Genomic DNA, 57,572 nt, shown 5'->3' with positions numbered 1-57,572 from the left:
AGGCACATTATGATTGAATAGGGGATAGTAATCCACGCATATTGAAATAATGTTTGAAACAAATTAGTGTGCAGATTGCCGAATCTCAGGATGCTTTGTACAAATCAACATTTATACTGTAGAAGATAGCAATTGGTATGGATCAATGATGTTTCTCTCACGTTTGGTTGAAATTGGTCTGTTGGTTTTGAGAAACTTCAATGTAAAAATTAACGGACACCAGAAGGACACACAACGGACAGCCAGAAAATCTCTCTTGAGACTTGAACTCAGAGGAGCTAAGAACAAGAGGCCTGTGTGCCACAACGCTCAGCCAAGTTATTTACTTTGACTATCCTTCTCCTCAGAAGAAAATGTTCAGAAATTCTTTTTAAGACGATGAAATATATGGAAATAACGAACAGTATTCAAGCGCAAAAGTCCATTAAACAATACAAATCAGGAGCAGAGCAAACACAGACCTCTGAAACATCATAGGTGGGATCAGGTGCCATGGAGGAGTGAGCATCCCTTGTCGACCGGTTACACCCGCCGTGTACTCCTTGTCATGATCGGAAAATAACGGAAAAATCCGTCGACAATTCAGTGTGTAAATAATGGCCTAACAATTAGTGTGAAAACCGTCAGTCAGCGTTTGATTTAAATTAATGATAGATTGTATTTGCTGACAAGGTTATTGTATCGACCATAGAACGTACGAAATGATAACTTTAAACGTGACTGCTGATATTATTGTTTCATCAACTTGTTTCTCAATAACCTACTTCCTGCTACATTACTGCATAAGAGTTCAACCTATGTTATGCCCAACCCTAGTCTTAAAGGAGTATAGGTAAACCAGACTTGGAGCAAAATTAAATGTAGATGCTTAATATCAGAATGAATAATGTGGCCTTGCTGTTCTAGAAAAGTGTTTGCAAAAAAATCTTATGTGCATATTTTATGTTCATTGATATGTTCCAATTATAGACCAACCCTAACACCGGGTCTACTGTTTAAACATACTAAAAACTGTAAGTTTTGCCACTGTTTCCATATGTATTCCCCTTGCTTGATTCCCTTCTTTGGAATTATCCTATCCCTCTTAATATTCGTATTAGCATATTTACTACAAAAAGACGTTAATGGTAACCAAACAACAAAGCTTAATAATAAACGAAATGACTTCAACTTTTCAATCATCAACTTCCCTTACTTGTGTAGCAATATACCCTTATCACCTGCACGTGCTACATAAGTTTATGTCTCTCAGTTGATTCGATAAGCGAGAGCATGCTCTACGTATGAACAATTTCTAAAACAAGGCGAGCTATTGACAAACATATTGATGAAACAAGAATATCAAAGCCTCGTTTAAAGTTATCATTTGGCAAGTTCTAAGTTGATACAATGACCTTGTCAGCAAAATACAATCTATCATTAAGTCTAATGCTGACTGATATCTTTCATATTATTTGTTAGCCATTCTTTACACACTGAATTGTCTACGGATTTTTCCGTTTTTTTTCCCGATCACGACAAGGAGCACGCGGCGGGTGTAACCGGTCGGCAGGGGATGCTCACTCCTCTATGGCACCTGATCCCATCTCTGATGTTTCCGAAGTCAGTGTTTGCTCTGCTCCTGATTTGTATTGTTTTAATGGACTTATGAGCTTGAATACTGTTCGTTATCTCCTTATTTGATACACTTGAATTTGCATTACCAGGGATGATTTCTTATAAATTAAACTACTAATAACCCTGATGTTGTTGAGAAGATTTTAAAAGACTTTTTCTTATGCTATGTTAAACTTTCATCTCTTAATGTTGCCACTCCCTTGTCGTCATTATGTGTATTTGAATAAATTTGAATTAGCATCGAAGATGCTAGCATATGCATATATTTGTTAAATATTGACCCTCTATTTTGGCCCCACTCTAGCCTCAGGGGCCTCGGTTTGAACAATTGTAAATACCAATCATCATGGAAACATGATTTAAGTTATTATTTTCAAGATTTTTATAAAGTTTGTTGTATTATCTGTCCTTAAATATTGTTTATCAAATCTATATGTTATTCTACAGTGCTTTAGAGTAAATCTAGAAATATATTTTGCATTTATAAAGAATGAAGGCGTGCAAGGCGCGGAAGATCCCCGCTCTGAGAAAAGACATTTTTCAATTCTAAAAGTTCATGAAAAGTTATATTTTTTCAAAAATTATATTGTCAATATAATCTTTTACACATTTGTTTCCAATATTTTGTTTAATAAATTATTGACAAATAATTTATTTTTCACTAATGTTTTTAAAGGTATGTGAAGAAGAAAAAAAAGCTAAAAGCTTCACGCATGATTCGAACTCTCTCCAAAGCTCATGGTTAGGTTTAAGACTGAACGCGTTAACCACTACGCTACGAAGTCTGCTTGTCCTGTTTGATGTCAGTGTGATTTAAATAAACGAATTTGTTGAAGTGTAATTTTTTTTTTCAGAAATGTTCGATTTTCAGATAGAATGGGTTCAGACTTCCTTTTTTTTTTGAAACGTGAAATAAATCTTACATTTACTTTTCTGTCATATAAACGTTAATGGAGAATGGAGACTTGACCCATTCATATTCAAAAATCATTTTATGGCTCTGATAAACCCATTTCCTACTAAATATGCTTTACTGTCAACTTTAAAAACAAATCATCAATCAACAAGTCATTCAATAAAATAACTGAATCAAATGTTCGGAAGAAAACATTACGGAAAGCATTAATTTAGAAAAATATAACTTTTCCGTGAACTTTGAAAATTGAGAAATATATTGTCTCAGAGCGGGGGATTGTCCTCGCCTTGTACGCCCCCTTTCTTTATGTATTGTAATTATTGTTATTACAGATCTATTAGGAAGCTTTCTTTTCATACCCCCTCTCTCCTCCGTTCGTCTGACATCAGAATATTTCTAAATGGCAACATCGGGATTTTTCTATTTTTTAATTAAATCTTTCTTGAGAAAGGTCTTGCCTCTTCCTTGCAAAAAAAATAGTCCCCTTAATCAAAGAATAATTGCAGGAAAGTAATGTGATAATTGACCATAGGTTCTGGAAAATAAGTTAAAGGTGTGAAAAGTTAACAGATGACACGCGACTGACGGACAGACCGATGTTCTGCATTTTTCGATCCAAAAAGCTTAAAAGGCTAAGATGTGCTAAGAAAACTTTAATGCAAGTATTTAAAACCTTAAATTTTGCAGATTTATTCAAGTATTCAATCAAATTATTAACATTCAATGTACACCCAGGATGAATTAGGGAATGTTATCTTTTTTATTGTTAGATTTTCCCAGGACCAAGTATGTTAGCAGCGAACCCGTATCCATCATCACGACTGTGACCATAAACCATAAGACCAAATCGGGATTTGTCTGTGGTCTCTACTCGGTGCACACCTTTGGTGGTACTGACAGCCATTGCGATATACTCTGTGCCTCCGACTCTGACAGAACTCTCAGACACGACGTCCGAGGAACTAATGATGGCATTGTCTACTCGCAAGTTTTTCTTTGAACTTTTCTTCACAATTATTGAAATATAGTTTTTATCAAATCCATCTGGTACAGCGATCTGATACTGATGAACATACTGGTTAACACCAGGTACCATTGTCATATAGGGATCTCCATTCCTTGACCTAAATGCTCCAAGACCAAAACTCAAAACAAGCACCTGTCGCTTAGCTTCGATGACAACCGCTTGTTTACCAGTAACAATTTTATCAAAGTTACCATATGTGCCTATAGTTTTTGTATTTTTGGATGTGTCTACAGAGTAAGAGAAGGTTGTGGACCCAGTGTGAGCAGCCACCACTTTGACATGAGTTCCACTTCTCTCCATGTGTGGAGGAACCACATAGGTTGTATCCAGGCTTTCCACTGGAGGGATTTGCTCCACCAAATGACTACAGTAGCCGAATCGGTTTAGTTTGTTACATCGATTTCCAGAGAAAACTGCAACAATCTTACTTGAAGAAATTCTGGTTCCAGTCAGATCGCCATTATGTGAAAGCTGGAAGGTTTGGTATTTGTTCAAATTTACAACAATTCTGTCCCCGTCCGTATACCACTTCCCAAGATAGCTTATAGATTGTCCTATAGGAAGTTTTAGAACAACTGTTACACGTGTTCTGTCTTGAACTGCTGCAAAGGCTATCTGGCTGTTGTAGTCAGAGTGGCGGCTATCGTAAGGTACTGTTGTTGGCACTATATACCTAGTCCCCAGTCTGTCTGTCGGCAGGATAAGAGTGCTGTCAGATGTATAACCGTCATGATTCAGGGCGAATACCGAAGTAGTTTTAGACGTCTCTACTATAATTCCTTTGTTTTCCACTTGAAAATCGTTTGTTCGAATTTCGAAGTGAATGGTGAGTATCTTCTCAGAATTCGATTTCATAGATTCTCTCCTGTCTATCTTGGTCTTTAACTTGGAAGACAAGCTGGCAGATGTAGTAACTTTGAGGTCTGTCTTATCTATGGATGCAATGTAAATCTGTGCGTGCTTTGGACCAGGACTTGTTTGCGTGGGGTCCATTATATTTTTCATGAAGAGAACAAGAAATCTTTTTCCTCGACTTCCTTGAAGAGAAAAAGAACACAGATTATTGGAGTTATATAAGTTTTTACACATGTCAAAGCATCAAAACGTATCTTTAAAGTCGAACTGCACTATACAGATACAGAAATAAATAGGAAGACAATTTGCTTAAATTCCGCAGGTAATGTACATTAACCGAGATAATCAATCTATATCTGAAAGGAGTAGAAAGTAAGAGGTATTAATTACTATCTTCACTAGAGACTTATAAGAGTATTAATATTTCAATTTTTTAAAGAAAGTTTTTAAATGATTGATGAAAAATCGATAAGATAAACTAGAAAGGAAGAAAAGAAAACATCTTTGTGGGCTTTATGGGTATAAAACAAGCTCTTAAAAACTAGATCTTACCAGTACATGTTTTTCCACCCCCAAAGAAACCGAAGTAACAATCACATTTGTAATCTCCTCCTTTAAAAAGATCTGTACATTTGGCGTATTTACTACAATCATCTGTACCTTCCAGGCAATGTTTAAGGGCTGTAAAATTATGAAAAGTAGTTTAGTTCTATTTTTTGCAAATGTCTTGTAAAAACGTTTAATGACGTTTTTAATGCAGTGATTTTATGACATACATGTAACTCGTGAACTGTTTTGAGCTGTAATATCATCTTAAACGTTAAATACTGGCGTAATGTGAAAATTTTATTGCGGGTTTACGAGGAATAAAACGACATGGCAAAATTGATTTCAGAATTATCGAAAAAAAAAGATTCTTGTCAGCATAGCAAAATAGTGAGTAAAGCAACAGAAGATTTTAAAAAAAAAACGTTCACTGTCTTGATTTACTGATTAATTTATTTACTTTTTATTCATTATTTTATAAACATAAATTTTTCGAGTTAAGAATAAAAATCCTTGCAATGTTTAATTTACGATTACCTTTATTTCAAGGATTCATTATATTGTCAATCAATTTTATCGTTTAACTTTTATTGCATAAAGTAGCCCAACATACACCCAAAACTAGTTGGGCGATTATTCAGAACTTTTTATCTTAGAAATGTTTGAATTCGTGTAATTTTATAAAGTATAGTATATATACAGGTATTTACTTCAGTGAGTTGCCAACAATTCAAAAAAAAAAAAAAAAAAAAAAAAAAAAAAGAAAAACAGAAAAAAAAAAAGAAAAAAGATACGTGAACACTTGAATCCATCCCCTCTATATCCAGACTTACATTTACATATAAAGGATCCAATAGTATTTTCACACATGGCGTGGGGTCTGTGACAATTATGTGTGTTCTCTTTACATTCATCAATATCTGTGTTACAAGGAAATAGTATATTTAGATATTCATCAAACTGAATAAGATGTGTATAACGTTATGTATAGAACCAGAAACATTTTAAAGGTGCTTGGACACAGATTTGAGGTTAACATTTTTCTCAAATTTTCGGTAAAATATCATGACTTATATGTTTTTATAGCATTTCAAACGGAAATAAAATTAAAAAAACTTATTTTATCTGGAAATGATCGAAACTACAAATTTCGGGACGCGTTTGATTGACACATCTATGCACTTTCACAAAGTAAACTTTATCCTTCATACTTAAGAAAAGTAGAAATTTTGTTGTGCATTAATGAAAAATATTAAACTATAATCCAGAAAATAAGGTGTAGAAATGTGAGAAAGCAAAACCAACTCACCAGTATTGTCAGTCCATGCTCAGTGATGTGTACAGACTTTAACAAATTGAACACACCAGTGAAACGTAAACTGATTCTGTAAACAGGGCACGAGCTCTGTTATTGCTAACGTTTACGTTTCACCGGGTGTGTTCAATTTGTTAAAATCTGCACACATCACTGAGCACGGACTGACAATACTGGTGAGTTGGTTTTGCTTTCTAGAGAAGTATAACCTTAAAAAATAAATTCAATTAGAATTTAACAATGCATATTTCTGAGCATAGCTGATATCCCCCACGTTTGTGTGTGTGTTTGCTGTCATGATGAATCTTTACGTAACTTAAACTTTTATGATCAAATAGACTAAAATGAAGTATTAAATTGTTTCAGAAGAAAAGATTTCTGTACAATGTGATGTATAGTATTATATAAGAAATCAATATTGTTCAGGACGACAATAATGTAATTTTGCTTCAATCAAAGCTTTAAATTAGTTCTATCACAAACACAAACAATAGAAGTTTATAAACGTTCTTTTTTCAGTCATTGAAATAGTTTTACAATATTGCAACAAAAATTTCCGGCATCATAGTTGCAGCTCATATTGCTTTAATTAATCCTTCACTGTTATTAATAATGAACATTTCTTTAAATATCAAATACTTCCAGTTTAAAAATTAGAATAATAAAGGTCTGATATTTTTATTTTTGAGTGAAATAAGTCATATGAATTTTATTTTTTATCATCAAAAGAAAAACAATTTGATTGCTGCATGATGTTAGAGAATAAAATGATAGAAACGAGGGATATCTTTATCATTCTTAAGGAGGTTCGATCCTGAGCTTTTGAGCAGATTTTGGTCTGGACCTTTATTTGTAAAATTCTGCATCATTTTTAAGTTCAAACATTAAATCTGGATTCTACAATGCAAATTAAACTATATCCAAGGGAAAAACCGCGATTAAATTCCATCTAAATAGGATTAAGCCAGGAACTATATTTTGTGGCGGAAGGTTTTTTTAGGAGAAATTAATATATTTTCCCTTTTGAAATATATACAGTACTGTTAAGTTTAGATTCATATTTTTCCATGCTGGTTGCACACTGAGCTGTTTTTTGCAGTGAATTGTTTCATGCTGGTTCTGAAATATCTATTAAATTATGTCTTATGAATTCTTTCATTATATTGTGACAAATATAGTAAATATAACCTGAAAGTCCAGAAAAAAAAATTTAGCCATTTTTAGCATAAAATTAGAACCTTTTTAGTAATATCTAAAAATTTATATCATACACCCCCACTTTTGTTTTTCTTTTCTGAATATATAAGATAACTTTGATCAACCTGCCTAAATTCAGCAGAAGTTTAAGACTTTAAAATAATTTTCTTGCTTGTTAAATTTTTAATGCCAGAAAAATCACATTTTTGAGTGCAGAAAGGTAAAATAATTGATTATGCGAAGCAATTTGAAACTTTTTGTTAGTCACAATTTTAAAGTGTCTTTTTCAAAATAGACTAATAGTTTATTCTGTCCCATGATTCATTTGGATAAAAACATCGGAGGGAAAACGTCGAAGATGTGATTTTTGATTAAGACACAAATTTCAGTGCAAAAAAGGTCATATTAAATGTACTGTATATATATATATATATATATATATATATATATATATATATATATATATATATATATATATATATATATATATATATATATATATATATATATATATATATATATATATATATATATATATATATATATATATATATATATATATATATATATATATATATATATATATATATATATATATATATATATATATTTCATTTTTAATGCATTTTGAAATAATTTTTACATAATATTATATTTTCACGATTTACTAATATCTTTTATTATATGATTAAATAATTCCTATCTCTCTGATTGGCTGAGATCCAACAATGAAGGAAAAAAATTACAACGTTTTATTCACCTGCACGTGACCTTCCAGGTGAATATTATACAATTATGGACTCTTTCGGTGGTGAATATAGTTTGTTATTCACCAGAAAAATATCAATATTGACCGAGGCGAAGCTGAGGTCAATATTGATATTTTTCTGGTGAATAACAAATTATTTCTGGGCCACTTTATTTAGCAAACTTTCAAGTATTTTCAATATTTTGTTTTTAATTCCAGCTAGAAACATACAATCGTTCATCATTTATCACCTAATTTCTGGTACATTGACACTTGTTTGTGCTAATTGGTTTGATTTTATTTTTACATATTACCAGAGGATTGTTAACAGATATTTAGATGCTTGAATTTTTCATTCATAGAATTGTAACTCTCTAAGAGGCAAGGGAATGCTCATCGTCTCAAGCCACGGTCCGGAGTCCGCATATAGCTCTCTCCTACATTTTTGCCGTGTTTTTCGACGATGGGGAATGCTTAATTAAGAGAAATATCGATATTTTGTGCACATATTTTACCTGTACAAGCAAATCCGTTGCCTTCAAATCCAGAATTACACTGACATGAATATGATCCAACGGTATTTGTACACATAGAATATCCTTGAGTTTTATCACAATTGTTCGTTTTTGTAGCACATTCATCAACATCTGAAATTAATTCAAACAAAGGTATAAAATTATAAAAAGAATCATTTTCTATTCCTAACTATATGCATTTTTTGAAAAATTAAAAAAAAAAAGAATGACTAATTTGTTAAGTGAATTCATTGACAAAATATTAAGGAGACTTCACCACTAATGTATTGCAAAATAATGTTTTCAGTAGTTTCTTCCTTTTTTTCTGTAAGGTCACCTTATATTGTACATCATTAGGGAGACCAGAGGTCATCTTAAATTGTACATTATTAGGGAGACCAGAGATCACATATAGTTATATATAATATGGAGACAAAAAGTCATTTTATATTGTACATCAATACGGAAACCAGTAGTCACCTTATATTGTACGTCATTAGGGACACCAGAAGTCACAAAAAGTTGTATATAATGCGGAGTACAGAGGTCACCTTATATTTTACGTTATTAGGAGAGACCAGAGGTCAACTTATGCTGTAGATCTGGAGGGGGACCAAAAGGTCACCTAATGTTGTAAGGAGACAATAGGTTAAAAAGTAATGTATATAAAGAATTATTTCCCAAACTCAGAATCCGATTTTAATGACAAGCGAAAACAAAAAAGGTACACAATATCTCCAAATTCACTAAATTTATTTCGGCGGAATGGGGGTGTGTTTGGACTTAATATACATGTATATGATTCTTAGAAGCAATTCTCATGAGATCCGTGTTTTCTAGGTCTATTTTTAATAAGTCTCTTTTTGGTTAGTTTTGTTTCCCCATTTGCTGATCAGCAGGGTTGGTAATTGGAGTTCAGCATCTCCCTTCCATTAATTTTTCACTTATCAATTAAAGAGGGAACACCTGTTCTGTAATATAAATCAGGAGGCCAGAGGTATATTGATAAGGTCACCTATTGTGGTATGATATATATCATTGAGAGACTAGGGGTCACCTAACGTAATTTATTACCAAATTATTATACCATTATCTTAAAGTATCTGTGAAAAGTCCAAGGGGGCATGATCACCCCCCCCCCCCCCCCACCCATACCCCGCTAGATCTGCGCGTGCAGAGACAAAAGGTCACCTACTCTGATATATTAATAAGGAGACGAGAGGTTGCTAGTGTGTTACTTTGATACGGTCGCTTAACGTCGTTGTTCATCATTAGGAGACCACGGGTCATCTAACGTAATTCATCACCATATAACTTGTATCATGTATCTTAAAATATAACAGTCAATGTTGCTTGCTTTACCCCCTATTGTATGAAATATATGGAGATAACGAACAGTATTCAAGCTCAAAAGTCCATTATACAATACAAAATAGGAGCAGAGCAAACACGGACCTCCAAACATCAGAGGTGGGATCAGGTGCCATGGAGGAGTGAGCATATTTCCTAACATTAGATGATTATTCTTTAAAGAAATGCATTTTCCGTTTGTTGTATTATATTTGTAAAGGCTTTCCAGTAGAAGAATTTAGTCTACTTTCACTTTGCAGTTGCAATGCACTATATTTTGTAGCGGAGTAAACAGGTTTGATAGCTGTGAATGAGCAGGTGAACTTAGGTCCTAGATGAGCGTAAATGTACGTTCTATCCTACTGCGTTTCGAAAATAGCCTAATTTTAGTATCGGTATAATATAAAAGTTAAAATATTTCCGCCTCAGGAAATAATTTCCTCCCTCATGGAAGCATACATTTGCTATTCCCCTCATACCCATTCCATAATTGTATACTATAATGCACAGTACAATTTTCATACTACTGTTGTATCCCCGAGAGCACATATAGTAGGGACAGTACTTATTCGTAATGTCAGAATTTATCGAGTTTTTTCAGCAGGGGGAGGTAAAAAGGGTCAGTAATTGTCTAAGTTTATCAACGCCGATTAAGATTGTCAGCAATTTTTATGTTTATCAGCACCGGTGTAACGACGAAAAGTGACCCCCGTAGAATACTGACAGGGGGTCACTTTTTTAACGTAGAAATTTAACCCCCTGGACAATATTCTACGTAGAAAATGCTCCACTTGTTTGTAGAAATTATGGCCTTGGGTTAATTTTTCTCCGAGTGGGTTGTAGAAAAATGACCCCGTGGAATAATGACCCTGTCGTTTTTTTTTTACATCACAACCCGACTCCATTGTATACTGTATATCATACCGAACTAAAGAGTGTGCTAAAATTTCAAGCATCTGCGATGAGTTGTTGCAGAGAAAACCGCAACGAAAAAAAATTGTTTCGGACAGACAGACGCAGACACTCACCACCCACCCATAAACATAGAGACAAGCAGGGTAAAAAGTATACCCCCTTTCCTTAAAAATTCATGTAGTAAATAAGGATAGATGAACCTGCAAGAGGGAAAAAGATATTACATGATATTAAAATGAAAAACAGTAATTACAGTTATGATAGAATCTCCATACTGGACGTTTCATTTGCCGTGCTTTCTCTGTGTTTTTTTTTCTTATCTAAAAATAATAATGCAGTGCCTTTTTTTTGTTTCAATGCATTGGTATATCAAGAAACTGATACACGTAAAAGTTAGGATGGAGGTAGGTTGAAAGCGGGCACAAATTTAAAGCTAGAAGTATGAGGCCGCAAACTTGTCCTTTAAATGGTTTCCGATAACATCACTTCCATACAGGTATATGATTGTCAGAAACATATCATGTCATTTTGAGAACTAAACCTAGGGTCTAGAGTGGGTAGATCCTCCCAAACCCCGGATTAACGCAAATCACACCTCATATCAAAAGGTGTAATTATAAAATATAGTGAAAAAGTAGGGAGTCAGATTTCTATGGGGGTAATTTCTCAACATGTGTGGAGTCGAAGAATTACCGGCCAGGAAGGTTTTTCTATGGTCAAAAAATGACCCTATTTGTCGTAGAATATTGACCCAGGGTCATTTTTCTACGTAGAGATTTGACCCCCCGGTCAATATTCTACGGGGGTCGTTACACCGGCAGTAAAAAGATCAGTAATTGTCTAAGTTTTGCAGTTAAGGCAGTAGTATCAGAGGCCCATTTTACTAAAGAACTTACGACTAAGACCAAAATTTTATTCTGCTGCTAACTTTCTAATTTACAAGAAATTTAAAACGGTTTTAATCTGTTTAAAAGGAATGTCGAAAGATAATTTTACGCTAGCAAATTTGAACAGAATCAATAATTTTGCAAAATCTTACAATGGACTAAAGTTTTTGGTCTTAGTCGTAAGTTCTTTTGTAAAACGGGACCCAGAAATTGTCTATGATTGTCAGTAGAAAAATGGGAACATCAATACATTTCTTGCTTGTAGTCATAGACCTTTTAAGTAGTGATAGAGCTTACCTCTCTAAATATACTTCTATTTAACTTCAAAAATATAAGTAGGTGGAATTTACAAACAGAGATACAAATGTATCCTGTAAATGTTCTATCAGGACTCTCTTTACTTAAAAACTCCATGGAGGGCTAGAAATGAACCCCCATTTTTCTATACTAGGTGTTGTTTTTATTGAGCAAATATCCAAGCCCCCATTGAAATGTGAATGTTAGATAAATAGGCCCACAACTCTTTTTCTTATCTGCATTTCTCTTCTTTTTTTATATTTTGTATCACATAATACAAAGTAGATGTTAAAATACTCGATATTTCAGAAATATCACCAGATTAAACAATTCCTAACCAACACATAGCATAAATAGGTCTTTTATTTTTGATAGTAGTTATTTTGATCATCAGCAAACAACAGAAAGTACACTGTATATAAACTAAATGAGAGGTTATCCATGAAAACTGCATGTATCATTAGAAAGTAGTTAGGGGATGTTGTCGTTAAATAACATAGTAATGATAAATTAAAATGTATGCTATTAATCCAACATTTTAGATAAATGTGTCATGACAAAATTCTCAATAATTTCTTGGAATACTATATATAACAGAAATTACGGTAACAGAAGATTTAAGTACCATACAGTCAAAGATTGTTAAGGAATGTATGGTGTTTTTTTCAAACCAACATGCATTCTTTTGGGATATAAAGCACGATAAGATTCCATGAAGATCTTACGCACTCTACTTTGAATCATTCTGCTCTTTCTGAACAGAAACAAAATTTTAAATAATATGTAAGAGATTGTGTTATGGTTCGAAGGGCAATAAAAGTATCAAGAACGAATCTGTATGTAACATACAAAATGAATGACCATTCAAGTGTTTATATCAAACCAACAAATCGTTCCATCAGAAGAATAGGGTGCTGAAAGAAATTCATTTGATTATAACTCTTGGTAGAATGTAATTAACAAGCTGACAGAGTACCTGAGCAGTTTTTTCCCGTGCCAGTGAATCCAGGTTTGCATGTACAGGTAAACGAACCAATTGTGTTCCTACACACAGCATCGCTATGACAGGTGTCTACTCCCAGAGCACACTCATCAATATCTAAAAGATCATATCCTAAAAGGAATCTAAATTTCCCACATTATTTTTCAATACTTAAAGATTTATACTTATCTAATCAACAGTAGGAACGAAATGTGAAGAGCCACGAATATTTATTTGATGCACAAAAAATATCATTTTGTAAATTGAAATTGTTAAAAAAATAATTAATGAATATTTATTAAGCATAGCGTAAAAATACTTTTACAAAATAAGTACAATCAATCCCCTTTACAACTCTTTAAATTGATTAGCAGTTATCAATAAATATATTGTTTCAAATCAACTTATGGGATATATGAGTATCAAAATATACAATATTAAGTCGTACATCCTAGAGGTAGGTTCATGAGTCTTGGAAGAATGAGGCTCTCCTATCGACACACATAAAAAAGACTTGAAATTGCTATGATATATGCCATAACCCAGCGATAGGATATTTTTGCTTAAAAAGGTCATTTTTCGGATCATAGAATTCTGAATTTAAACTAGGTTGTTGAAATCCCTTTAACATCAACTTATCTGCCAGTAGCCTGCCTCGGTTTAAAATTAATCGTACCATGAGCATGCTCTAGAGTATCAAATATGGGTTGGGAGACATATTCCTTAGCACATTAATAGCGGAATGTATCTACACGAATAAGAATAGTTGGCGATAAAAAAGCTGAAGTTATCTTGTTTGACATAAAGTTTAGTTGTTAGTTGGCCTTATTGTCTATAATCATTAATATATATACAAATATGAAACAGATGTGGCAGACGAGATGGAGCCTTTTATTTCGAGTCACTGAGATATATATGGAGTAGATATATGAATGACATTTACTATTGTTAATTGGTAAGACATCATGAATTTATCTGTAGAGTAGAAGACAAATTAACTATTTTCCTCTTCTAATACAAAGTTTTTGAATGGACTCTGCTTCCTTGGAATATGAAAACTGTTCGAAAAAAAAAAAAAAAAAAAAAAAAAAAAAAAAAAAAAAAAAAAAAAAAAAAAGAAGAAGAAGAACAACAACAAGTGCTAATCAAAATTTCAACAGTTTGTTTGAAGAACTAGCCCCGAGGTTATAAAACATTTCTGATTTTAGATTCGTAGTCAAACGTACTCCATGATCAACATTCATACTCACAACTCCAAAACTGAGGTCAGAAAACTTATCATACTCAGACTCGGTCTCCGAAAGAGTACATACTCAAGAGTCGCCAGATTGGCGCAGTGGTTCAAGCGTTTGCTCTAGATCCGCGGAGTAAATAGTTGATCCTTACGTCGCGGGTTTGAATCCCACTACGAAAGGTTTAAACAAGTCTCTCGGATGAGACCGTATAAACCGAGGTACCGTGTTGCAGTAGATGCTGGAATGAAAAAGATTCCTCAGTATTCAATGGTCCTGCATACCAAGTATAGGTCTAAAATTTTCATACCTCCACCGGCAAGTGGTGGTGTCTCAATATGAGTAAAAATTATCGAAAGGAACGTTAAACTAATAAACAATCTAACTTACTCAAGATTTTCCATGTATACTTCGTAGTATTCTCAAATGGTACTCAAATATATACAAATCAGAGGGGATCGTCTTTCATAGTGTTAATACAAAATGATGAATATAAGATTTAATTTCTGTGTATGTCACTTTTAGACTTGAGAAATACATGTACGTTGACCAACAAAATTGAGTTAATTTGTGCCAAGCGACCATATTTTCATACTTTGATATTGAAGAAAACATTTTTAAAGCTTTTCCACGTTAACTGTTGAGGAAAATTAATCTGTCTGATGGATGTTATAGAATATGAAAGCTGTTATAAGATATTAATTGCTTACAGTGAATTTCAACCCTTTACACCAAAAAGATGATTTTTCTGTCATTTCAAACGTTTACAAACACTCAATTTTCATTATAAAACTCAGTGGTATGATTGTTTGATTTGGATTAATAATGTCCATCCCATAAAGCTTGTGCACTAAAGGCAGACAGTTGTTATAACAAAATGTCAGTAAAAAAATGGAAAATTAAAGTACTACAGGCTTTAGGAGAAATTTTAATGTAGAAGACAAATGGTTCTAAACATCTATGAATACGATCCAACCTTATTCTTTTTAATGTTAATAGATGTTAGTAAATTTTGAAAAAAACAGTTAATTTAAATTTAATTGTATTAAAGTTTTCTGTGGATTTTTTTTTTGAAAATCTAAATTTGATGTACACTAATTATCATTAATCAATACGTCAAATTGTGGGCCATGTCAAGAATATTGTTTTATGTGAAAGATGTTGTATAAATTTTGCTTCTAACAAGTGTCTGAGTTAAGCACTAGAATAGTTGCATACCTCCTTTTTCCCAAAATTAAAATCAATCTAAAAATTACACAATTTAGCACCCTAGATTACCTGCATGATAGCAAAACAAGTCGAATTAATTCTGGTGAGATGACATTCAATTATTTAGTCTTATGTGGAATCAAAACAATGCTTGATATTAGGGACAGCACAAACCATAAGATACATTCGAGTATAAAGAGATATAAGAATACTCGCAAGTAGAAATGTTAATTTATTCGTCAAAAAGACATAGCATATGGGAATTAGAGCTTATCGATGATTTAGTCTCTTTCAAAATGCTTGAGAATTTTAAGGCGATATACAAAGCAAAATGAGTTACTGCAGTACATATGTTGAAGTACCTTTCTTATATTTATATCACAATATCAGAAATATGTCAAATTATGACGCAAATCACTCAAAATAAGCAGACTGAAGACATAAAAATACATGACTTAAAATAAAAAGATGGTAGTTTTTCTACCTTATGTAAAATGTAAATTTAAGAGACAGTGATAAATTCATAGATCCAGTAAAGAAACCGTACCGTGAACAAGACAAAACACGGAACGCCACCCCTGGAAACAAATGCAGTTGGATTAAGTGATTAGGAGGAGAAAACATCACCTTGTCGACCGGCAACATCCACCGTGAACCTATGCATTGATCAGGAAAACAGATTAATCTGTAGTTAAATCTAGTACGAAACAAGTTAAGTATTCCAGAAAACCTTATATGTCATCTCTTTGGTTTCAATAATGTCACAGAATAATACAGTCTATAAATTTGTCGGAATCTGATATTTTTCATAGTAATTGTTAGGTTATTATTTACACACTCAATTTTCTACGGATTTTACCATTTCTCGATCATGACGAGGAGCACACGGCAGGTGTGACCGGTTGACAGGGGATGCTCTTCCATGGCACCTGATCCCACGTGCGATGTTTTGATTGATTATTATCATTATTGTTTATTTTCTTGAAAGATATTGTATTGACAGTTAACACATTTAATTGAAATTGCTAATTATGAAATGGGCAATAAATTAACACAAAGAGAATTCGAAAAAATAATCAGTTACGTTGGTTTCACTACAGGTGTTCATTTTATATCGGAAAGGGTGAGATTTCGACAGACCAGAGGAGAATTCGAACACGGGTCCTAAGCTATAGAGAGGTGTTTTACACATAAAGTGATAAGGTCACCAATGAACAAAGCTGAGAAAAAGAGAAATTTTTCCCTATGTAAGAGTATTTCTAATTAAGATCAAAGATAACTGCATAGATGGAACTGTTTCCTCAATAAACTTCAGATATCATATTACCTGTACATGTGTAACCGTCTCCTTTGAATCCTTTCTTACACCTACATTTGAAGCTTCCAAATGTGTTTAAACACTCTGCATGTATGCGATGACAGGAATGTAAGCCCCGTTTACACTCATTCATGTCTAAATAAGAAATACATACTTTACCTTCACAAAAGCTTTGTTATTGATATGATTGGAATGTTTTAGCAACATACGGTATAGCAATATATCCCCTAAAGTTGGTAGATATTTTAGACGAGAAATAATTTTAGCGAGTTTATCATGTCCAGAAACAAAGCTATAACAAATGGTAAAAAATAAACTGTTAGAAACATTCAATTTTAGCGATATCGAAATCCTAGCTAATAATATCAAAATAAACTCTTTGTTAAAAATTCTGCCTTTACGTATATATCAGGTTGAAAGTTCATGGGAAAGTGACAGATTAATTTACATCACGATTTTCAAATCTTGATGATATTGTTTGCATATTTATGCTTAAAAGTATCTATGAGCATCTAATTCTTTTGGATTACCTAATGTCAAGGATGAATACTTAAAAATTTAACAGATCTGGGTGAAAACGTCAATTCCACTATAATAGTGATATCGTCACTATAATATAGTAATTATTGTCAATTATTGTTCATATTTTAAGCACCATGACTTGTGCTTCAAAACGCAAGCATGTTGTTTTAAGAAATCGAGGATAACTACGGCTGAAAAATATAGAGGCATCTTAGTAGAGTAGTAATATACCACAATTATAGGGAAATTTAAACTCCCCCCAAACCTGTTTAGTATCGTTAATCCTGCATACTATAGAAAACATTAAAAAATGCTTATTTTCTGTTGTTTCCATAGATAGAGCTATTGGGTTTCTGAATTTGTATGCATTCTCATTTATTTTTTAAAGCTACCGTAACAAAATCTTCCTCCTCCATAAAACCCTGCTCTGCAAACACAACCAAGTTGGACATCTCTAGTCATTACGCAATCGGCATACCTTCCACAACCAAGAGGACATCCCTTTATATCTGTGATTGCATATCCATAAACAGTTATAAGAACATATTATCAGCCAATCAATACATTCACAACAATTTTATGCTTTAAAAAAAAAACTGCAGTGTCAGTGGATTTAAATTTCTATACAGTCAAAGCCTAAGATAATATATATTATTTTGGGTATTAAACACAAGAAAAAAATGTCTTCAGCGTTCTACATTTAATTATTGTGTACTTTTCCGGACCAGAGACAAAATTTTCAATCAATATGTTAGAGATTACATTTCAATTAGAAAGGAAACAGTAAAATAAAATTTGAAAATCTAAAATCACAAAACTTTACCAAAATCATAACATCAAAACGTACGACATTTCAACACATTATACAACTATTCTTCATAATAAACTATTGTCCAAGCTTTTTGAAATCATGAAATAAATTGGTACTTGTAAATTAACTTACCTTGTCACAGGTCATTTGAAAAATTATTTTGTTAAAACATACTGATTGTACATACAAGTACTCCAAGGTTTATATCTAAAAGTCAAAACGTGTTTTCTGGAGATTAAGTCTTTCAACAATCCGTCGGAATACTAATTGCGCCCTGTTATAAGATTGATTGATTGATTGATTGATTGTATGTTGTTTTAAGTTCCAAAATTTTTCACTCATATTGAGACGTCACCATATACCGGTGAAGGGCTTCAAATTTAGACCTTTACTCGGCACTCAGGGCCATTAAGCATTGAGGGTTCTTTATCGTGTCAACGTCTGCCGTGACACGGGGCCTCGGATTTTAAGGTCTCATCCGAAGGACCAGCACTTTCACTTCAAAGTGCCGACCGCTTGGCAAAGGAACAGTTACTACCTATTTTCTATCGACTTAGGTCAGTCGCGGCTGTGATTCGAACCACGACCTTCCGATCATGGAGCGAGCACTCTACCGACTGAGCCACCGTGACGGCCCCTGTTAAAAGAAGAACTATTTCTGTATTCATATGAAGCGGAATTTTAAAAAATCTCTTACATGAAAAGAATTCTCTTACTGTTTCCCTAGATTTAACATGTGGTAGGGCGATTGCTTTGTGACAAGGAGGTCCGGTTTCGATTCTTTTTGCCCCACCGCATCAAGTCTAGTATTTAACCATAGATATTGACGGCTCTTCCTTCAAGTTCACGGCAGTCATGGGTCTTTCGATTGATTGATTGATTGTATGTTGTTTTACGTCCCATTCGAGAATTTTTCACTCATATAGAGACGTCACCATATACCGGTGAAGGGCTTCAAATTTTGACCTTTACTCGGCACTCAGGGCCATTGAGCAGTGAGGAATATTTATCGCGTCAACGTCTGCCGTGACATGGGGCCTCGGTTTTTAAGGTCTCATCCGAAGGACCCGCAACTTTCACTTCAAAGTGCCGAGCCCATGGCGAAGGAACAGTTGTTACCCATTTTTTTTTATCTACTTATGTCAGTCGCTGCCGAAATTCGAACTCACGACCTCCCGATCACGATGCGAGCGCTCTGCCGACTGAACTACCGTGGACGGTTGGGTCTTTCGAATGAGACCTATAAAATTAGGTCCCGTGACACGGTAGGAATTGGCACGATACAAAATCTTACTACTCAGTAGCACTGAATGCCGAATGAACATGTTTTAAAAGACATAGGTATTGTTTTTACCTTTACAGTTATATCCATCTCCTTTAAACCCTTTCCTGCAAGCACATGTGTAGTAACCTGGGGCGTTAGTACAGGTAGCCCGAGAGTCACATTTATCCAGTCCTCGTTTGCATTCGTCTATATCTGTTAAAAAAGAAATCAAAAATCGTATACGTCCACTATGGGCAAATACGTCACCATTATATGAAAAATGAAAAAACGAAAAGTAATCATGCTCAAAAGTCCATTTAAACAATACAAAGCAAGAGCAGAGCAAACACGGATCTCTAAATACACCAGAGATTTATTTCAAATTTACTCAGATCATGCAAAATACGTTCAAGTACCCAAAACAATATAAAAAGATGGCTATAATATACCTTTGCAAACTGTTCCTGATCGCTCATAGCCAGCTTTGCATGTGCAGATAAAGGAACCGTTTGTGTTTGAACAATACGCTAAACCATTACAATTATCCGTACCCAGAGCACACTCGTTAATATCTATAAAATGTAGTTTCAATTGTAGAAAATGAAATTGCGTAAACGAAACATCAATATTATTTGATATATTCTTTGACATATAAATATTGATTGTTAAAGATATTGTATAAACAAATGTTAACAACATCTTTGTTGACATCTAAACATGTAATTTACTCACCAACACAACTGTATTTGTTTACATTAAACTCATAACCTTTGGGACAGGTACATCTGAAGGATCCTGGGGTATTCACACACAGAGCTAACCCCACACAGTTGTGTAAGCCTTGAATGCATTCATTAACGTCTGCAAAGTAAAAAAAAAAAATAAGCGATTCTCTTTTTATGATATCAATTGGTTTAGCTTGAATAAAGTTTCATGGCTTTTTTTTGCATTATTTTTTTGCTGCTTGCTGACCTTTTACAGTATTTTTTGAAATCAATATTACAGTGAAACCTGTCTAATCCGGCATGCACTGGGAGATGAATTTTGTGTCGGAATAGACAGGGTGTCAGATTGCACAGTGTAAAAAACATGGAAAATAGTAAAATGGGAACGAAATTTAACGCTGGAATTCACAGTGTGACGGATTGCACAGGTGTCGGATTAGACAGTTTTCAATGTATATATATATATGTATATATATAAAACCTGTCTGCAAATACAATTTTTCATTTATATTAGTTGAATGTTAATTAACATTTCTTATGCAAATTGTTAGGTGAATTGTCTTGGGATTTTTTCGATTGCCCACTCATAATAAAGAGCACAGGGCGGTTGTGACCGGTAGACAGGGGATGCTAACTCCTCAACTGCGCCTGATCTCACCTGTGATGTTTATAGAGGTCCATGTTTGCTCTGCTTTCGATTTGTATTGTTTTAATTGACTTTGAGCTTGAAGACTGTTAACTATCATCTCCATTTTTCATTAGTATAACCCAACTTAAACGCTTTATAAATGAATGAGGTTACGTTCTACGTTTTGATATTTTATATAAAATAACATCCAAATTCTAAAGAATTCCACTTTGAGTTCTTACTCCAAAATACGTCAAGTTTTTCTCAGTTGAGAACGTACTCTAAAAGATGTATAACCTCAAGCATGAGAACTGTATTCAGTGGAGTACATACTCTGTGTATGGAGTAGGAGTTTGAGCATGAGTATGGTAAAAGTGTTATAGCCTCGGGGTCTGTTCTCCAAAGACTACATAAATTTTGTCAATTAGGAACTCCAAAAATTCCTTTTAATATCAGTTGCAAAGTACCTATCTATAGAATCAGAATGATTCATAGCAAATTAATTGTACATGTGATGATGGCTTATCACAAGATATGAAAATTCCCAGTGCATTTTTAAGAAGGAAGAAGGACAAACCGTTGTCTATGATATGAAAAAGCCTATTATTAATTAAGCGTGAGAAATAATACACATACACATAAAGTGTAGAAAAAAGTGATTACATAGAATGCAGTAATAAAAACGAATCGTAAACAGGGTAGAAACATAAATCTCTGGAAACACCAGAGGTGGGTCAGGTGCCTAGGAGGAGTAAGCTTCCTCTATCGATTGTACACATCCGCTGTGAGACCTATGCTTTAATAAGGTAGACACGTATTTCATAGTCAAATTTAGTATAAAAGCAACGACCTTACAAATGGTTCTAAACATCTACGATTTTAAGCCAACCTTATTCATTTTAGTGTTAATAAATGTTAGTAAATTTTGAACAAAAATATTAATTTAAAGTTGATTTTATTAAAGCTTTCTTAAGAGTTTTTTTTTTGAGAATATAACTTTGACGTACACTAACTATTATTAATCAATATGACAAATTGAAGGCCATGTCAAGAGTTTTGTTTTGTGTAGAAGATATTGAATAAATTCTGCTTCTAATAAGTGTTTAAGTTAAGCGCCAGAATACCCCCTTTTCCCAAAAATTAAGATTAATCTAAAAATTACACAGTTTAGGACATTAGATTTCCTGCATGATAGCAAAACAAGTCGAATGGTTTCTGGTGAGATGAGAATCATATAGTTGGTCTTATGTGGAATCAAAACAATGCTTGATATCATGGACAGCACAGGTCATAAGGGCTTTTCCCGTTTTGCACACATTTGAATTTCAGGTATTGAAAAAATGTGTGCAAAACGGGAATTTGTCCAGGTAAGATAATTACTTAATTGCTATAGTCTATATCATAGCTGTGAATTTGGAGAAAAAGATTCTACGGAAAGAATAGGAAGAAAAAATGTTAATTTTGCATTTGATATTTTGACCTAATTCTTGAAAAATCATTTTAAAACATAAAAAAATAACAAAAAACTATAGTTATATTCACATGATACTAACTAGACAGGTTAATTTAAGATTGAATTCATTTACTTACTCATTTTATCTTTATGAAATAAATAAACATGGTGAAAATGCGATATGGATATTTGTCTAAACTTCCAACTTCATCTTCGGTTGGATACGTCAAATTCTCATAATCTATTCCCTTAAATATTTATTATAATGCATTGGTAAAATACAGGTAATTAGTTAAATCCCAGACGAAGATCAGACTATAATTGCTATCAAAACATATTTCACACCTATTGTTCTATACCTAATTATCAAATGTGTGCAAAAGCGGGAACACATCGTCATAAGATGCATTCGAGTATAAAAAGAGATATAACAATATTTATACTCGCAAGTAGAAATGTTAATTAATTCTTCAAAATGATATAGCATATGGGACTTAGAGCTTATCGATGATATATCCTGTCGTCTCCTTCAAAATGAGTGGGAATTGTAACTCGACATACACAGCAAAATCAGTTACTGCTGTATATACGTGGAAGCACCTTTCTTTGATTTCTTCGAGTTATATCACATCATCAGAAATATGTTGAGTTTTTGACGCAAATCACTCAAGATAAGCAGACTGAAGATATAAAAATAGATGACTAAAAATAGGATAGTTTTTCTACCTTATGTAAAATGTAAATTTAAGAAACAGTGATAAATTCCATAGATCCAGTAAAGAAACCGTATCGTGAACAACACAGAACCTGGACCCCTTGAAACAACTGAAGTTGGATTAAGTGATTAGGAGGAGAAAACATCACCATGTCGACCGGCGACATCCACCGTGAGCATATGTATTGACGAGGAAGACGTATTAATCTGTAGTTAAATTAAGTATGAAACAAGATAAGTATTCCAGAAAGCATTATATGTCATTTCTTTGGTTTCAATAATGTCACAGTATAATACAATCTATCAATTTGTCGGATGCTGATTGATATTTTTCATATTAATTGTTAGTTCATTATTTACACACTTACTCTTCTAACCGTTTCCAAATCATGACTACAACACACGGCGGGTGTGACCGATTGACAAGGTATGCTAACTCCTACATGGCACTTTATCCCACTTGTAATGTATTGATTGATTATTAGTTGTGTTAAACGCAGAGTCAAGAGTATTTCAGCCTTATTTCGGAGAGGTCCCTGTTGTTTTTTTTTTTTATTATATTATATTTTATTAATCAACCTGGATATATAACAGTTATACTTTTGTCTTTAAGTTGTTTAACTTTACATAAATTTTATTTAATTTATTGAATTACAGGAGGACAAATACGGTCAAAGTAATTTTCGACTTAATTAAAATAATTTAAAAAATCAAAAAAGTAAAAGACATTCAAATGTTATTTAAAAGTGAACAACCGTTTCTACCGGATTTTGTTTATCTACAGACAACACACTGGTACTTGCTTCGTATAAATGGCGACCCTACTTTCAGAAGTCCCTGATTACGAAACAAATGCCTGTGAGAAAAATGAGCATTCACATTTTACAATTACCAGACCACCAGCCAGCAATGGTAACTTACATCAGGACCCCACTACCTGCTTTCATGTCAAAATTCATATGAAAAACACTGGTCTAACGGTATATAATATGTCAGTCAAAATAAGACTGAAAAATATTTATATTTTCAAACAAGTTATAACGACGAAAGAATTTGCAAACTGCCGATTTAAACGAATGTTGTGAAATTATTTATTTGTCAGTAGCTATCTCAGCTAAAAAAAATTATCTTACATTGAACATTGGATTTGGCATTTTCCTCCAGAAATAGTTGTAATTTTATATATACAAATTGTTTGGTGTTTCAGAGATATACATTATACAAGGTATCGTATTGACAGTTAATCTGCTTTTCCTTGCATGAACAATTCACTTCATGTTTAATTGAAGGAGAAATATGATACATCTCGAATTTTTTGAAAGTACAAACAACGAAATTGCTAATTATAAAATGGACAATACATTAACACAAAAAGAATCCGAAATATAATCAGTTTTATTGGTTGTAAGTCTCACTACAGTTGTAGGAGGATTCGAACACGGGTCCTAAGCTAAAGAGAGGTGTTCTACACACAAAGTGATCCGGTTGCAGATGAACAAAGCTGAGAAAGAGAGAGAGACAGACTGATCGTATGATGTTTTACGTCCCATTCGAGAATTTTTCACTCATATAGAGACGTCACCATATACCAGTGAAGGGCTTCATATTTTGACCTTTACTCGGCACTCAGGGCCATTGAGCAGTAAGGGATCTTTATCGTGTCAACGTCGGCCGTGACATGGGGCCTCGGTTTTTAAGGTCTCATCCGAAGGACCCGCAACTTTCACTTCAAAGTGCCGAGCGCATGGCGAAGGAACACTTGCTACGTATTTTTTATCGACTTAGATAAGTCGCGGCCGAGATTCGAACTCACGACTACCTGATCACGGAGCGAGCGCTCTTCCTACTGACCTACCGTGAACGGTTAGAGAGAGAGAGAGAGAGAGAGAGAGAGAGAGATTTACCTATGTGAAAGTATTTCTAATTAAGGCCAAAGATAGCTGTATAGGTGGAACTGATTCCTCAATACACGTCAGATATCATATTACCTGTACATGTGTAACCGTCTCCATTGAATCCTTTCTTACACCTACACTTGAAGCTTCCAAATGTGTTTAAACACTCTGCATGTGTGCGATGACAGGCATGTAAACCCAATTTACATTCATTCATGTCTAAAAAAAAAAAAAAGAAGAAATATTTATTATTGTGTGCATACTCTACCTTCACAAAAGCTTTGTTATTGATATGATAGGAATGTTTGAGCATTATACCGTATAAATGGAATTTTTAGCGAGACGCAAATTTAGCGATTTATCCCCAAAATTGGTATATTTTTTAGAAGAGAAGTAATTTTAGCGATTTTATTAATAGTATGTCCAGAAACAAAGCTATAGCAAACGGTACAGAATAAACTGTTAGAAATATTCAATTTTAGCGATATTGAAACCCTCATTAAGGATACCAAAATGAAATCCTCTGCTTATAGGGTATATATCAGGTTGAAAGTTCATGGAGTAGTTAAAAGTGTTTGAATATTTATGCTTAAAAAATGTATGTATGAGCATTTAATCCTTTTGGGTTACCTAATGCCAAGGATAAGTACTAAAACATTCAACAGGTTGGGGGAAAACTCAATTCACCTATAATAGTGATATAGTGACTATTACATAGTAGTTATAGTCAATTATTGTTTATGTTTTACCCACCCTGACTTGCGCTTTAAAAACAAGCATGTTGTTTTAAGAAATCGAGGATAACTACGGCTGAAAAATATAGAGGCATCTTAGTAGAGTAGTAATATACCACAATTATAGCGAAATTTAAACTTCCCCCAAACCTGTTAAGTATCATTAATCCTGCATACTATAGAAAACATAAAAAATGCTTATTTTCTGTTATTTTCATAGATAGAGCTACTTGGTTTCTGAATTTGTATGCATTCTCATTTATTTTTTAAAGCTACCGTAACAAAATCTTCCTCGTCCATAAAACCCTGCTCTGCAAACACAACCAAGCTGGACATCTCTAGTCGTTACGCAATCGGCATACCTTCCACAACCAAGAGGACATCCCTTCATATCTATGATTGCATATCCATAAACAGTTATAAGAACATATTATCAGCCAATCAGTACATTCACAACAATTCTATACTTTTAATGACTGCAGTGTCAGTGGATTTAAATTTCCATACCGTCAAAGCCTAAGATAATAATATGAATTATTTTTCTGATGGAGAATGAGTGTTTCTCCCCAAGAAATATGTATTATTTTTTAAGTATCAACCACAAGAAGAAACCGTTTATATCTTCAGCGTTCTACAAATAATTATTGTGTACTTTTCTGGACGAGAAAAAAAATTTCAAAGAATATGTTGGAGATCAAATTTCAATTAAAAGAATTCATGTGGTAGAGCGTTTGCTTTGTGTCCTAGAGGCCCGGGTTCGATTCTCGTTTGCCCCGCCAAATCAAACGTAGGATGTAACCATATATATTGACGACACGGGACCTCGGTTTGAACAGTCTCATCCGAAGGACCGGTCTCCACGCCTTGCAGTGGATTTGAACCCGCTACGTAAGGATCAGCTCCTTACTCTGCGACTCTAGAGCGCTCTATAGCTAACTACTGCACCACGCCGGCAACATGTACTCTTTCATTGTTACAATCATATATGTATGTCCAAATGGTGAGTTTTGTGATGGTCAAGTACAATAAATATAGAATGACATGTATGTCATGCACTCAAGTTCAAAAGTCCATTAACCAATACAAATTTTGGAGCAGAGCAAACACGGACTTCTAAAACATCAGAGGTGGAATCAGGTGCCATGGAGGAGTGAGCATCCCCTGCCGATAGGTCTGCTAATAACGGGGTGCAATCGGTACCCATGGGAATTCCTATAGATTGTTGGAAGACTTGGTCTCCAAAAACCACATAGATGTTGTCAATCAGAAACTCAAGCATTTTTTTAATGTCAACTTCAGAGTACTTGTGTGTACAATCAGAATGTTTTTTTAACAAAATAATTATGCAAATGACCAATAACAAGGTAAGTGAATTTTCGAGTTCCATTTTTATTGAAAAAAGCAGCTGTATCCCCAATTAAAGCTCTCTGTCACACTCGCCCTGTGCTCCTTGTCATAATCGGGAAATAACGGAAAATCCGTCGACAATTCAGTGTGTAAGTAATGGCCTAACAATTAATATGGAAAACGTCAGTCAACATTTGACTCAGTGATAAATTGTATTTGCTGACAAGGTCATTGTATCGACCACAGAACTTACGAAATGATGACTTTTAAACGAGACTGCTGATATTCTTGTTTCATCAACTTGTTTGTCAATAATTTACTTCGTTTTAGAAATTGTACATACGTAGAGCATGCTCTTGCGTATCGAATAAACTGATAGATATAAATCCCGTTTGCAGTTGATGAAGGTATATTGCTGCATAAGTAAGGGAAGTTGACGATTGAAAAGTTAAAGTTATCACGTTTATCATAAAGCTTGGTTGTTAGATTACCATTAACGTCTTTTTCAAGTAAAATATCCAAATATGAAACAGATGTGTCAGACTCTGTAGTATCTTTTATCTCAAGCTCACGGGGATATATCGTATCGACATAAGAATGGAAATAACCATTGTTGATTGACAACTCGTCGTCTATATATCTAAATGTCGAGATGAAGGCCACAGCAAGTGTTTTCTTCTTTTCACGTATACGATTTTGGACAAAGTCTGCTTCATATGAATACAAAAAAAGGTCTGCTAATAACGGGGCGCAATTGGTACCCATGGGAATTCCAATAGATTGTTGGAAGACCTGATCTCCAAAAACCACATAGATATTGTCAATGAGAAACTCAGGCATCTTTTTATAGCAGATACTCAATATCCATGCTCTGTAAAGTTTTCTTGTAATTAAAAAGTTTGGAAGCAATAGTCGATGTATATTTGTAGGAAATACAAGGTGTAGTCTTCAACCTGAAATATGGTGGAATACAAGACTGGACCCCTTCGTAATTAAGAATATTATTTATAATAACCGCGTCAATTCCTTTGTTGGCATATTAAAGTTTTTGGCGGTTTAAAAATCTGATGATTTGCTATATCCATAACCACAGATCCAAGTCTGTATTCTGCTTTCGAGGAATCAAAAAAATGGACTTTCCTTGACCTTTTCAAGTAGACTATTTAAAAGTTTCAAAAGGACAGAGTAAAGTTTGGTACGAATGTGATGAAGACCTAACCGTTGATTTATATAAGGCGGTAATGAATCAAAATGGGACATCGTTTATTAATTTTTATTGTAAGACCGATGCCCATGACTACACTTACGTCTCTGTGTATTGTTAAAAAGTCCTATCACATTTACACTGTTACACTGTGGACTGGAAAGATTCCCAACACTATCAACATTGTAATTGAATAATTAATTCGTTTTCAAGATTTCACCAGGATAGAAGCACTTTTCATATAACTAAAAAACATTTATAAAGTTTATATGTGAAAGCTTACTATGATTCTTTGAGCGTATGCCCTAGCACTAGAACGATTAACAGGACCCTTACATTACCTCCAATATTCCTGCAGGCAAGTATACGATAGTAGAAAATGCACGGAAAATATATGAGTTAAATTATAAAAAAGATATTGCATCCAAGTTAATGGCGTCTTAAATAACTTCATATGATACATGTAGTTTATTTAATTATAAAATACATTTTTCGCTGTGAAAATATTACTTAATCTACCTCTCACTGCATACAAACTACCTCATGTTTTACGAACGTCACATCGACAGGCTCATGGCGACTTGTTTATATCATACTATATATGGGATTTAAATAAAACAGCATAATATAATAAGTTTTAATGTAGTTTAATTCTCTTGTATAGTTTAAAATCGCAAATCACTCCATCTTATGGTATTTCAAAGAATTTACAGATTTTTGTGACGTCATAGTTAATTTTTCCCGTGTAAAGTAGGTCCCGACCCCTTTTTGTAGCTGTAGGTAGCAACAAAATTGTGATGGCTTCCACATTTCTGTGATAATTGTGATGAATTCAAATTTCCCTCCCATCGACTTCCCTTCTATGTAGCATTATACCCTCAGTACCTGGATATACACAAAAGCATGTTCTTTGTACGATCAATTTCTAAAACGCAGCAAGCTTTCCATAAACACATTGAGGAAACAAGGATATCAAACGTCTCGTTTAGAGGTAACACTTCTAAAACGAGGCAGTCTATTGACTACTTAGTTGATGAGTCAAGATTACCAAAAGTCCGTTTAAAGTCATCGATTCGCAAAATTTAATGGTTGATACAATGACCTTGTCAGAAAATACAGTCTATCATTAAGCCAAATGCTGACAGAGACTTTTTTCACACAAATTGTCCGGCCATTATTCACAAATTGAATTATCTATAGATTTTTTTTCCTTTTTCCCGATCATGACAAGGAAAACACCGCAGGTTTCACCCATGGACGGAGTATTATTACTCCTCCATGGCATATGATCCCACCTCTGATGTTCGTAGAGGTCCTTGTTTTCTCTGCTCCCAGTTTCCATTAATTTCATGTTCCTTTGAGCTTGATTACTCTTTGTTTTCTTCAAATTTTATCTAAGAAATTGTCCCCTAAGAGATTTACGTTAGAATCATGTTTTAAAAGACATAGCTACTGTTTTTACCTTTGCAGTTATATCCATCTCCTTTGAACCCTTTCAAGCAAGCACATGAATAGTAACCTGGGGCGTTAGTACAGGTAGCCCGAGAGTCACATTTATCCAGTCCTCGTTTGCATTCGTCTATGTCTGTTAAAAAAGAAATCAAAAATGTATACGAATAGTATGGACAAATACGTCTACATTATATGAAATATGAAGATAGCGAAAAATAATTTAATTTTGGTTGTAAAGCGTCATTTGATTGGATAAAAAATTAGAATATAGCATATAACCTGGGTTGCCTACGTCACAATGACTTACGTCAAAAAACGTATCAATCCACTTGACGTTACATTTAAAATACATACAATTTAAAGGCATTTTTGAAAGAGAAATTGTTTTATTTTTTACACTTAATGATTGGAAATTAAATTATAAGGAATGACTTTAATAGCTACCCAAGTTATACTGGAATAACCTGGGTTGGAACAGTTATATCTTCGCGGTTTATAAAGCGTAAACTGCCCCAACTCAGGTTATACCAGTATAACTTGGGTAGCTTTTAAAGTCATTCCTTGAGTAATCATGATCAAAAGTCCATTTAAACAATACAAACCAGGAGCAGATCGAACATTGACCTCTAGAAAAGGATTTTAGACTCACTCATTTCATACAAAATACGTTCAAGTATCCAAAACAATATAAAAAGAAAGAAAAATGGCTATAATATACCTTTGCAAACTGTTCCTGATCGCTCATAGCCAGCTTTGCATGTGCAGATAAAGGAACCGTTTGTGTTTGAACAATACGCTAAACCATTACAATTATCCGTACCCAGAGCACACTCGTTAATATCTATAAAATGTAGTTTCAAGAGTAGAAAATGAAATTTTGTAAACGAAACATCAGTATTATTTGATATATTCTTAAACATATGAAATGATGAAAAATATGATTGTTAAAGATGTTGTATAAACAAATGTTAATAACATCTTTGTTGACATCTATACAACTAATTCACTCACCAACACAACTGAATTTATTTACAGCCAACGCATAACCTTTGGGACAGGTACATCTGAAGGATCCTGGGGTATTCACACACATAGCTAACCCTACACAGTTGTGTAAGCCTTGAATGCATTCATTGACGTCTGCAAAGTGAAAAGTATGTGATTCTCTATTTAATGATATCAATTGCTTTGGCTTCATTAAAGTTTCATAGCTTTCTGTGCATATTTTTGTCTGCTGACCTTTAACAGTTTCGTTTGAAATCAATATATATATATATATATATATATATATATATATATATATTACAAATTATTGAGAAGTTTTTGTGGTATATTTATCAAAAATGTTTTATTAATAACATACAATATAATTAATACTACTATTTTATTTAACAACAATACTTCCTACTTTCCAAAGATAAAGGCAGATTCCCATTTATTTAATTTACTTCCTGTTGTCTGCTGATGTTCAAAATTATTGCTGTTGAAATGAAATATATGTAGATAACGAACAGTATTCAAGCTCAAAAGTCCATTAAAAATTACAAAATAGGAGCAGAACAAACAAGGACCTCCAAAACATCAGAGGTGGGATCAGGTGCCATGGAGGAGTGAGAATCCCCTGCCGACCGGTCACACCCGCCCTGTGCTCCATGTCATGATCGAGAAATAACGGGAAAATCCGTCGACAATTCAGTGTGTAAATAATGGCCTAACAATTAATATGAAAAACGTCAGTCAGCATTTGACTCAATGATAAATTGTATTTGCTGACAAGGTCATTGTATCGACCATAGAACTTACGAAAAGATGACTTTAAACGAGACTGCTGATATTCTTCTTTCATCAACTTGTTTGTTAATAATTTACCTCCTTTTAGAAATTGTATACGTAGAGCATGCTCTTGCGTATCGAATTAACTGAGAGATATAAATCCCGTTTGCAGTTGATGAAGGTATATTGCTGCATAAGTAAGGGAAGTTGACGATTGAAAAGTTAAAGTCATCACGTTTATCATAAAGCTTGGTTGTTAGAATACCATTAACGTCTTTTTAAGTAAAATATCCAAATATGAAACAGATGTGTCAGACTCTGTAGTATCTTTTATCTCAAGCTCACGGGGATATATCGTATCGACATAAGAATGAAAATAGCCATTGTTAATTGTCAAAACGTCGTCTATATATCCAAATGTCGAGTTGAAGGCCACAGCAAGTGTTTTCTTCTTTTCATGTATACGATTTTGGACAAATTCTGCTTCATATGAATACAAAAAAGGTCTGCTAATAACGGGGAAATAAAAAGCCTATTTAAGCTATGTATAAAGAAGGGATTGTTAAGTCAGGTGATATTTCTGAAACATCGAGTATTTTCCCGTCTTCTTCCTATTGTGTGATATAAAATATAAAAAAAGAGGAATTTAGTTAAGGAAAAGAGTTTGTAGGTCCAGAAAACCAACATTCATAGATCAAAGAAGCCTTTATATTTGTTCAGTAAAAATGAGAGTAAGAGTAGAAAAAAGGGTTTCATTGCAACCCATACCAACTCATTCCCTTTGTCGATTTTTTTTCAAAAGCACACATTTTGAACTTTAGCAATGAATCGAAAGTACACAATGAAAACGGTAAGTTATAGATGAAAATTGCATATAAAATAAGAAAGTGACAGGTATTGTCATTTGACAAGAAACCGATTTCAAACTACATGTACAAAATATTCTATTTTTAGAATACCTTGATAAAACATTTTATGAAAAAAATTATAAATAATTTCTGGGAACTTTATATACATGAAACAGAAAGAAAACTGTAAAGTCTTAGGAAGGGAGTCGGAAGACCCTAAACTTTCTATATAACATTTACCCTGAATAAGATAAGTTATTTTGTTATTCGTTTATTCATCTGAGGATATTGTTAAGAAAGATGAAGTGTTAATAAAAAAAAATAATTCATCAAAATATATATAATTTTTAACAAGGACACTGCGTGGTTCAATGGTTAGAGCGTTAGCTCTAGAGTCGCGGTTGAAGGTCGTTACGTCGTGGTTTCGAATCCCACTGCGGGGCGTGAAGACCGGTCTTTCGGATGAGACCGTATAAACTGAGGCCCCGTGTAGTAAGTGCTGGCACGAAAATGATTCCTCACTGCTCAATTGCCCTGAGTGCCGAGTAAAGGCCAAAATTTGTAGTCAATCACGTGCAAGTGGTGGCGTCTCCATAAGAGTGAGTCATTCTCCAGAGGGACGTAAAACAACAAACTAACTAAACAAAGGAATAGCCAAGAGGATCAGGTTTTCACAAGAGAAAAAAAATACACCGATTCCGGTGTAAATTTCTTCGTTATGCACGAACTCACGTACCCACTCACAAGCTTTGAAACGCATTGATGTATCCCTTCGAACTTTATCAGGAAAGAGTACAAAATGATACGAAAACGACAATAACTATTGGGATTTACTGATCGATTGTATATTGTTTTTCGTCCCATTCAAATGTTTTACTCATATAAAGACGTCACCATATGCCGATGAAGGCACTATATATAAAAAAGGAAAAGGTAACCAACTTCAGCCCAAATTTACACGGGGTCGATCACAAAAACACTCCGTATCCTCAATAAAATAATTAGCAGCTAGTGGAATAAAAATTGGAATCATTTAACAATAATTATTCTTTAATAAAAATATCATCAAGATTATTTATGAATTGCTTTAGTCGTGTTTCACAAACCCGATTTCCTTTCATGCAAGTTGATGTAGTTGAAGTCGTCTACTAAATTCGCTCCACATTGGATCCAAGATTTAACGCGGGATGCGATTGGTCAACAATGTTTTTATAGAACAGCTTTGACTAATCACTTTCCGCCTCCTAAGTTGCGTGGGATTTTCCAAAATTTCGTCTGTTCTTGGCTCTAATCTAACTGTGTGCGAAAAAAGCCACCGTAATCCTTCAAATCGGAGAAATGGTTTTAATTGCAAATATCAAAAGAAAAAGATGGTTTTTGTGAAGGCTGAGTTTATAGTTTGCATTTTCCAGCATTGGAAAAACTTCAAAACTGGTGTTAATGAGAAAAGTTTACCTTTGGAAAAACTTCAAAACTGCTGTTAATGAGAAAAGTTTACCTTGTTGCAGTGGGAGATTTAAAATACATCGACTCGCGCGACTGGATATCGAGTTTGTATACTAGTAACTCAACTTCAACGCTACATAAATGAATCAGGTTATGTTTTCATTAAAGAATAATCATTGTGGTATGTTTCCAGTTGTTATTTTAGTGGCTACATGGTGTTTTCTATAGGAACAGGAGTGTTTGGGATATCGCCCCTGTGTAAATTTAGGCTGACATTGGTTCTTTTTTTTTCCTTTTTTGTATCATATAGTGATTACGTAAAAGTTAACATAGTACGTTACCGGCCTTTGTGGATGAGGTACTCCAAATTTACACCTATACTCGGCGCTCCGGGCCATTGAGCAGTGGGGGTTCTTTAATGTGCCAACACCTAGCTGCAATAATGTAGCCCTCTCCCCCCCCCCTTTTTTTTTTGGAGGGGGGGGGGGGGGGCTACAACTCCTTAGAATCTCCGTAATGGTGCGAGATTCACTCCCTCACAGATTGCGGATCAAATTGTCAGTAAATGCCTATTTTACTAACACTTCTTACCTGCACTCTAAAAATGTAGTTATGCAAGACATAAATCGATCCAAAGGTATACAGAACAATTCATATATCGGTTATTTTTCGTGTATGTCAACATCACAACTTGAATTTATCCACCATGTTTACTGACCTTGATCAATATTATTTTTTTTTGTGACAGCCAATGAGAATTCGAATTCTAGGGAGCGGATCTTATGTATTATGTATTAGGAATATCCTTATTTTAAGCATAAATATCGTTGTTTACGAAAATGGTTTTATTTATCGATGTTTAGTGATACCATATAATACAATCATTTATCAACAGAGCATTTGCCTAGTTTTTCTTAATTTCAAGCATAAGTTTTAGTACATCACGCGAGAACTGTAATGGCTGCTGAGGAGAAGGACTGATAAAAACGCAGATTTATTTTATCTGGTTTTTGTGTATAAACGGCTATGTTGTTGACAGTGAATAAAAATTTCGTGTTATTGGAAGTAAGTTGTATGTGAAAACATTTTTTGCCTGCAGTCGCCCGTATCTCAAAAATATATTTGCACCATTACGGGGACACTGTGGAATTGTATCCCTCTCCAGAAAATATCAGATTAAAAAAATCAGAGAGGGCTACATTATTGCAGCTAGCCAACACCTACCGTGACACGGGCCTCGGGTTTCAAATGTCTCATCCGAAGGCTTCTAGTGCCGGGCTCTTGGCGAAGGAACACTTACTACCTATGTTTATATCATAAGTTTGACGCGGCTTGGCGAACGAGAATCGAACTCGGGACTCCTGATAACGAAGACATTTTAAAAAATTCAAATTCTTATATACTTCATGCGTATTCAAATATATTCGAAAATTATATTGAATGTGACTCATTACATCCCAGATGAGGTTTTGCGTTCGGTTTTTTGAAGAAAATTGTTGGTATTTGTATGTGTTCATTAAGGAATCCTACATTTGCTGTATATTCTAATAATTGAAATAAATATATTGCTTTTAAGTGTATACAATCAAATTTTAAAATAATGTAATTCTTATTATGTTTAAAATAATGTACATTTCTTGTAAGCTGATATACATAAGGTCTTTTAAATTTGAAGATTGTTGAATATAAATCATAAATGATTTAAATGTTGTCCTATCTTAAGTATATTACCTCGCCTTTTCCACATGGAATGCTTGAGAAGGTTGCTTCCATGAGTTACTGCTCCATATATAACCAGCATTGACATACACACTGTCCCTGTCCACATCATACAGGCTTGAACTCTATACCTATGAAAAGTTTAACTTGGGTAAAGGCAAATATATTTATAATTACGGCATTCATACAAGAGACGTACATAAAATTGTACTATCGATAATGGCGAGGGTTCTCCACATCTGAAAATTTAGACCACTTGGAGGAAACTGCAGAAAAGCGAAATGCGATCGAAATCATGAATTCATGCTCATACACAAATATTTTTATTTACCATAATAAAACTAAGAATTGAAATAAAAAAAATGCAGAATAAAAATGTGTGAAGATAACGAATAGCGAAAACCTCAAACAATACAGATCATTTAACATGGCTCAAACACGGACCCCTTGATATTCCAGAGGTGGGATTAAGTGAGGAGTCAGCATGCCCTGCTGATCGGTCACACCCGCCGTGAGCCCTAGGTATTGATCACTTAGACGCAACAGTCTCTATTCAAATTCAGTATAAAACAAAGGTCTAATAATTGTTATGAATCAAGTCAGCAAAAATATGACCCATTAATGAGATATATTTGCTAATAAACTCATTTTAACGACCAAAGAATCTACGAAATGCTGACATTAAACGAAGTTTTGAAATCTTGCAACTTCAACATATGAGTGAGTAGCCTGACTGGGTTTAAAAACTAATCGTACTCAGAACATGCTCTTGAGTATCGAATTAGTTGTAAGACATAAACACCATAACCAGGTGAAAACAAAATATTACTACATAAATAAGGAAAGTTGACGATGGAAAAGATGAAGTCATCACGTTCGTCATACAATTAAGTGATTCGTTGAGCTTTGTCGTCTAAAGTCAGTAAAATCCAATCAGGAATCAGATGTGTATCTGACTCAGTGGTATCTTTTATTTCAAGTTCACTGAGATAAATCAAGTTGACGTATAAATGGAAATAACTATTGTTAATTGATTAAACGTCGTCGACATTTCTTGTGTCGAGTTGAAGGAGTGTTTTCCTCTTTTCATGTAGAAGTTTTTGAATAAATTCTTCTTCATGGGAATATAAAAATGTTGCTAAGCGTAGTCTACAATTGTACAAAGATTTATTGACTGACCAAAGATTGCGAGGATGTGCGTTTTGAGAGAATGTCGCCGAATCTTGTTAGTAATCATGGCAACATTTTTTGTCCAATTTAGTTAAAAAAAACTCAGTAATGCATTTATTAAGTTTGTTACTATATCCCTTCCAATTCTGTTGCAAAGGAATAATAAATCTGGTATAACTCTATTGTATGTATCATCTTTTTTTCTATGCTCATAAAAGCTTGACAGTGCTAAGAATTGCAACACGCGACTTTTCATACCAACGGAAGATAATTGTTAAACTTTGACTTGCTGAACGACATTTCGTTAGAAGAGAGACCTTTATTCTACGATTTCTGAAGAAAAAGGCTTAAAAAAATACAAAAGCAAAAATGGGTAGATCAAAAAGGGACAAAACATTTTGAAAGGTAACTCTCTGTGACCCCAGACACCTGGTTCGTATGTTTGTTAATTATGAGACATCCTTTATACACACAACTTCTTGGATCTTGGTTTATTAATTTAAATATTTATTGATGTGTAAAAAGAATGAAAGTATGCAAGCTCAGTAATGTAGTCTACTCAATTCGTTTGTTTATATGGCTTGTACACTCTTTCTATATATCAATAGGTATACAATCTCTCTCTCTCTCTCTCTCTCTCTCTCTCTCTCTCTCTCTCTCTCCCGAAAAGGTACAAGCCACATAGTCAAAACATAATTAACTACATAATAAATTAGAATGTAGGTGTCAATACTGGAAACGCAATAAAAGTATATTCATGGCGGCCGCTATGTTTTACATATCTCGTTTAAATATGGCGCACATAAATCTAACCATGGCCGGCTGATATGGTAAAACCCTTGCTAACGCTTTAAAAATTCATTCGTCAATTTAATTGCAAATCAATACAACCAATTTACCACTTGTTAATTGAAAAAATTGTACTCACCGCTTTCAATTTCACACTCAATTAAAGCTATAGTGTTGTGTCTTCTACATCGCCATCTGCTCCCAATCAGGCGTGTATTTTCACACGCAACAATGTAATTATACTCGAAAGACTAATGAAGTAAAATATCACCTTTTCAAAACTCATATCCAAATATATTTCTATCTCTTTCTGAGCGAAAGAGAATCAGATGTACAAAATAAAAGTAATTTAAACATGCCAATTAATTAAAATTAAGAGGTTCAATATTTAAGCTAATAAAATGACATATCTTTGCATTTGGTCAAAAATTTTGATTACTTTGGTCAAGTTTACAGTGGTTTCATCATCACTTGTAATCAAGTATTTCTTGATGAACATCAGTGGGTAAAAAGGAAGTTTCAGAGCAATATTGTACGGAGAAACACCTATGTCTGGTACGAGTAAACCATTTATTTACTCTTTGTTAGAGTTGTATTAAATTAAAAAAACGTCAAACATCAGTTTGTTTTGATTATTTGTACCATACGAAAGGAAAGAAATGGTAATGGCATAATGTGGTCCTTTATTTAAAAAAAAAGAACAGAAAAACAAGACAAAACTAAAGTTGTGATATTTTGCAAATAAGCACTTTACATTATGCCTGTTTTAAAACCTATCATGAAGCAAACATGGAGGCATAGAAAGGGAAAATAGAATACTTTATCAAATTTCCTCAATTCACTCTGCTCAAGGAAATATTATTTTTAGATGTTTTTCTCTCAATTTTAATAATTAACTGGAGTCTGGAAAACAAATAAATCAAAGTTGTTTTTTTTTTAATTCATTTACATTATCTCTCTTATAAAATTCCCCATTTTAAACGCGCCTTACCTTACGGACTTGATTTTATACACTAAAAATATTCAAATGCTTTAAAATTAAAGTGACTGATCAATGTCCTGCTGTTAAAAGGAAAAAAATATCAGTTGCAAATCTCTCTTGCCTTGTTGTGTCCAAATTCTACCTGAAGAATTCGTAATTTAACCATAGAATAAACACTCTCTACGGAAGCTTGCATAATATTGTGACATATATAGACTATAAAATTTCTTCGGAGAATAATTTGTAGGCATTTGTTATCTTCATCTTTCCATCTAATTCAGAAAAAAAACTTTTATGCATACAATCTAAGTTTCTTGCATATAAATATGATATAAATATGAATTGTAACGGCGCTTTTCTTTTCATACATTAAAATAACATATACTAAGATAATTTTCGTGTAATTTTTTTTTTACATCTTATTTTGATTGCTCACACGCCCATTAGCAATGAGTTTCAAAAACACCATATTTCGACTCCCAATCAACCCAAAATAAAGGGAATAACAGATTCTGTTACAACCACTTCATATTTGGATGTTTTACTGACAATAGACGATTATGACCAAACCACATATAAACTGTATAGCAGCTTTTTCATTCTTAACGCTTTTTTTTATGTAGAAATATTTCAACATCACTTGTATAACCTATCATGAGTTCGTATTATGATTTGACATATTTAATATATTATGTTGTCTGACTTTGTTTTATATTTAATTTAATTATTATTCCGTCTACCCGATCAATACATGAAATATGTGGAGATAACGAACAGTATTCAAGCGCAAAAGTCCATTAAAAATTACAAAATAAGTGCAGAGCAAACACGGCCGTCCAAAACATCAAAGATGGGATCAGGTGCCATGGAGGAGTGAGCATCCCCTGCCAACCGGTCACACCCGCCGTGTGCTCCTTGTCATGATCGGGAAATAACGGAAAAATCCGTCGACAATTCAGTGTGTAAATAATGGCCTAGCAATTAATATGAAAAACGTCAGTCAGCATTTGACTCAATGATAAATTGTATTTGCTGACAAGGTCATTGTATCGACCATAGAACTTACGAAATAATGACTTTAAACGAGACTGCTGATATTCTTGTTTCATCAACTTGTTTGTCAATATTTTACCTCGTTTACATAGGGCTTGCAGCGGGTATGACCGGTCGAAGAGGGATGCTTACTCATCCTAGGCACCTGATTTCACCTCAAGAATTTTAAGGGGTCTTGGTTTCATGTCTTGTTCTCAGATTCGATTGTACCAGTATATAGTATTTTGAAATCAATCACTGTTAGCTACTTTCATTTTTTACTCATATCTTTACCACACGCAGATGCTTACAAATTAATAAATACAACTAATTGTGTCCCTAAAATTTTCCAAGAGAGTTATAATGACGCGACTGGGTAATAGCTAGGTATAGGCGTTTTCATGCAAATAAACTAAAAAATATAGATAACGTTTTAATATACTTCTTATACATACTTAGTATCCGCAACATGTTAAAGGTTGTGCACATTATGACGTCATTATTCTTTACCACTCAAGGTAATAAAACACATCAACAAACAGCGTCGGCGCAAGTGCATATTCTATTTCGTTTAAAATAAATATGTTTAACATTAAGAAGAATATTCTAAAAATTAATAAAAAATTCTGCATAAATCCTATGCACTTTCTCGTTTGATAAAAATTTACACTGGACTATGAATTTTTACACGGTTTTAACTCAAAACTTTACGAATTGTAACTTAACAATTGCACTGTCGACATTTGCACATCAATATCATAAATCCTCGGAATATTTTGCTTCTATTTATACCTTCTTTCTGTAAAATAGAATAGGGTATGTCCTTGTGCTGTTTAGTTGATGTTCCTTATATCCTTGGGTAGTGCAGAACCAGGACGTTATAATATGACGTCAAAATATGTCCTGCGTACCAAGTTTGTATTAGAAATCAAGTTTGTATTAGAAAACAAGTTTTTAATTCTTCTTTACGATAGACATAGCCCTTATGCGTTTTAATATGTAGTTCATTCGCATAGATACATTTATACTTAGATTTAGGTTACTTGTAGATTCTTCCCTCATATTTTAAAGTTATAATTTCTTTCCTCATCATAGCATCACACTGAATTGTCGACGGATTTTCCCGTTATTTCACGATCATGACAAGGAGCATACAACGGGTGTGACCGGTTCTTAGGGGATGCTCACTCCTCCTTGGTACGTGATCCCACGTAGAGGTCCGTGTTTGCTCTGCTCCAAAATTTGTATTGTTTGATTTACTTTTGAGCCTGAATATTGTTCGTTATCTCCATATATTTCATCACCAAGATTTCAAAGTTATAATATATTTCCTTACTCTAGCATCACCAAGACTTTAGGGGTAATAATTTAAATAATTTTGAATCAAAAGTCATTAGGGAGCCTTCTCTGTCTCTCTTTCTCTCTTTTTACTTTTTTGGGTCGAATTTTTACAGAAATTCCAAATAACCCAAAGATATTTTATTTTTTCTTAATACCTCGAGAGAGAGAAAGGATCAGCTCTTTATTTTAAAAATATTGAATTATCATCTAGAGGTACTTTGAGGAAGTTTGGTAGAAACTGCCCACTAACTCTGGACGTTTAAAATTTGAAAAGATTTTCGAAAAGATGTCAAGTGGACAGCCTCTTTGATCAGAAACGAGTTCAAAAGAGCTTTAGGATAAGTTGACAAAACAACCTTTCCATTTATCGCAAGCAAAGTACAGGTAAAGAAAGGATCCTTTAAAAAAATGAATTTGGAAGATTTATTCATTGCCAGTTTAAAAAGGTCATTAAAATAAAATGTTGACATATGAGAAGTCAGAGAATGCTTTATTTTTAGATTTTCCCAGGACCAAGAATGTTAGCAGCGAAACCGTATCCATCATCACGCCCGTGACCATAAACCATAAGACCAAATAGGGATTTGTCTGTGGTCTCTACTCGGTGCACACCTTTAGTGGTACTGACAGCCATTGCGATATACTCTGTGCCTCCGACTCTGACAGAACTCTCAGACACGATGTCCGAGGAACTAATGATGGCATTGTCCATTCGCAAGTTTTTCTTTGAACTTTTCTTCACAATTATAGCAATATAGTTTTTATCAAATCCATCTGGCACAGCGATGTGGTACTGATGAACATACTGGTTAACACCAGGGACCATTGTCATATAGGGATCTCCGTTCCTTGACCTAAATGCTCCAAGACCAAAACTCAAAACAAGCACCTGTCGCTTAGCTTCGATAACAACCGCTTGTTTACCAGTAACAATTTTATCAAAGTTACCATATGTGCCTATAGTTGTTGTATTTTTGGATGTGTCTACAGAGTAAGAGAAGGTTGTGGACCCAGTGTGAGCAGCCACCACTTTGACATGAGTTCCACTTCTCTCCACATGTGGAGGAACCACATAGGTTGTATCCAGGCTTTCCACTGGAGGGATTTGCTCCACCAAATGACTACAGAAGCCGAATCGATTCAGTTTGTTACATCGATTTCCAGAGAAAACTGCAACAATCTTACTTGAAGAAATTCTGGTTCCAGTCAGATCGCCATTATGTGAAAGCTGGAAGGTTTGATATTTGTTCAAATTTACAATGATTCTGCCCCCGTCCGTATACCTCTTACCAAGATAACTTATGGATTGTCCTATAGGAAGCTTTAGAACAACTGTTACACGTGTTCGATCTTCAACTGCTGCAAAGGCTATTTGGCTGTTGTAGTCAGAGTGGCGGCTATCGTAAGGTACTGTTGTTGGCACTATATACTTAGTCCCCAGTCTGTCTATTGGCAGGATAAGAGTGCTGTCAGATGTATAACCGTCATGATTCAGGGCGAATACCGAAGTAGTTTTAGTCGTTTCCACTATAATTCCCCTGTTTTCTACTTGGAAATCGTTTACTCGAATTTCAAAGGGTATGGTGAGTATCTTCTCAGAATTTGATTTCATAGATTCTCTCCTGTCTATCTTGGTCTTTAACTTGGAAGACAAGCTGGCAGATGTAGTAACTTTGAGGTCTGTCTTATCTACGGATGCAATGTAAATCTGTGCGTGCTTTGGACCAGGACTTGTTTGCGTGGGATCCATTATATTTTTCATGAAGAGAACAAGAAAGCGTTTTCCTCGACTTCCTTGAAGAGAAAAAAACACAGATTATTTGAGTTAAACAAAGTTTTTACACATGTCAAAATATTGAAATATATCTTTAAAGTCGAACTGCACTACAGCTACAGAAATAAATACAAAGACAATTTGCTTAAGTTCCGCAGGTAATGTACATTAACCGAGACAATCAATTTATATATTTAAAAGGAGTAGAAAGTAAGAATGTATTAAATTACTATCTTCACTAAAGACTTATAAGAGTATTAGTATATCAATATTTTTATGAAGGATTTTAAATGATGAGTGAAAAATCGATTTTGTGGACTTTAAGGGTAAGATAAACCAGAAAGGAAGGAAAGAAAACATTTTGTGGGATTTATGAGTATAAAAAAGCTCTTGAAAACTGGATCTTACCAGTACATGTTTTTCCACCGCCAAAGAAACCGAAGTTACAATCACATTTGTAATCTCCTCCTTTAGCAAGATCTGTACATTTGGCGTATTTACTACAATCATCTGTACCTTCCAGGCAATGTTTAACGGCTGTAAAATTATGAAAAGTAGTTTATTTCTAATTTTTGCTATTATCTTGTAAAAATGTTGAATGATGTTTTTAATGCAGTGATTTTATGACATAACTGGTGGACTGTTTTGAGCTGTAATATCATCCTTAACGTTAAATACTGGCATAATGTGAAAATTTTATTGCGGGTATACGAGGAATAATCGACATGGCAAAATTGATATCAGAATTATCGGGAAAAAAAGATTCTTGGCAGTATATCAAAATAGAGAGTAGAGCAACAGAAGATATTTCTTTAAAAAATGATTACACTGTCTTGACTTACCGATTAATTAACTTATTTACTTCTTATTTATTATTTCATAAGCGTAATTTTTTCAAACCAAGAATAAAAATCTTTGAAATGTTTATTTTACGATTACCTTTACTTCAAGGATTCATGATACTGTCAATCAATTTTATCGTTTGACTTTTACTGCATAAAGTAGCCCAACATACATCCAAAACTAGTTGGGCGATTATTCAGAACTTTTTGTTTTAGAAATTTTTGAATTCGTGTAATTTTATAAAGTATAGTATATATACAGGTATTTCCTTCAGAGAGTTGTCAACAATTAAAATGAATGGATAAAAAATAAAGATACTTACGTGAACACGTGAATCCATCCCCTCTATATCCAGACTTACATTTACATGTAAAGGAACCTATAGTATTGTCACACATGGCGTGGGGTCTGTGACAATTATGTGTGTTCTCTTTACATTCATCAATATCTGTGAAACAATGCAAATTAAGAAGCTAATAAAATCTAAAGATGTTCCTCAAACGGAATCTAATCTGTATAACGTATAGCATAAAGAATCATTACAAATATTTTAGATAGAGATATAACCAATAAAGAAGAAATTCCTTTATAGTTTCACATTGCAAATTTCTGATTATAACCGATCTCTCTCTTTCTCTCTCTCTCTCTCTCTCTCTCTCTTTGTTTTATATATATTCTTACCTTTACATGTGAATCCATCCCCTCGGAATCCTTTCTTACATTTGCAAGTGAAGCTTCCTATCGTATTGGAACATTCAGCATGTGGGCGATGACAGTTGTGTGTATTTTTGTCACATTCATCAATATCTTTAAAAAGATTTTTTTGCATGAGAAGATAACAGAATTAGTTTGCAATTTTGCGTATTTTGAAGGAACAGTTAAGGCACAGGTATAATCAAGACTGTCTACTTTAAAACAAACTATACATAACTTATCTTAAATCTATTTATACAGTTTATTTTTGATTGTTTGTTAGTTGTTTAACGTCCCTCTCCAGAATTTTTTTACTCATATGGAGACGCCACCACTTGCCGGTGGAGAGCTGCAAATTTTGACCTTTGCTCGGCACTCAGGGCCATTGAGCAGTGAGGAATCTTTTTCGTGCCAGCACCTACTGCGACACGCGACCTCGGTTTATACGGTCTCACCCGAAGGACCGAAGTCCTTTTGTTTATAATGAACATTTATTAAAAAAAATCTACTTTCAGTTCAAGACTAAGAATAGTAAAGGTCTGCTATGTTTATTCTTTGAGTGAAATAAATTAAATGACCTTTATTTTCATCGTAAAAAGAAGAAAAATATTTTGATGTTACATGATGATAGAGACTAAAATGAGAGAAACAATTTAGAAGATATATCTATCTTTTTCTTTTAGTCTTATTAATGGATCTTTTGCTATATTCAACTATATGTATATACATGTAAGACCCCTTCACGTTTTGTTTACAGTGGATTTAAAACATTTCGATTTTCAATTACAAAAAGATTACAACTAATGAGTAAATATATATCAAAGAATTTCATAAATAAAATACACTTCTTTGTAAAAATTAGCAATAGTCTCTTATAATGTACAATATTTATATTTTACCTCGGCAAACTTTCCCATCTCCAGCAAATCCAGTGTTACATTTACAGGTAAAGGACCCCGCCGTATCTGTGCAAGTTGCTCGTTTAGGGGAAGTCCTTTTATCACATGTATGTGTCCCTCTTGCACACTCATCAATATCTTAACAAAATGTGTGATTCTTTGATAGTTATATTTCATTATTACAGCATGTTTTAATTATTTAGAAACTTAAGTCATTTTATATTCACTAAAATTTTACTTTTGCAATTAAATCCGTCGCCCTCGTATCCCGTTATACATGTACAGTTATAGGAACCGATTGTGTTGGCACAGTCAGCTTTGTCATGACATCTGTCGCTACCTCTGTCACATTCATTTATATCTGGAATAAGTTAGAGAACAAGTTATCTCTATAATTATACTTTGACATAACTATTCAATAGCTTAACTTTTTTTCACGATCGGCGGTAAATTCAAATACGCGTTTCTAATCAACTTTTGATTTGTCTGCCATGAGTCGGATTACGTCGTAGATAATTCTGATACTCCTGTATTGCTATTTTAACCAAAATCTCTTTTTCATTCTAAGCCTTTGAAAAGTGAAGGTAAGAGAAAAAATAATAATAATGAAATTGATATTTTTGCGGTTCCTTATAGATGACACGATGAGTCTTGAAACTATCGCAAATTCAAATTTTTCATTCATATTTTAAATTTAAAATATTGCCATGTGGCCTCTGTAATACGAACAATGATAAAGGACCATTTTATATTGCAAATTGTCAAGGTTTTTTCAATATTTGCTAGAAACATAAACATTCATTATTAACTACATTCCACTACATTGACAAGAATTTCTGCTGAGTTAATTGATTCGAATTTAAAAAAAACAAATTAACAGAGTACTGTCGGTAGAACTACTCCGCTTGATGCTCGAAATTTTGACATATGGAATTGTTATCTAACAGGCAAATTAATGTTTTATCTATAAATAAATGTAGATATTTTGCGCATAGAATTTACCTTTACAAACAAATCCGTTGCCTTCAAATCCAGGATTACACTGACATGTGTATGATCCAACGGTATTCGTACAAGTAGAATATCCCGGAGTTTTATCACAGTTGTCTTTTTTTGTTGCACATTCATTAATATCTATATATAGACAAAAATTTCTTCTTAGATAGTCTCTTATTTCAGACTCAAATTTAATTTTTAATGGTTAAATAATAAACAGTTCATCTTTTCATAACTTAATTCATTATTCAATAAACTACAGAAAAAAATGTGCTAAGTTTGATGAATTCATTGTCAAATTATTTGTCAATAAAACGAATTTAAGGTGTTATGTCCCTCTGATAAGAAAAATAAATTTCTAAGGAAATTATTCCAAGCAATCCAATGAATTATCTTACTTGAGTATGATAATGAGGACCACTATATAGTCAATTCAATCAATTCTGAACTATGTTACAAATATTGATTTCTATCTTCCATCACAAATATCTTCAATAATTACTTATAACAGTTTATTTAAAACATATGTATTCAGCTCCTTTAGTTAAAATGAGATATTTCTATTTATTAACATATAATTCTTTTGATTAACAGGAATTTATCATGTATTAGATGCAGAACTTTTATAATCAATTAATTTTTCCCCCTGAAAAATATTTTGAAGAAAGATAATGCCTGTAGATGGAAAGATGACTCTTGTAGATGGATGCACTTTTTTTACAAGAGCAGAAAACAATGTGATATTTTGATTTAAAACGCAACATTTCATTATTTTTTCTAATATGAACCAAATAGGAATGATATTAAATTTCATTTTCATATCAATCTCACATTTTTCATTTTATGTTGAGATAAAAAAAAATCATTGATCTTTCTATTCACTGTCTCAAATTTTCTTCGTATCATGATTAGACATAATATTCATTTTTGAAAAAGTAAGCAACGCATCATACTTCAAACTATTTTCCATTTGAATCTAATGATATTGTTGTTGATGAAAATCAAAAAATAGTGAAATTTAGAGCAGAGGAATATTTTACGTTAAATGAATAAATATAAATAAGATGAAATTAGTTGCTTTCAAATTGATCTTACTTTATATACACTATTAGGATTCCTAATAATATCAGCAAGGGAAAATGGTGGATTAGCCATAAGCAAAACATCGAATAATCCTAATAGATGACAGGATAAAATAATAAAAATGTTACATGTAACATATAAAGACATTGTGTTAATATTGACACTCACCAACACATATCCCTCCCCTAAGTTCATACCCAGTGTGACATTCGCATCTGAACGATCCTATAGTGTTATTACAGCGAGACGGTCCTTTGCAGTTGTGATTTCCTCGAACACACTCATCGATATCTGTTAGGAGGAATGCATTTGACATATAAAAAGTCATAATAGAACAATGGTTTACAAGGTAAGATCTTTAATACCCACTGCGGCCACGGACAACTACCATTATTTTCATTAGTTCTGGGTTTAGAATGGTTTGAAAGATAGTAACCAAATTCTTATTTTTCTTTCATTTTCAACGCTTGATCCAAGCATATCAAATCATTTAGTATATTTATCCTGTTTTTCTAAACGATGCATGTTTTTTTTAATGCAAAAGTCAATAATTGAAATATTTAGATACTAAATACAAACATTTCCTTCAGACATATATTTTTATGAAAAAAGGTTATGATTCTGTTTCATAAACTTCGAAAGCAACTAATGGAAAAGAGATAGATTTGTATGTCACCTATGCATTTATTATTTTTGTAGTCATATCCCGCGATACACGAGCATTTGTATGATCCTATTGTGTTTGTACACACTCCTTCCTTTGGTTCAGGACAAGTGTCTGTTCCTTTTGCACATTCGTCATCATCTGTTTAGGAAGGAAAAAACACATTTCAGAATATGTCAAAAGTAAAATATTTTTATATGCAATCTATTCCGATGAATATACAGAAAAAGCTTTACATCTTCACTTTTATTCACAATTATAAAACTTTACCATTTGACGTACAACACAATAAACAAAGATGGTATTCAATACCTCTACAGCTCCATCCATTTCCTGAGAATCCCACTCGACATTGACATTGATACGAACCCCACGTGTTCCGACAAGAAGCGTACTTCGAACACGAATGTACGTTTCTTCCACATTCATTAATATCTACAATTTTATCATGCTGTCTATATATAAACAGATTTACACACAAGCATTCTGATATAGTAAATATGATGTTTTCATATTGCTATATCTTGCAAAATCATTACATTGAAAAGATTTTTTTAACAAAGTAGTTTTTTTTAATTAAAGATTATATCAGGAGGGAAAACAGGTTGAAAATAAACGTAGTTTAATTTTACATTTACATTCATGTAACAAACAGTCATATTTTACCTTTGCAATCATTTCCATCAGGTTCAAATCCTGTGTTGCATTGACAGCGATACGATCCAATTGTATTTTTACAGGTAGTGTATGTCTTGTTGCATTTGTGTGTACCCAGTTTACATTCATCAATATCTGTTTAGAAATAATCAATGTTAATATAATGAACAGTAATAATGCTCAAGGTTCAGCAAGAATAAGTTTGTCAAATGTGGAATATGTAGCTTCTTATTTGTAGAAATAATCAAGACGTTTATAACATGCGTTTGAAGTTACAAGAATCTTAAGAAATGAAATAATTTTAGGATGTTTCTATACTATTATAACAATCATTTATTATTGTATAAAAAAAATGACTTGCCTTGCATGTAAAATTCTTACCTGTACAATTGAATCCATTTCCTGCAAATCCTGTTCTACACGCACATGTGTAGGAGCCTTGGGTATTAATACAGGTGGCACGTGCGTCACATTTATCTAGTCCTCGTTTGCATTCGTCTATGTCTGTCAACAAAACAAAATGAAATATAACGAACAGTATTCAAGCTCAAAAGTCCATTAAATAATTTAAAATATACATAAATGAGGTATAGCTACCCACAATGTGCCAGATTTGTACAATTTCCTGAGAGAATATAAAAAGAAAATGGCCGTATACCTCTGCACACTGTTCCTGATCCCTCATAGCCAACTTTGCATGTACAGGTAAAGGAACCAACTGTGTTCTTACAGGTCGCTAAACTATGACAATTATCTGTACCTAGAGCACACTCGTTAATATCTGAAAAAAAAATAGTTTTTAAAAGTATTAATGAAATACTAATCAAGACAGTCAATGTTATTGAATTTGTTCTTAGAATGAATATCGATGTATAAAATGTATTCACTGCAATTTTGTTGACATCACTCACCAACACAACTTCGTTTGTTTGCAGCCAACGCGTAACCTTTGGGACATTCACATCTAAAGGATCCCGGAGTATTCACACACATAGCTAACCCTACACAGTTGTGTGTATCATCGAAGCATTCATTCACGTCTGCAAAATAATACAGATGTTATTTTCCTGTTCTTCATAATTAGTTTCTTCCTTGAAAACAGTTTCCTTGCTTTCTTGTGCACAGTATGTACCTGCCTAAGCTTGACCAGACCCCCCCCCCCCCCGAGTTGTTTTCTAACGAGATATCATTGAGATATAAGACTTACCAGTACAGTTTGGAGAACCAGTTCCCTCCCAGCCTCTGTTACAGGAACATTTGTAGCTGCCCACTGTATCCGTACAAGTAGCTCTCACCCTGCTCTTGTCACATTGATGGGTTCCCTCCAGACACTCATTGATGTCTGATATTATAAATAAAACAATTAAAGTTAAACTTTTAAAGAATCCGATGTAAATAAAAGTACGTAAAAATTTAAACATATTGATAATCCGAACTTTAAAAAGACATTATAGCCTCTAAAAATCTTACGTTATATACGAAGTATTATATATAAACTATTTTCACAACTTGAATTCCAAAACATTGACTTTACAAAATCTTTATACATCTTGACAGCAGTACAAGATAAAAATGATTGAAATGAAAAGGGATAATATTCTTTTTTTCTATGATAATGTTTTAAAATGATTCCTTACTGTCACATTTTCTTCCAGGCTTGCTGCCAGTGCTCCTGTATCCCTCATTACATTGACAGGTGTAATTATGATGCTCCAGATCAGCGATACACTCGGCGTTAGAATCACAGGTATTGTTGTTGAGTTGAAGACATGGGTTAGACCCTTAAAGGATTGAAACAAAACAACATACAATTTCTGACGTTTAAAAGTGTTTCTATTTATCAATGCTTCCTGATTACATTTTATGCAAAGTACCAGTCCAAAATGAAAGTAAATAAACAGTTTTTACGGCTGGAAACAAAATCTCTATAATCTTTTACATTTCTGAAAGAAAATGACATGATTCCGAAAGTAGAAATCAAGTAGATATATTCAATCCTTATACAGTGTATAATGCAAAATTGACCATTACTAAACTGCAAAGTCTAATAAGAATTTTGGGAATATTCTTCATGAAAAATACTCACAAACACAGCGCACTCCATCTCCTTCATATCCCGAGTTACAGCCACACGTAAAGGAACCAATGGTGTTCTTACAGAAGCCGTTCTTGTGACAATTGTGACCTCCTTCAGTACATTCATTACGATCTGAAAGGCAAACAAATCTGATATCCAGTACAAAATTGACTTGATTCAAATTGTTAAATACATATGTTTTCAGTCCTTTTCTAATATAATTATATAATTGACCAGGAACGTTATTTCTTTAATTGCTAGACTTGTTACCCCCATTTCTCTTTATTTTCTCATACCAACACACTGCCGTCCGTCTGAAGATTTTCCCGTGTCCTTGTAGCCTTCATGACAGGAGCATTTATAGGAACCAAACGTATTGGTACAGCGAGCTATCCTGTTGTCAGAGGAATCACGAGCACACGAGTCCTTTGCTAATCTACATTCGTCTTCATCTACATAATATAAAGGTCATAGTACATAAAAATGCTTATATACCTTTCCTATGCACATAAAATATTTTCGAAATTTGAAAGTATAAATAATACTCAATCTTTATTATTTTCATTCAACCTAAAGAATTGTAATACATGTACACATTAATTTTTTCTCTTTTGCATGTATAAGAATAAATGGATTTTGTAAATAAAAACTTTAATGTTTTAATATCTACATTTTTATATGGCCAAAATGATAGATGATTATTTTAAATAAGGTATTTTCCAGACCGTTGCAGAAGTATCCATCTCCGGTGAATCCCGTTTTACAGGTACAATAATAACTGCCCACTGTGTTTGTACAGTTAGCATACTCGTCACATTCTTTATTTGGAGCGAACGCCTTCTTGGCACACTCGTCCACATCTGAGGTACAGAAGCATTAGATATTCAGAATACAAAGCTTCATCTGACCTTCACTTTTTACAGATCAGGTCACAAATTTATATATGTTTTTCCAGCTTTTTGAAGTATTCATACTTGGTAATTTTTCAAGAAAAGCAATCACAAAAGTTGACACAAAACCCACTGCTCACCTTCACAGGTTTTCCCGTCTCCACTGTAGCCTGTCTTACAGTAACATTTCCAGAAAGGCGTCAGATCCGTGCAATGGGCTCGTGTATCGTGACAATCGTCTAACCCCTCTTTACATTCGTCTATATCTGTAAAGTCACTCTGTTTGATGATTATCTGACATTTCTATAGAATGATGGTAAATTTTTCTTAACAGGTTTTTTAAATTTTTTTTTTTAATTATTGGAATGCTTGCTTTTATCTTTCGTCTTGAACAACTGTTAGAAATGACTGCTCTTACTGAGGCAGGTGAAGCCGTCCCCACGGAATCCTTTGTTACATTTACATACGTAGCGTCCGTCCACATATTTTCCCTTGGAGTACTTGCTGCATTTACACTCGTCGTCATCTGAATTTATGAAAACCAATATGTATTCATAAACTGTTAACATGGATATTGGAATATAAACAAGGTTTTTATAAATTTGCATCAATCACTTATCGTAATTTGAATGTAAGAGAGCCAATCAAAAATATTATGTAATCCAATGCTGATAACAAAGCTCTCAGCAACAACCACAAAAAAACAACAGTATCAATACTTTTTTCATAATCAGTAAGATTAAAAAGATCTGTTAACAATCTTATGCAAATTAATAAAACTTATAGATCTGGCGATTTAGAGCAGAAGCTACTTGTTTAAATTGGCGGTTATATAAGTAAAGGAGTGAGTCCTTACCGCAAACTTTGCATTTCTCACAAGTAAACTGACACCCGATTTCCATTACCGCCGTCTTGTTTTCACAGATATTAAAGTGGGACTGCAGGTACTGGCAGTATGGGGAAGTATCGTAATTACTCTGAATAAGAATTCGCTGGGAACCCTTTGGGCCAGTTTTACACATGCGCAGTGCTGATTTGGGATCCAGATAGAGACCAAAGTTTTGAATAATGTTTCCGCAATCTTTCCTATCGGTACAGAGAAGACTGCTCATTGGATTTTGTGTTGAGTTGGAGGTAGCTGTTTCGGGAAAAAAATTCATTTCATTTAAATGTACATCCATAGAATTTCTTTTTGTTATCTGAATTTGATACCATATTAATTAGTTGTATATGATTTACAAAGGAATCATAATTCATTTAAATAAAAGGTTATCTCTGAAAGCAGCATAATGTTTATAGATTTTATCAATTTTGGCCCTGGAGAATTATATAAGGATATAATTTCAAACTGTCCTTAACCTCTTCCATTACGCTCTAGTTCGTCTCGTCTTTTTCTTTCTACCCCTGCCAAGTACTTTCGGAAAGACTGCACGAGAACGGCGCTCTCAGGCCTCAAACTGCGCTCCGAGAATGACTGGGATTTGGTTCCGGAAATTGCCAACGCACATAAGCACGCTATTAGAGTCCACATAATGTTAGACTTCATCAGCAAGGGTACCTACTAAAAGCATCCAAATATTTCAAAACGTTTTATCTAGGATTCTTTATCAAGTCTTAATTTCATTTAGCGAGAAATCTGCATTGAAAGTCTTAACAAAATCAGAAAAAATAGCGTCAAGTTTTGTTTTTACCCAACTTAATTCAACGCCAAGAGTTTTGCTAATTTTTTTTTCTCAGAAAAGTCAAGGAAATTATATATATATATATATATATATATATATATATATATATATATATATATATATATATATATATATATATATATATATATATATATATATATATATATATATAATTATATAATGTGTTGATTACTCAGCAGAACAGTTTAAAAATGCATGCACTGTTTTCGACGTCATCTCTCATGACATAATTTGCATAATTTTTGCAGCAATATGTAGAAGATTTTTATAAAATTGGAGACAGAATTTAAAACACACTTCAATTACAAAAGAATTTAATTTTTACGATTTTATATTTTGTTTACTATTTATTTTAAAAAGATTTCAATATTTTTTGTGTAATTTGTTAATTTCACTTTGATACAATTTTTTCACACTAGGTAGCATACATGAATTATTTAATACATTAAGAAGTTTACTCTGGCATTATGTTTTATAAAAATAAAATACTTCAAAGCCCTTGTTTGAAATATTTTATCAATTATTATATCCTGTAAGTAAAAATAATTTGAAAAACATGACATTGTTGAATGAAAACATAAAATAGTTGTAGGTATATATGTGGCATAAACCTCTCAACATATATCTAGATATTTTATGGTAAGAGTGTACCGGTAAATGATAGTAAACACCAAACTTAAAAGAAATAGGAAAAACAAATATTGGATATGCTTACCGCTTCCAGAGCGTAGTCTAACTACACCGATGGACGGTAAAGGTCGCGTGACTGTTCTTGATCAGGTGTTACCAACCCGGCCTTTGGTGTCACATGCAATAATGTCATTATAACTTCACGGAAATTCTAGGTGTTTTGTTACCGATAAAAATTGATTTACAGTAAGACTTGCAAGTCCTCTTTAATTGAAATGGAGATATTTATTTACAGGATGATTTCATTCTTGTTTTCTTAATTCTTCTTTACGAATATTGAAAATAAAATTAAGTACAAAAATATATACATTAATTCAGTTTAGCATTTCTCATAAAGAAAGAGGAAACATTACCAATAAATAAAATGAAATGATGAAAATTATTTTTTTTTACAAGCTAATATTATTACTCGTACATTGAATATAATTAAATTAAATTAAATTAAATTGAATTAAGTTAAATATTCTAAGAGTACAAACAAAATTTCACTTTAATTTCGTAAACTGAATGTCAAAAAATGACAATAAAATATGAATAATGATTATTAGGAATTCATCAATGACATAAGAACTGATAGATGTTTGGCATTTTTAGATTTTTCTTCAAGGCTTAAACGCAAGTATTTTATATCTCTTGGAATTAACTCTGAAAAAATATCACTGTAAGGAAACCAATTCTTTTTCCTGAAGTTCAAAATTGATCTGTAAACAATGCAAAATACATCAAAGAACCAAACGCGAAGAAATGAAGATAACTATTACACCTATTTGTGTAGTTGAATCTTTAAAATATAATATTATTTCAGATGTCTCGAATAATCAATTCATAATTTAAATTAATTTAAAATCAAAATAATCATCACTTTTCTCACTCGTCTTTTTGATTTTTTTTTGGGGGGGTGGGGGGTGGGGGGTATGCCAGTCAGTACATCCTAGTTCTCTGTTTGACTGTAAAGGAACTTTTACATACAATTACAGAAAACTATACCTTTTCCTAGATTGCCAGATATGATTTATCGTTACAATCATTTGAAAATCGAAAGATTTTTTAAAATTTTCCAGGATAACAGAAATGTGCAATTGAGGTTGTTGTAAGTCCAAACAAAAATTGTTGGCAATAGGTTTAAAATGGTAAACTACATTTATATTTATCTGAGGGTGGAGGAAATCTGTGTGCGATGCACTTGCTTACATTTTTTTAACACAGATATTCAAATGGTAAAATGAGGACAAAACTCTCTGTTTTTCCCGCCTTCACTTTTTTATTTTATCATAAAATTTCAAATTACGTAATTCTAGATTATATGAATCAAATATCAGTTGGGAATTGTTTTAGTAAATATAAATTCAAACATTAACTTAAAAAAAATCAACCCCGAAAATCAAATCACATATATGTGCAATTAGTTTAAAAAAAAAAAAAAAGAAGCATCGGCTTTTATTCACTTCCAGACAAATATTTCCATTTTCAGGTCTTCTAACAATCTATTGGAATTCCCAAGGGTACCAATTCCGCATAAACATATGTAAGACCTATGTTTTTATACTGAATTTGACTGCGTAATGTTCCGACTACCTGACCTAACATAGGGCTCACGGCGGATGTGACCGGTCGACAGGGGATGCTCATTCCTCCTGGTTACCTGGTCCCACCTCTGGAATTTCCGGGGGTCCGTGTAAATGTCCTGTTTTGTATTGTTTATAGATTTTTTGAGATTGATCAAAGTTCATTATTTTCACCATATTTTTGTATTCTTATGAAACAGAATTTATTCAAAGACTTAAACTGAGCAAAAGAAAACAACTGCTATGGCTTTCAACTGAACATTGAGATTTATCAATGGCTTAATATAATAATAGTTACTTCCATTCATATGACGTCTCGATATAAATATCGCTGGAAACAACTTGAAATAAAAGACTTTTAATTCATATATTTTGTGTTTATTTGTCACAAAGGAGAAGAAAGTACATATCCCTTACTCAGTTTATTTCTACAACTCCTTTGAAACGTGTGCATTTTGTAAGTCTTGTGTATTTATTTGTTTAACATCTAATTCGAGAATCCTCGGTGGAGGACTGCAAATTTACACTCGGCACTTAGGGCTATTGAGCAATGGGATCTTTATCGTGCCAGCGCTTACTGCGTAACGGGACCTCAGTTGATACGGTCTCATCCGAATGCCTGGTCTGTACGTTCATCGATGGGATCCGAACCTGCAAAGTAAGAACATTTCGTAAGTAAGTTATGACAAATATTTATTATATATATATATATATATATATATATATATATATATATATATATATATATATATATATATATATATATATATATATATATATATATATATATATATATATATATATATATACAGTCACACTCTATAAAATATTCAGTGTAATCAAATGTTTTAATCGAAACTTGATATTCACGTCTTTATCTATTTTGACGTTTATCCTAAAATTTCATTCAGATATGTACAATACTTTATAAAATATTTTTAAAAAAAATGTTGCTTATCGTTGCACGAAAGGAATGTTCCGACGTCATTATGACTTTTCTTTTAAAACATTCATTTTAAATCTGATGATACATAATATTTTCGCATAAAGAAATAAATTTAGTAATAACATTTGGACAGAGTTCAAATAATTATAATAGTAAATTCAAATTAAGCCGGTTTTTAGAAAAAAAAAATGTAGTAAAGATTATTAGGAAAAAGCACGAGAGGTTAAAGAGATACAGTGATAAACTAAAAATGAGTCCCAAAAAGTAACATCATAACGAATTCGAAGTCGGTAACTTTCTTGCCATGTGGCGATAGACAAAACCTAACATTAGTTCAGTTAATACGTTAAAAAGTACTTTATATAATTATAAAAATAATCAAATTTTTAGGCAAAAATTAAAATATAAACGGGTACTAGTATGTCAAATTTTCTTCATAACATTTAATTTTTTAAGATTTTATGGAAGTTGTGACTTCTCTTTGTATCAATCCTCGTATTTTTCATAAATGGAATATTAATCTTTAATCATCATAATGCATGAAATATATAGCTAGTGAAAAAAAAGCAAGTTTTAAAAACCATTGAAAGAGAACAAATTGTGAGCAGAGCAATAACTTAAATCTAAAAACACCAGAAAGTAGATCAGGTGCATCTATCAGTCTACATCTATTAATAATGCGAATATTTTGACGACAATGCTTAATTTTTTTTCAAAGTGATTTAAAGGGTTTGATTTAACTATTTCTCACTAAAAAATGAATTATAATAGTTTAGCAAACATTGACAATTGTTTCGTTTTATTTTAATAAGCCCCTCTCCCCAAATATTTTTAAAAGTCAACGAAAAAAGGAAAAAAATGGATACGATAAAATTTTATTGAATGGAAAATATTTGTGAAATTTTGTTGGCAAAATATTACATTTAAGTTCTTTGAATATGTCGTTAATATTAGCATTTTTAAAAGAAAATCCACGTGAGAATAATATGTATGTAAAAAAAAGTTTATTGTTAAGATGCATGAAAATAGTGAAAATTGAAAAAAAAAACCAACTTGTATCTACTTTTATGTTTCAGGTAATGAGAATTGATAGAGAATTTAGACAACAAAGAATTCTGGCGGCCATGGATGCTAGATTTTATTATGATCAGTATCTAAGTATACCTGTGAACGGTCCTTATAGGTTCAACATTGTTAAATCTGTCAAAAAGAGTAAGTTTCAACCAAATTAAATATTGTCAAGGCCAACAAATTCATTTTATCAAGTTCAGATAAAAACCATCAAAGAAAGTAAGATTTATTCAAATCAATATTTT

General features: G+C 33.1%; 1 protein-coding gene across 1 annotated transcript; it reads right to left on the bottom strand.

Annotated features, from left to right (window-relative positions):
• Positions 1-3,298: 3,298 nt before the first annotated feature.
• LOC133186587 (fibrillin-1-like) lies at positions 3,299-53,878 on the bottom strand. Its single transcript, XM_061321815.1, has 35 exons — positions 53,843-53,878; positions 53,771-53,791; positions 52,712-52,910; positions 52,209-52,490; positions 51,771-51,878; positions 51,493-51,618; positions 51,188-51,322; positions 50,759-50,914; positions 50,472-50,594; positions 50,023-50,166; positions 49,593-49,727; positions 49,297-49,425; positions 49,044-49,166; positions 48,767-48,889; positions 48,395-48,520; positions 48,041-48,163; positions 47,741-47,869; positions 47,233-47,355; positions 45,988-46,119; positions 45,224-45,346; positions 44,986-45,123; positions 44,075-44,200; positions 43,716-43,841; positions 42,959-43,087; positions 41,275-42,570; positions 29,687-29,809; positions 20,256-20,384; positions 19,973-20,095; positions 19,614-19,736; positions 16,936-17,061; positions 13,162-13,284; positions 8,737-8,868; positions 5,756-5,881; positions 4,968-5,096; positions 3,299-4,597 (listed from the first exon to the last, which is right to left on the bottom strand). The coding sequence occupies exons 1-35, from the start codon at positions 53,876-53,878 to the stop codon at positions 3,300-3,302; spliced, it is 6,843 nt and encodes a 2,280-aa protein (XP_061177799.1). The 3' UTR covers position 3,299.
• Positions 53,879-57,572: the final 3,694 nt, after the last annotated feature.

This window comes from Saccostrea echinata, unplaced genomic scaffold (assembly GCF_033153115.1).
Source record: "Saccostrea echinata isolate AGI-Se365-2 ecotype Australia unplaced genomic scaffold, CSIRO_AGI_Sech_v1 ptg000014l, whole genome shotgun sequence".
In the NCBI taxonomy this organism is placed as follows: domain Eukaryota; kingdom Metazoa; phylum Mollusca; class Bivalvia; order Ostreida; family Ostreidae; genus Saccostrea; species Saccostrea echinata.
The sequence above is the reverse complement of the archived record's forward strand: the minus strand, read 5'-3'. Positions and strand labels throughout refer to the sequence as shown.

Excerpts from the sequence above, each read along its gene's own strand:
- LOC133186587 (XM_061321815.1), bottom strand. The coding sequence starts at position 53,878 with ATGACATTATTGCATGTGACACCAAAGGCCGGGTTG. Across the intron at positions 47,356-47,740 it reads CAAAAATAATAAATGCATAG|ATATCGATGAGTGTGTTCGA; the intron begins GTGACATACAAA and ends TCCTCCTAACAG. Across the intron at positions 42,571-42,958 it reads CGGTGGAAAAACATGTACTG|GAAGTCGAGGAAAACGCTTT; the intron begins GTAAGATCCAGT and ends TTTCTCTTCAAG.